We start from the raw sequence: 72,089 nt of genomic DNA, 5'->3' as shown, positions 1-72,089 counted from the left end.
CCTTTTCTCATTCTGATTTTCAAAAATCTTTGTTTCTGCCTTAACCTTGTCCTACGGTGTTCATTCTGATGACACCCCAGCTAATTCTCAACTGTCAGGTATCAACTTTGTGGGGAAATCTACCATATTTATTTTGAAAGTTTTGATCACTTTCTTACAGACTAAATTATCCCATTTCCAACATTCTGCTCACATGCATTCCAACACAGGTGGATATAAATAAATCTAAATCTGAAATAAGAATATTTAAACAGAGATTCTAATTTTCAGCAACCTTGGAAATAGGTATTTTAAAGGAGAAAGAGAGGCTCTTGAAGGAGGCTCATTGAATACTCAAACCAATAACCTTGAGACCAGTGAAATCTTGGTCAACCTGGCTCATGTTTTTGAGTATTTTGACACTTCCCTCACCTTTTCACAATTTTCATAAAAGCTGTATTTAAAAAAAAATGAAGAACATCTTTATAAATATCATTATGATTATCATTTATTATTATATTCCTTGAATAAATTTCTACAAGGATAATTTTAGAATTTCTTGATCTAACAATCTGACCAATTTTACCTCATTTATGTGTGAAAATTATGCTGATGTATTCTTGCCAAAAAGTACCTACCTAGCAAGCTATCCAGTGAAAACAGAACAGAAAAACTTACAGACCAAATTAAGATACTCAAATGATACATGTTTATTACATCAGTTTAAAACACACAGCAAGAATCAAGGAAAACAAGATGTGGTAAGTTAATAACCTTGGAGTAGAGTACATGTATTGTATAAACACTATTCTGCTTATTATGGATGATTTGTGCTTCCCACCACCCACAGCCCCATGATTCATATGTTGAAGTCCTAACACCCAATGTGGCTGCAACTGGAACTGGAGTATCTAAGGAATACTTATTTGACTTTATCTAAGGTCTTAGAGGTGGTGCCCTGATCCAATAAGATTATTGTATTTATAAGAAGAAATACCAAAGAGCTTGGGCACCAAGGAAAGATCATGTGGGCACACAGCAAGAAGACAGCCATCTGAAAACCTGTGAGAAAGCCATCACAGGGAATCAAATCAGCTATCACCTTAGTATTGGACTTCTAAGTCTCCAGAATTGTGAGAAATAAGTGCCTGCTGTTTAAGCCACTCAGTCTGTGGGATTCTGTTATAACAACCTGAGCAGACTAATCTACTGTCTGAATCCTGTGTCATGAAATGGTCACAAACCTTTTCACTCTCAGCCTACCACACTAGTGGTGTGGTGACAAGAATCATAGCTGATGTTTAACATAGGAGGCTCACAGTTGCAAGGTGATAAGAGTCAAGAAGTTATACTTACTTTATTTCAGAATAGAAGGACAGCAACACCTGCCACAGCTATAGCTCACAGATTAATGTGCTTAGAAACTCTAAGTTTTATCTGCAGGAGGAAGAATTGCACCATAATAGATGCCACAAGTATAGGTTTGCCAGGTAAAATACAGGTACCAAGTTAAATTTGAATTTCAGGAAAAAATTGCAAAATAATTTTTTGTACTATAAGTTTGTCCCAAATATTGCATCATTGTTCATCTTTACCTTAAATTCAAATCTGATAGGTTGTCCTATATGTATTTTTATTTGCTAAATCTACAACCCTAAATCAGTGGATATCTATTTAGGCTTAACAAAGTTGTCAATCTGGAGCTGTCATGATCTGCTTCCTATAATTAAGAAGTACTTGGTGTTTCTATCTTTTTATACTTGTAAGACACTCTTTATTATTCCATCCTTTTTATCTATATTCAAAACAAATGTTCTCCATTTATTCTATTTACGACTAATATGTCTCACAAGCTACTAACATATCTATTATGTATATTTATCACTTCTCATGAGTTTCGTCAATCCTATTGTGTTTCCTCCTTACTACATATGAATAAAATACGCTCAAAGAAAACAAGCACATGTTGTACAAATTTATATCTATTTTATGATGATGATTATACTGAACATGTCATTTCCATCCCCAACCATGATTAACTTAGGAACAGAATACATGTTTGACTCATATATTGCAGGCAACCCTGTCCTACCACAGCATCACCCTTTGTTGAAGCCTAAACTTTCTAACAAGATTCAGCATACCAAATTTGGACCAATACCTGCAGAAGCAGGTGAAGGCTTTCCTTCTCCATGGGGGAGGAATATGGAAATATAGAAATAAAACCATTATCAGGTGGGCCTTTAGCCTACAAAATCAGTGAGACTTTTTCTCCTAATTGTCCACCTGTTACTCCCATCTTAAAATACATTAGTGGAAGATAACAGATCTTAGGAGAAATATGACCATCCTTGCAGCTTACAAGTCAGCCCAAGGATACATTCCTTAAATACACAGCACTTTTCAAGAGGTAGACACTTTATATGACTTATCTTCCAGTGGAATTTTTATCTTGCATATCCTCCAACGTTACAAAGTTGTCTTCTATACATCCCAGGGAAATATCACTTTCCTCATTCTAAATTAGGTCTATCTTTATATACTTTCACACCACTATGTGCTCTTCTTTATAGCATTTACCTAAAAGGAAATTTAGGGCTTTTTTTTTATTAATTGCTTAACATCTTTGTCTGACAATAGTATGTAAATTTTTATTGCAGCATTATTTATGGTGGGAACAACAAAGTACAGAATGTTCATTGGTGGACTATTGTGTTTTTATATATCCTCTACACCTAAGACTGCTATGTAGTGCATGCATAAAGCTAAACTGAGATATATTCCTATTAGGCCTGACAAAAAGTAGGAATCCAAATAAATTAGATTAATGTTCTTATACAATTTATAGTCTTATTTTAAAGATTATCTCCAAGAATGTCTCAAATGGATTTAGACAAAGCAGTACCAATAGATTAAGTATGCCCCCTTTCAAATGGAGTTTTCTGAAGACTTTATTTTAATTTAATGTTTGCATGTCTACTTAAAAATATTATTATTCCCTGATAATAGTATATAAAAGTTATGATTTTTTTACATTTGGGCTAATTTTAATTTTTATTGCACTAGAGACCTGAACTTAAATGGTGCTTATTTATGCATTTCAGAAAAACCTAATTTACTGGTGATGCTCTCCAAAAATTAAACAAAACAAAACAAAACCGAATTTGAGCAAAACTTCAAGAAACTAGTACCTTAACTACTATGAGTTGATAACAAGAAGAGATGCCGCATGCAGGTAAAACTACAAATGCTTCAGAATTAAGTGAGAAGACAGGTGCAGTCAAGTTATATCATCATCAGTTCCCAAGATATTTTACATTTTTCTAAACTTGACTGCCTGAAACACAAGTTAGGAACCAAAAGATGTCATTAAAATGTTGTCAGCATGTCGGGCTATAATTTCACACTGTGTTTAACACAAATCTCTGGTAAAACTTTTGGATGCCATTTCTGCATAATTCTCAAATGTCCTCGTTGCTACCAGAGTTGCATATTTCTGTCTTCTGCTTCCCAATCACTGCTAACAACAAAATGACAATGGAAAAATGAAAGAAATATGTACATCTGAATGAGAATTAAGCCATTGTAATTCACCATGCCAGATAATAATATTCAACGTTTCCCATACATTCTTGTTAGTTTCCATAATAAGAATAATCAATATAAATAGACAGAAGAGGTTGATAATGTAAATATGGGCCACAAAGAAGAAACTGACTCTAAAAAATTAGTGAAGACAACATTTATACTTCCTGAAAATCCATCATAATTTTTAACCATTTCAGAGACACCTAGCTGATGACATGAAGAACAGGTTAGTTAAAGCTCCCTAGCTGCTGGCATTGCCAACAACTCAACAATGTCTTCCACAGGTGGTCCTGATGTTAGTTCATTGAGAACGATATGAGCCATTTATCCTCCTACACGCAACTCATCACTTGGATTGAGGAACAGAATAATAAGCTAATGTGCTCTGTGACAGGAAACCATGTCTATCCTAAGTGGCATCCAAACACCCTCTCTGCTTGAGTGCAACTATTACAATACTGAAAATTAATGATGTAAGAAAAAACTCAGCAAAAACTTGTAATAAAGCTCTGGAGGGGTGCAGTCTTATATGCAAGAGGATAAGTATGTGTTTATACATACGTATGTGCATGATTTTGTGTAGGAAAGAGATAGAAAGAGAGACAGAAAGAAATAAAGACAAGAATAGCAGATAGGGAGTTCTTCGATGGTAGAGACCTAATGTAATTTTGTTTTCAAGCCAAGAACTGTGCTTGGCACACAGGAAGTTATGGAAGTAAAATATTGTTGAAAGGATAGACCATAGGTGATTTATGAGATAACAGAGACATCACTGAGTCAGTCATTTACCATGGAAAAATCACATCTTAAAACAACATGGTTTTGTTGTTCAATAAAAGCAATTTAAAAGATAAAAGATGAATGCTTTGAGTCTGTAAATTAAGATTTTTTATGATATTTAAGTTTCTTTGAAATTAAGTTGCAATAAAACCTGTGTAAAATGAAAATAACACTTCAAGAACAGATGAAAAAATGTAACTTAAAGCTGTCTGCATTTCAGTGACGATTCCCTTGTTAAAGAGTTTGTAGTATTTTAAGTGAAGCTATTATCACTAGGAATCTCACAAATGAATATAAACAGGGTATTGCCCCTGAAGACTGCTTTTCAAAAACCTGACAAATGTTCTTTATTTACATTTTCTTCACTGAGTAAGTTATTCCAGCACTGAGCAATATCTGTATCGTGAATATTAGTCTGCTAGGCTCAAAAGGGTAATAATTTTCTAATTTCAACTCTGTTGAAGAGGTATACTTAATGTGTCAGGTGTTAAGTAGATTGATGAACTTTACCAGTTCTTGCTTATAATTAGTAGAAAATGATTATAGAATCATTGAATCTTAGAGTTGGAAAATGATCCAGTGTGATCATTTTCATTAGAGAAACTATTTATGCAAGAAAAATCTTAGGCAGTAATGCAATACAAGAGAAGATAAGTATTTGATTGAATAGATACATTTTATGTGTTTAAATTAGTAATTATTTATTTTAAGACTAGCCAATAGAAAGAATGAGTCTATTTTATGCTCACGAAAATTTCAAATCTAGAGGTTTATACATAAAATATCAGGCTTATTATGCACTTCTATAATTTGTTTAGGTTGGAAATCCTGATTTAACAAGCTATAATATTACAAATGGTGACCTTTTAAATCTATTTGAAATATGTGATTACCACTTCAAGGAATCTCATAAGCAACTGTCTGCCATGAGGTCATACAGTGGTTCTGCTACTTTGAACTTTTGGTCCTGTTATCTCAAACATTTGCCAACTCCATGATTACTACAGTAAGTGAAGAGAGACTGAAGAATCATATCAGTGTCTAAATGCTTTAGTGTATAAATGATACTTATCACTTCTGCTCCCAATCCATTGGCCAGAATTAATTGTATGTCTGTCTTAATGTCAAGGGATGTAGAATGATAATTCTCTCTTTTGTCCAGAAGTGGATATGTGAGAGCAGTAGATACATTCTAGAATAGATTTATTTACTTAAAGTTCATGTTCAGTTGACTTTAATAGATGTTTCCAAATTATCCTCCAAAGATAATGTATTCTATATTCTCATCAATAAATTTAAAATATAATCTTTTGAAATGTCAGATATCTCAGTGCCCTTACCTGTCAGATATTCCTTCAAAATTTCAAAAGAGTAAATTTTATTTAGTTTTGCTAGTTGAGTCTAATTGTAACCAAAATGACTTATAGACCCAGCACATCTCAATGTTGATTTTTTTTTTAATTTAGTAAATTCTTATCAAGAAGTACCCCAAATTTAACTTTTATAACATGCTATTATGAAAAGGAAACTGGTTCCATGTTCACCTGTTATTGTACAACAATCAAATACAAAAGTGAGCCTAGAAGGCACACCGAGTGTTTTTCCATGTTCAGCATACGTGAGTTGTCCTTGTGGTCTCAGATTTCTTCAGTTAGTTGGCCTGAATAGGCAAAACCAATAAACAAAAATACAAGAAACAAAGAAAAGACAAAAACAAGTAGAGAGCTGAAAGCTTTCTTACACAATGAAACATTTGCAAGAAACTCAAATGTATCCACAGGGGTAGTGGGAGAAGTTTTGTTCTATAACCTATATGGAAAAAAATTAAACCTGGCATGCTAAATCAATTTGTCAGTCATTTCTTTTTTTTTTTTTGGAATTCCTTTATTTTTTATTTATTTATTTATTTATTTATTTTTGGCTGCGTTGGGTCTTCGTTTCTGTGCGAGGGCTTTCTCTAATTGCGGCGAGTGGGGGCCACTCTTCATCGCGGTGCGCGGGCCTCTCACTGTCACGGCCTCTCCCGTTGCGGAGCACAGGCTCCAGACGCGCAGGCTCAGTATCTGTGGCTCACGGGCCTAGTTGCTCCGCGGCATGTGGGATCTTCCCAGACCAGGGCTGGAACCCGTGTCCCCTGCATTGGCAGGCAGATTCTCAACCACTGCGCCACCAGGGAAGCCCTGTCAGTCATTTCTTGTTTATTAACTTTAATGCATAACACACTTGTAAATTGATCTTATTAATTCAATGCCCTAAATTATTAGGAATACATTAAAAACTAGTTATTAAATAAGCACTTGTGGGTAAACGTATGAAGGAGCACTATTTGAAGAGTGTTACCTAAGGATTTTATGGAGAGATGTTCATTTCATTAGAATATAAAAATTTAGAGATATGGAATAAAACAACCCCAAGAGGTGAAAGAGATTTTTAAACAGCATAACTAACAGACGTATTATCAGAAATTATTTAAAGTAAGATCAAATTGGGGTTTTAATGTCATTTGAGTGGATTTATTTTCACTTTCCAATTTGAAGTATTTCCCTTGGTGGCTAAGACAGAAGCAAACTACAACATTTGCATAGTTCAACTTTTTCCTAATTTATTCTCATTTTCTTTTTTATTTCTCTGCCTCTGAATCTTCATTTGCCTCTGTATATATTTCTTTTTCTTGAGATATACCACAACATAAGATATATAAAATTAAATGATTAGGCAGTTATCTTGAGACCAATGATTATTTTTCCAATTATTTTAAATGCCACTTTATAATTTACTAAAATGTTGAATATTTTGTAAATATTTATAGATAGCATATTTTGATGCCAGTATCATAGCATGTTGAGTATTGTGACTATCAATTTTAATATATTTAATTTATATGTATTTTAAAATATGAGGTAATAGTCTAGTTCAAAAACTTTGGAAATTTTTACATATATATTATTCTTCATGAAATTTAGGTTTTATTTCATTAATTTGAAAAAGCTTTTACTGACATGTAAAGATATTATTTAGTAGATCAAGTTGAACATAAATGTATCTATAGTATTCTTACTATCTTAGAAACAACATTATTTTTTTCAAATATTATTTTATAATCCTGGATATGGTGTAATTTTCTTCACATATGTAGAAAAAATTAAATAAAAATATACTGTGAATATTATACATCATAGAATATAGTATATAATTGTATGCTGTTCAAAGAAATATATATCATATTGACATAATAAATTATCAGTTTGCATAAAATTTCCCCATAGCTTCTAAATTATACCCTGGAAAGATAATGATTTTGATAACTGCATATTTTTGACTGTTTTATCACATTATTAAACATTTTTATCATTTCAAAAAATTTTCAGTGATTTTATTAAGCTTCCCAAATGAGCAGTAATGGTTATATTATCACTTCTTTTCCTCTTTTTACTTTTTTGTGTCTAATCATAGATCTTCCACTAGAATGCAAAATAATAGTACATATATTTTTCTTTTTTCTCTGATTTCATGTCTCCCCTGTTCAATGAATCTAGTCATTTAGAAAATTTATTCATATTAAGAGGACATTTTCTTATTGCTATATTTGGTATGGATATTGAAGTTTATTAAATATTTTTCTAGCTTCTAAATATTATCCTGAAAACTTATTTTTCTTTTCTGAAGTTTGAATGTAAAGAATTATAATAATATATTTCCTAATATTCAGTCTTTCATTTTTTGTAATAAGCCCTAATTGATCTTGCAACACCATTCTAACATTGAATTTACTAATATTTTCTTTATGAAATTTGCATCTCTAGATACAATATTGACATTAGATACATTTTAACTTAGTAAAATGATTTGTGCATTTTATTTTTAATTTTCCAGGCTCTTAAGCAGTGTAAAAGGCAAATAAATTATATGGTCTTCAAAGATGTTAAAAAGAAACTTGCCTCAATATTATCTAGTATGGTCTTTTTACATTGTTTTCAATTAGTTGATCTAGTAATTTTGTTTTTGATAACTCTTTCTTGAATCAATGTTAATAATTGATATTTTTCTATACAATTCTTAATTGTATCCATATTTTCAAATTTATTACATATAACTGAATATGATAACTTACATTTTTTCTATCTTTGCTTCATTGGTAAACTATTAATTTTTTTACTATTGGTAAACTATTAATTTTTTTACTATTCAGTGTTTTATTTTCCCAATTAAAAATATAGTAGCCTCTTTTGTAGTTTTATCTATCTATTCAAAGAACTAGCTCTTGGATTGAGTATCAAGTCTTCTCTTTGTTCTGGTGAAAAAGTCATTAATAATAAAATATTTAATTTGCTTAATTAAATTAATTTGCCTTTAAGTTTATTATTTTATGTTCCCAGATCTTGTATGATAATGATCAATAGGATGAATTGTCTTTTATTGCACTGATGCATTCTGCCAATACATAGATTTAAAGGTTCTTTCAAACCACAAAATCCTTGCCATTTACCATTTGGTTTTCCATTGAACAAAAACTTATCGGTATCTTGGTGTTCCATTTCTTACCTCCATTCTTTTCTCACTGCAGTTTTTACCTTCTTAAAAATTTATTTTCATCATTTATTTTATGAGGAAGAAGAGATAAAACTGTCTTTACAGTCTGCAATCCTGTACTGGAGTTTTATATAAACACCACTCCATTTTTTCCTACATTTTATGATTATTTTTTCTTAATCATCTTGTTTCAAACTGAAATTAAAAAGTGATTTTTGATTTCTTATCTACCATTTACAAGATTTTGTTCAAAGTTTTATCCTTTAGATATTAATTTAAATTTTACAGACATTTCCTGTGATTGATGTTTCTTTTTCACCTTATATTTATTTTTATTCTCTTTTTACATTTGAGCTTTTCATAGTGCTCACTGTTTAAATAAATGAATAATGAAGAACAGGCCCATTACTGGCTTTCTTTGTTTGACTTATTCATATTTGGTGTGTTTCTTTATAATCAAGTTCTTTTAGATATAATTTACACTAGATTAAAGGCACACATTTGAAAAGTAGAAACCAAATATACCAAAATTTCTGGGATGCAGCAAAAGCAGTACTAATAAGGAAATTTATAGTCATAAAAGACTACCTTAGGGAAAAAGAGAGGTCTCAAATAAACCACCTAAATTTACACCTCTAGGAACAAGAGAAATAACAAACTAAGCCTAAAGTTATCAGAAGGAAGGAAACAATAAAGATTAAGGGGAAAATGAATGAAATAGAGACTAGAAAAAGTCAATGAAACTAAGAGGTTTTTTTTTTTTTCATAAGCAAAATTGACAAGACCTTTGGCTAGACTAAGTTTGATGAATTTTGTCAAATGTATATCAACATATAACCACCCCCATTCAAGATACAGAACCTTTCCACATTTCCATCAACCAAAAAAGTTCCAAATATGACTTTCAATCTATTCCCAATCCCCTCAGCCACCTAAATTCACTACTGGCTCCAGGCAACAACTGATTACTTTCTATGACTGTTTACTAGTTTATCTTGCTCTAGGACATAATATAAATAGAATAATATACTCTTTTGTAACAATTATTTTCACTTATTTTAGTGTTTTTGAGTTCCACCCCTGTTGCTCTATGTATCTGTAATGTGTTACTTTATTGTGGAATAATCTATTGTCTGGATACATGACAATTTGTTTATCCATTCACCTATAAATGGACATTTGTTTTTGTTACCAGGTTTGATATTATGAATAAATTTTCTAAGAAAATTTACAAACAAGTCTTTTGGTTGGACAAATATTTTCATTTGGGGGTAAATATGTAGGAGAAAAATTGCCGACTTATGTGGTAAATGCATGTTTAACTCCATATGAAACTGCCAAACTGTTTTCTAAATTGGTTAATTTTACAATTTCATAAATACAGCAATATATAAAAATTCTAGTTGCTCTGATTTCTCACCAACATTTGTCATGCCAAGCTTTTTTTTAAATGTTAGCCACTATAATGGTGTCTCATTGCACTTTAATTTGAAATAACCAAATGAGTAATGATATAAAGCATCTTGTCATGATTTCCATATGTCTCATTTGTTAAGTATCCCTCTGATACTTCAGCCCATTTTTTAAAAATTGTTTGTTTGTTTTCTTATTATTGAGTTCTCAATGTACTTATATATCCTGGTTTCAAGTATTTTGACAGATATATGTATTATGAATATTTTTCTACTCTGTGACATGTATTTATATTTATAACAGTGTGTTTTAATGAGCAAATTTTATTTTAATGAATTTCAACTTATCATTTCCTTTTGCTTTTGTTTTCTTCCAGTATTTTTTATATTTAGGGCTATTATCCATTTTGAGTTAATTTTTGTTTATGGTATGTGCTAAGGGTCAATTTTCATATTTTAATATGAATATTCAGTTTCTTTTTTTAATGAATGTATTATTTTTTTGATTGAATTGCCATAATGCCATAGTTCAAAAACAAATGTACAAAGTTTGGGTCAAATGGAGGAATAGGAAGACCTGGGGTTCACCTCTCCCCACAAGTACATCAAGAATACATCTACAAGTGGAACAATTTGCACACCGCACCTGCTGAACACTAACAGAGGACCTCAGACACTTAAAAGGATAAGAAAAGATGCTTGCATAACTGGATAGGACAAAAGAGACAAAAGGAAGAAAAAGAAAAGAGGAAACGAGATGGGACCCACAACGCTGGTGGGGAACTGAAGGAAAGGAGAGGTTACTGCACCCAGTGAAGCCCCCTCACTGGTGGCAAGATCAACAGGAATAGAAAGGGAGCTCTGGTGACTATCAGAGGAAAGTGCAGCAGCTGGTCTGTGGCAGGTAAGACAGAGTGAGACTTACATAGATGGTATATGCCACAGCTCTGTGCACCCTAGCCTGAGATGGGTGTCTGCCAGTGATGGCAGGGGCATGGTGCTGAATCATGTGGTTTGGAGAGCAGACCCAAGGGGAGGACTGCTGTTGGCTGTACAGAGACAGCCTGAGGGAATGGGAGTGAGTAGCTCCACAGCCAGGAATGCCCCTGGAGGAAGCACAGACTGCCATGGAAGTGAGGCACGATTGTTCAGTGGAATGTGAAGGGTGGGGTGGCCATTATGATCTCTCTCCCCACACACCAGTCCCTGACTCTGCAGGCACTGGGAGGGACTCCTGCCTGAGAAAGTGTGTGCATGCCCCAGTTGCTGCCTTGTCCCCTTCAGCTTGGATGAATGTGTGCCCTCCGTTTGGTCACCACCTCCTGCCAGCCCCTGCCTCTGTGGGCTCTAAAGGGGGCTCCACTGGAGGAAGTGTGTACTCCCCAGTCATTGCCACCTTATCCCTCTCCCACCTAACTGAGCAAGCATGGCCTACTCAGTTGCTGCCTTTGTCCCCTCTTACCTGGGTGGGGAGCAGATGCCTGAGGATGGCCCACATACAGAGTTGGGGCCAAAACCAAAGCTGAGCCCCAGGGGCTGTGTGACTAAAGACAAAGAACTGAAATCTCTCCATGCAGCTGCACAAGCCACAGATTAAACTCCTGTGATTAGCTTGGGAAATCCAGCACCTGAGGAATATCTGAATGGACAATGATGCTCTCACAATCCAGAAGTGTCTAGCTTAAGCAGCTGTGGACTTTGTGGGCATGTACACATGGGAGTTTGGCCAGTCAGAGTCTGAGACACCTCCACAGTGCCCACAGTGGGTCCAGAGACCTACCTAGAAGTCTTGGAGGACCTTCTGGGGAGGTGGGGGTTAGGTGTGGCTCACCATGGGTGCAAGGACACTGATAGTGGAGGCCCCAGAGAATGTTGTTGTTGCTCTTGTTGTCATTGTTGTTCTATTTATTTATTTTATTTAGTTTTATTTTATTTTTTAATATATTTTTTACTTCTCTCTATGTTATTTTGTTTGTTTGTTTTGTTATTTTAATCTTTTTTTTTTGTATTTTTGTTGTTGTTGCTTGTATTTCTTTGCTTTTTTTGTTTTTGTGGGGTTTTGTTTGGCTTTTGGTTTTTGTTTTTGTTAGTTTTGTTTTTATTGTTTGTTTTGGTTCTTGGGTTTTTTGTTTGGTTGTTTCCTTTGTTTTCTTTATTTGTTTGGTTTTGTTTTTATTGTCTGTTTTGATTTTTGTTTGGTTGTTTTCTTATTTTTTATTTTGTTGGCCACACCATCTGGCTTGCAGGCTTGTGGGGTCTTGGTTCCCTGGCCAGGGGTTGAACCTGAGGGCCCACAGTGGAAGTGCCACATCCTGACCCCTGGACCACCAGGGAATTCCAAGCCTCAGGGAATATTAATTGGCATGATCCCTCTCAGAGGTCCCTAGCTCAGCATTAAGACTCGGCCCCACCCAACAGCCTGCAAGCTCCAGTGCTGGAACACCTCAGGCCAAACTACTAGCAAGACATGAACACAGCCCCACCCATCAGCAGACAGGCTGGCTAAAGTCATACTAAGCACACAGATAAACCAAAACACACTCGTCGACACAGACCTGCCCACCAGAGGGACAAGACCCAGCTCCACCTACCAGAGGGCAGGCACCAGTCCCTCCCACCAGAAAGCCTACACAAGCCCCTGGACCAAACTCACCTACCAGGGAGCAGAAACCAGAAGCAAGAGGAACTACAACACTGCAGCCTGCAGAGAGGAGACCATAAACACAATAAGTTAGACAAAATGAGATAAAAGACAAATATGTGGCAGAAGAAGGAGCAAGGTAAAAAACTACAAGAACAACTAAATGAAGAGGATATAGAAAGTCTACCTGAAGAAAAATTCAGAATAATGACAGTAAAGATGATTCAAGATCTCAAAAAAAGAATGGAAGCATGGATCAAGAAGATACAAGAAATGTTTAACAGGACCTAGAAGAACTAAAGAACAAACAGTGATGAACAATACAGTAACTGAAATTTAAAAATACACTAGAAGGAATCAATAGCAGAATAACTGAGGCAGAAGAACAAATAAATGAGCTGGAAGATAGAATGGTGGAAATCTCTGTCACAGAAGAGAATAAAGAAAAAGAATGAAAACAAATGATGACAGTCTCAGAGACCTATGGAATGACATTAAACACACCAACATTCCCATTATAGGGGTCCCAGAAGAAGAAGAGAAAGAGAAAGAGACAGAGAAAATCTTTGAAGAGATTTTCGTCAAAATCTTCCCTAAAGGAAATAGTCACCCAAGTCCAGGAAAAACAGAGATTCCCATACAGGATATACCCAAGGAGAAACAAGCTGAGACACATATTAATCAAACTAACAAAAATTAAACACAAAGAAAAATATTATAAGCAGCAAGTGAAAAGCAACAATTAAAATACAAGGGAACTCACAAAAGGTTATCTGTTGATTTTTCAGCAGAAACTCCACAGGCCAGAAGGGAGTGACATGATATATGCATGATATATTTTAAGTGATGAGAGGGAAAATCTTACAACCATGAATAATCTACACAGGAAGGTTCTCATTCAGATTTGACAAAGAAATAAAAAGATTTACAGACAAGCAAAAGCTAAGAGAAATCAGTACCACCAAACCAGCTTTACAACAAATGCTGAAGCAACTTCTCTAGGCAGGAAGCACAAGAGAAGAGAACAAAAGAAGAAGGGAAGAGAAAAAAACCAAAACAGAAAACAATTAAGAAAATGGCAATAGGAACATACATATTGATAATTAAGTTAAATGCTCCAACAAAAACACACAGCCTGCCTGAATGGATATAAACATAAGACCCATATATATGCTGTCTACAAGAGACCCACTTAAGACCTAGGGACACATACAGACTGAAAGTGAGGAGATGGAAAAAGATGTTCCATGCAAATGGAAACCAAAAGACAGCTGGAGTAGGAATACTCATATCAGACAAAATAGACTTTAAAATAAATACTCTTAAAAGAGACAAGGAAGGACACTACATAATGATCCAGGGATCAATCCAAGAAGAAGATATAACAATTGTAAATATATGTATCCAACGTACGAGCACCTCAGTACGTAAGGCAAACATTAACAGTAATAAAAGGGGAAATCAACAGCAACATAAGAATAGTGGGGGATTTTAACACCCCATTTACACCAATGGACAGATCATTCAGAGAGAAAATTAATAAGGAAACACAAGCCTTAAATGACACATTAGACCAGATGGACTTAACTGATATTAATAGGATATTACACCCAAAAGCAGCAGAATACACTTTCTTCTCAAGTGCACAGTGAACATTCTCCTGGATAGATCACATCTTGTGTCACAAATCAAGCCTTGGTAAATTTAAGGAAATTGAAATCATGTCAAGCATCTTTTCTGACCACAATACTATGAGATTAGAAATCAATTGTAGGGAAAAAACTGTAAAAAACACAAACACATGAAGGCTAAACAATATGTTACTAAATAATAAATGGATCACTGAAGAAATCAAAGAGAAAATCAAAATATATCTAAAGACAAATGAAAACATGATGATCCAAAACCTATGGGATGCAGCAAAAGCAGTTCTAAAAGGAAAGTTTATATAAATACAATCCTACCCCAAGAAAAAAGAAAAATCTCAAATAAAAAACCTATCCTTACACCTAAAGCAATAAAAAAGAAGAACAAACAAAACCCAAAGTTAGTAGAAGGAAAGAAATCATAAAGATCAGAGCAGAAAAAATGAAATAGAGAAAAAGAAAACAATAGCAAAGATCAATGCAACTAAAAGCTGGCTCTTTGAAAAGATAAACAAAATTGATAAATCTTTAGCCATACTTATCAAGAAAAAAAGGGAGAGGGCTCAAATCAATAAAATCAGAAATGAAAAGGAAGTTACAATGGGCACCACAGAAATACAAATGACCATAAGAGATTACCACAAGCAACTATACGCCAATAAAATGGATAACCTAGAAGAAATGAACAAATTCTTGGAAAGATACAACCTACCAAGACTGAACCAGGAAGAAATAGAAAATATGAACAGACTAATCACAAGTACTGAAATTAAAACTAATTAAAAAGCTTCAACAAACAAAAGTCTAAGACCAGATGGCTTCACAGGTGAATTCTATCATATATTTAGAGAAGAGCTAACACCCACCCTTCTCAAGCTCTTCTAAAAAATTGCAGAGGAAGGGAGACGCCTAAGTTCATCCTATGAGGCCACCATAACCCTGACACTAAAACCTGACAAAGATATCACTAAAAAAGAAATTTACTGACCAATATCACTGGTGAACAAAGATGCAAAAATCCTCAATAAAATATGAGCAAACCAAATCCAACAACACTTTAAAAGGTTCATACCTTATGATCAAGTAGGATTTATCCCAGGGATGCAAGGATTTTTCAACATATGCAAGTCAATCATATATTGACTTATATATATATATATATATATCACACAGTACATTGACATATATTGTGTGATAAACCCACATCAACAAATTGAAGAATAAAAACCATACGATCATCTCAATAGATGCAGAAAAAGCTTTTGACAAAATTCAACACCAAGTTATTATAAAAACTCTCCAGAAAGTGGGTCACAGCAAAGTTCATTCTCAGTGGTGAAAAACTGAAAGAATTTCCTCTAAGATCAGGAACAAGACAAGGATGTTCACTCTTACCACTTTTATTCAACATAGATTTGGAAGTTCTAGCCATGGCAATCAGAGAAGAAAAAGAAATAAAAGGAATCCAAATTGGAAATGAAGAACTAAAACTGTCACTGTTTGCAGATGGCATGACACTATACATAGAATATCCTAAAGATGCTACCAGAAAAATGCTAGAGCTCATTAATAAATTTGGTAAAGTTGCAGGATACAAAATTGATACACAGAAATATCTTGCATTCCAATACACTAACAACAGAATGTCAGAAAGAGAAATAGAGGAAACAATACAATTTACCATTGCATCAAAAGAATAAAACACCTAAGAATAAACCTACCTAAGGAGGCAAAAGACCTATACTCAGAAAACTATAAGGTATGATGAAATAAATAAAAGATGACAGAAAAAAGATGGAGAGATATATCATGTTCTTGGATTGGAAGAATCAGTTTTGTGAAAATGACTATACTACCCAAGATTCAATTCAATCTTTATCAAGTTACCAATGGCATTTTTCACAGAATTAGAACAAAAATTTTACACTTTGTATGGAAACACAAAAGACTGTAAATAGCCAAAGCAATCTTGAGAAAGAAAAATGAAGCTGGAGGAATCAGGCTCCCTGACTTCAGACTATAATACAAAGCTACAGTCCTCAAAACAGTATCATACTGGCACAAAAACAAAAATATAGACCAATGGAACAGGATAGAAAATTCCGAGATAAACCCATGCACCTACAGTCACCTAATCTATGACAATGGATGCAAAAATATACAATGGAGAAAAGAAAGTCTCTCAATAAGTGGTGCTGGAAAAACTGGGCAGCTACATGTAAAAGAATAAAGTTAGAACACACCTTAACACCATACACAAAAATATACTTAAAATGAATTAAAGACCTAGATGTAAGGCTGGATACTATAAAACTCTGTGAGGAAAACATACGCAGAACACTCTTTGACATAAATCGCAGCAAAATGTTTTTCAATCCACTTTCTAGAGTAAAGAAAATAAAAATAAAAATAAAAATAAATGGGACCTAATTAAACTTAAAAACTTTTGCACAGCTAAGGAAACCATAAACAAAACAATAAACAGCCCTCAGAATGGGAGAAAGTATTTGCCAACCAAGCAACTGACAAGGGATTAATCTCCAAAATATACAAACAGCTCATGCAGCTGAATATCAAAAAACAAACAATCCACTCAAAAAAGGGGCAGATAATCTAAATAGAAGATTATGTCTTAAAGAAGACATACAGATGGTTTAACAGCACATGAAAAGGTGCTCAACATCACTAAATATTATAGAAATGCAAATCAAAACTATAATGTGGTATCACCTCACAAGTGTCAGAATTGCTATCATCAAAAAATCTACAAACAATAAATGCTGTAGAGGGTGTGTAGAAAAGGGAACCGTCCTACACTGTTGTTGGGAATTTATACTGGTAGAGCCACTCTTGTTATCAGTATGGAGGTTCCTTAAAAAAACAAAAGTAGAGGTACCATTTAATCCAGCAATCCCACTCCTGGACATATATCTGGAGAACACTGTAATTCGAAAAGATACATGCACCACAGTGTTCACGGAAACACTATTTATAATAGCCAGTACATGCAAGCAACCTAAATGTCCATCAACAGAGGAATGGATAAAGAAGATGTGGTACATATATAAAGTGGAATATTAGTTATAAAAAAGAACGAAATAATGCCATTTGCAGCAACATGGATGGACATAGAGAATGTCATACCTAGTGAAGTAAGTCAGACAGAGAAAGACACATATCATATCGATTATATGTGTAATCTAAAAAAAGCTACAAATGAACTTATCTACAAAACAGAAATAGAGTTACAGAAGTAGAAAATAAACTTATGTTTACCAGTGGTCAGGGGTGGGAAGGGATAAATTTGGAGATTGGGATTGACATATACACAGTACTATATATAAAATACATAACTAATGAGGACCTACTGTATAGCACAGAAAACTCTACTCAAAACTCTGTAATGACATATGTGGGAAAAGAATCTTAAAAAGAGTGGATATATGTATACATATAACAGATTCACTTTGCTGTACACCTGAAAATAACACAAAATTGTAAATCAACTATACCACAATAAAAATTTTTTAACAAAAGAAATTTAAAAAAATAAAGTACTTGCATCAATAACTTAAAAAAAAGAAACAAATATATAGGTGTTAATCAATTATTTTTTTTCCACTGACTTATATGTGCATTCCTATAGAAATATAATATTTTTAAATTTCTGTAACTTTATACTGTCTTGAACTTTCTGTTATTCTGTATATACTCATTTTTAAAATATAATATAAAATATAATATAATTATACATTTATTACATATTATTTTTCTTAGAACAATTGTCATTTCTTAAACATCCATTTTGTTCTTATAATTTTATTTCCTCTGTTAAGTTTTCTGTTTCCTCATTGAAAGCATATTTTCCTTTAATGATATGAACTTATTTTATAATAGTTAATTTATAGTGTTTGCTAAATCCAGGTTCTGTATTACTTCAAGGTCGATTTTTATTTACTGACTTTTTTGTATGTCTAGTAATTTTTTCTTTGTATAATGGACAATGAAGATATTATGTTGTAAAGTTTTGGATTCTGTTATCCTCCTCTGAAGAATGTTGAATTTGTAGTAGGCAGTATAATTACTCAGTCATTACCTTGTACTACTATAGGCTTGTTTTGATGAATTGTTAGGGCAGCTCTCTGGAAAACATAAAATGTTTCCCTCTAGCTGGATGGTAATAAAACTCCAAAATATGTCTTTCTTGCATATCTTGTAAAGGTTTAATTTTGGACTTTGTTAGAGTGGCTCTGGAGTAAGTCCTAATCTAGGGTGCAGTGCTTGCTTCTTATAGAATTTTCTGGTGTCTCAGCTGGAGGTCTGTGTGCTAATCAGATACTAGAAATTTCTCCCACACTGTTTAAAAATATGATACCCCCTTCCCAGAATCACTAGACCTCTAGTATCTCTATTCTGCTCTCAACTTCTATTCTTTAGTCACTCTCTTAGGCATTCTCATTCTGTACATGTTCCTGCCTTCCCTCAACTAAAGACTCACATGAGACCCAAAGAGGCTTCAGGAGATAACCTTACTCAATTCTCCCTTCTCTGCTGCATTGCAGATACCAACTGCTTCAGCTTCTCCTCAAATATATCTGTGCCTCCTCGTCTCAGCATACTACTGTGTTCTGACTGGATTCTAGCTCAATATGCTGTAGTCAATTATCTTTCTCTAAGCAAAGAAAGACCTGGAACAATTTGGGGACTTATTCTTGAGTTTTCTATCTCTCAGGATTTTCAATCTTACTTTTTTTCCTGTTTGTGATTTTGACTTTTCTCCTCTGGTACCCAGTTTTCCAATGTACAAAATGAAAGCTTTAATCCTGATTGATGTCTAAATTCTTTCCCATTTCTAGTCTTCCATGAGTCTGGAATATATGAGTGACTTTGTTTGCAATGTAACTTTTGTTTCCCATGTCTAGCAGTCCCTACAGTGTTTGAAAGAAACATTAAAATATATTTATGATAAACTATACACAAACGTATATAATCAAATTTCATAAATTTAAAAATATGCTGCAATTTCTTGAAATCTGTGTCTAAAACTAATAATGAAGAGTAAGCTACATTAAAGATTTATAAATCATGTCTGTAAGTAATATCCTTCAGCATTTCAGGCAAGTTCAATAAACATTACAACTAAGAGGTTGAAGAATCTACTTCTCCAATTACTTGAGTACACTTGGAAAGAAATAGAAAAATCTCCTTATAATCATAGCAATTCAGCCTCTTTTACCCAAGAGTATAATTATCAGAGATGTTTTTGCACCTGGATTCACACTTAATATTGGACCACCATGGAAAAAACACTATCTAAATTATTCAAATTAATGAAGTAACTATGTCAAAAAGCACCTTATAGAGAATTTTTTCATTTCTTATTACACGTCAAAAAACATTTGAAAAAAGTTAGTCTTTCTTAAATAGTATACCTTTTTTATTAAAGTATAAGTAACTTACAGTAATATTTTAGTTTCAGGTGTACAACATAGTGATTCAATATTTTTATATTTTACAAAATGATCACGAGGATAAGCCAAGTTATCATCTGTCACCATACAAAATTATACCATATTATTCACTATATATTGTATGTTGTACATTACATCCCATGACTTATGATTTATTTTATAACTGGAAGTTTGTACCTCTTAAACTCTCTCACTAATCCGCTCATCCCCCCACTCCCCTACCTCTGGCAATTGCAAGATTATTCTCTGTATCTATGAGTCTGTTTCTGTTATGTTATGTTTCCTTCTTTTGTTTGTTAGATTCCACATATAAGTAAAATTTTATGGAATTTGTCTTTCTCTGACTTATTTCACTTAGGATATACCCTCTATGTTCATCCATGTTTTCAGCAATGGCAAGCTTTCACTCTTTTTGTGGCTACTATTCCATTTTATATGCATACCAATTCTTCTTTATCCATTAATCTATTGATGGACACTTAGATAGCTTCCATATTTTGACCATTATTGATAATGTTGCAATAAACATTTGGGTGCATATATCTTTTCAAAGTAGTATTTTTGCTTTCTTCAGAAAAACACCCAGAAATGGAATTGCTGATCATATGGTAGTTCTATTTTTAATTTTTTGAGGATTCTTTATACTGTTTTCCATAGTGGCTACACCAATTTACATTCCCTCTAATACTACACAAGGGTTTCCTTTTCTCCGCATTGTCACCAACTCTTGTTTTTTGTTGTCTTGTTGATGATAGCCATTCTGTATGGTGTGAGTTGGTATCTCATTGTGGTTTTGACTTGCATTTCCCTGATGATTAATGATGTTGAGCATCTTTTTATGTGTCTGTTGGCCATCTGTATGTCTTCTTTGGAAAAAAGGTATATGCAAGTGGTCTGCCCATTTTTTTAAATTTGGTTGTCTGTTTCTCAGATGTTGAGTTGTATGATTTATTTGTATATTTTAACTCTTTACAGGATGTATCGCTTGCAAATATTGTCTGGCATTCAGTAGGTGGCCTTTTTGTTTTGTTGGTACTTTTTTTTTTTTTTTTTACTTTGATGTGGTCCCATTTGTTTATTTGTGCTTTTGTTGCCCTTACCTGAGGAGACATATCTAAAAAATATATTTCTAAGACTGATATCAAAGAGTTTATCCCCTATGTTTTCTTCTAGGAGTTCTATGGTTTTAGGTCTTACACTTAAGTCTTTAATCCATTTTGAGTTTATTTTTGTATATGGTGTGAGAAAGTAATAAAATTTGATTCTTTTGCATGTAGCCACCCAGTTTTCCCCACAACATTTCTTGCAGATGCAGTTTATTCATTGTATATTCTTGCCATTGATAAATTGATAAATTGACCATATATATTTATATATATACAGAGAGAGAGAGAGAGAGAGAGAGAGAGATCTGGTCTAATATGTCATTAAAGGCTGATAGCCTATGGGTGTTTTCTTGTATGTAACTTATTTTCACCTTGCTGCTTTTAATATTTTCTCTTTATCTTTGCCATTTTAATTATAATATGTAACATGTCTTGGTGTGGTCCTGTTTGGGTTTTTCTTTTTTGGGATTCTCTGGACCTGGAGGTCTGTTTCCTCTCCCAGGTTAGTTAAGTTTACAACTTTATGTCTTCAAATATGTTTTTTGCCCCTTTTCTCTCTCTTCTTCTGAGAACCCTATACTGTAAATGTTAGTATGCTTGAAGTTGTCCCAGAGATCTTTTAAACTTCTCATTTTCTTTTAGTCCTTTTTTTTTTTTTTTTTCCTGCTCAGATTGAGTGATTTCCACTACTCTGTCTTCCAGGTCACTAATCCATTCCTGTATATCATCTAATCTACTGTTTATTTCTTCTAGAGTATATTTTACATCAGTTATTGTATACTTCACCTCTGCTTAGTTCTACTTTATATTTTCTAACTCCTTGTTAAAATTTCTAATTTCTTACTCTGTTCATTCAGTCTTCTCCCAAGTATTTTCAGCAACTTTATGATCATTACCTTCAACTCATTAACTGCTAGAGTGCTTATATCCACTTCACATAGTTTTTCTTGGGTTTTATCTTTTTTCTTCATTTGGAACATATTTCTCTGTCACTTCACTTTTCTTAATTTTCTTTCTTTTTTTTTTTTTTATTCTATGTGTTTTGTAGGTTGGTTACTTTTTCTGATCTTGAAGAAGTGGTCTTATGTAGGAAATGTCCTAGGGGACCCAGCAACACACTCCCCACTAGTCAACAGAGCTATATGCTTTAAGGGTGCCCTCTATGTATCTATGTGGGTCCTTCCAGTGTGGCAGACTGACTACTGTTGGCATGCTGGTAGGCTGTGAGGCTGCTGGTATGGTTGGTTGCCAGGCCTTGCCTCGTGTGGATGTTGCTGGCTACTGGTGGGTGGGACCAAGTCATGCATGGCTGGTTGCATGGAAGGGTAGTCCTGGTCCTGGTTCTTGCCCACAGGTGGCAGGACCAGGTTATGAGGCAACTGGTTATATGCTCCAAGTGGTCCTAAAGCTGGTGTTAGTGTCCTGGTGGGTAGGACCAATTCTTGACACAGCTGGCTACTATGTCTGGGGTAACCTAGATCTGATGACAGCCTGCTTCTTTGTGAAACTGGATCCTGACATGGCTATCTGAGGGGCCAAAGATTTTCTGAAGCTGATGTAGGCCCACTTTTGGGCAAGGCCAGGATCCAGGGCATCCCAAGGTCTTGCTGACCTGCTGGTGAATGGGTCAGGTGTTTACACAGCTGGCTGTGGGGCCCTGCTTGTCCTGGGACTGTTGCTGCCTCATTGGTGGGCAAGGCTGGTACCCTGGGGGTTGATAGACCCTGATCCTGGGGTCTCTAGTTGCATGGCCCTAGGGTTCCCACAATTAATGTCTGCCCAAATGTGGGTAGGGCTAGGACCTAATGGATCCCAGGGAGGGTGCCCACCTAATGGTGGGTGAGGTTAAGTTCCAGGGCTAGTGTCAGTCTGCTGGAAGGCAGGGCTGTATCTGGCAGCTAGTTGCAGGACCCCTGTGGGTACTGGAGCTGGTGCTGGTGCACTGCTGGGCAGGGCCAGGTCCTACATCTGCTGACGGGTGAGACTGTGTCCCAGGGCAGTCAGGGGCTCTGTGGGTCCAAGGCAGATGGCCTGCTTGTGGCTAGAGCTGGGTCCTGACACTAGAGAGAGGATGAAAACGGCACTTACCAGTACCAGTGTCTTTGTGGTGGGTCATGTTCCCCCAAATACTGATGCCAGTGCCAATGTCCCCAGGGTGTGTTTCAATTGCCTCCTGCTTCTCCCAAAGGCTCTCCAAGATCAGCAAGTGGGTCTGACCCAGGCTTCATTCAAATTACTGCTTCTGCCCTCTGTCTCAGATTGTTGATATATTGTGTTTGCCCTTTAAGAGTGGAGTCTCTATTTTTCACAGCCCTCTTGCTATCCTAAAAGTAAGCCCTGCTGCTGTTCAAAGCCAAACATTCTGGAGGTTTGTCTTCCTGGTATAGGACCCCTGAGCTGGGGAAACCAACTTGGGACCTGGACCCCTTGCTTGTTTGGGTGGACTCTGCAATTGTAATCATCCTCTCATTTGTGGGCCACCTACCTGGGGCTAGGTTTAGGGGTCTTGACAATACCACATCTCCACCTCTCCTCTCTGTCTTGTTGTGGTTACTTCTTTATATCTTAGCTGTAGAAGATTTTTCTGCTAGTCTTCAGGTCTCTTTCATGGACACTTGCTCTGTAAATAGTTACATTTTGGTGTGCCCATGGGGGAGGTGAACTCAGGTCTTCCTACTCTACCATCTTGGTCACTTCCCCCTCAACTTCTTTCCTTTTATCAACATTTAACAGCTTTTTCAGTACAGGTCTTTTATCTCCTTACATATACTGATTCATTTTAGATAAAGTTTTAAATGGGATTATTTTCTTAATTTATCTTTCTAATAGTTCATTGCTGGTGTATACAAATGCAACTGATTTCTGTATAAATTTTTTATATTTTTATTTTATTTATTTATTTTCTTTCTTTCTTTCTTTCTTTTTTTTGGCTGCATTGAGTCTTAGTTACAGCACATGGGATCTTCATTGAGGCATGAGGGATCTTTCGTTGTGGTGCACGGGCTTCTATTTGTGGTGCACAGGCTCCAGGGTGCATGGGCTATGTAGTTTGCGGCACATGGGCTCTCTTGTTGAGATGTGCAAGCTCAGTATTTGCAGTGTGTGAGTTTAGCTGCCCTGCAGCATGTGGGATCTTATTTCCCTGACAAGGGATCAAACCCTTGTCCCCTGCATTGGAATGGATTCTTTACCACAGGACCACCAGGGAAGTCCCCCAGTGCATTAATATTTTATCCTGCAAATTAACAGTTTGTCAGCTCATAATCTTATTGGAATTCCCTTGAACATATCTAGTGGCTGTTCTCCTGCTGCTCTTAAGATCCTCTCTTTATTTTATTTTTTGCTATTTGAATTATATGCCTTGGTGTTTAACTCTTTGGGTTCATCTTGTTTACTACTCTATGTGCTTCGTGTACTGGATATCTGCTTCCTTTCCTAGGTTAGGGGTGTTTTCAGCTATTATTTCTCTTTTTTTTTTCTATGTAAATTTTTTAACTTTTATTTTATATTGGAGTATAGTTGATCTACAATGTTGTGTTAGTTTCAGGTGTACAGCAAAGTGGTTTAGTTATTCATATATCTATTCTTTTTTAGATTATTTTCCCATATAGATTATTACAGAGTATTGAGTAGAGTTCCCTGTGCTATACAGTAGGTTCTTGTTAGCTATCAATTTTATATATAGTCGTGTGTACATGTCAATCCCAATCTCCCAATTTATCCCTCCCCCCACCTTTCTCCTTTGGAACATATGTTTGTTTTCTAAGTCTGTAAATCTGCTTCTGTTTTGTAAATAACTTCATTTGTATCATTTTTTAGATTCCATATATAAGTGATATCACATGATATTTGTCTTTCTCTGTCTGACTTACTTAGTGTGATAATCTCCAGGTCCATCCATGTCACTGGAAATGGCATTATTTCATTCTTTTTAACGGCTGAGTAATATTCCACTGTATATATATATATATATATATATACACCACATCTTCTTTATGCATTCATCTGTCTATGGACATTTAGGTTGTTTCCATGGCTTGGCTTGTAAATAGTGCTGCAATAAACATTGAGGTGCATGTATCTTTTCAAAGTATGGTTTTCTCTGGATATATGACCAGGAGTGAGATTGCTGAATCATATGGTAGCTCTATTTTTCTCTATTTTTAGCTTTTTAAGGAAACTCCATACTGTTCTTGATAGTGGCTGTACCAATTTATAGTTCAAACAACAGTGTACGAAGTTGGTTTTCTCTTTGTACTCTCCAGCATTTATTGTTTGTAGTTTTTTTTGCTGTTGTTGTTTTTTTTGATGATGGTCATTCTGACTGGGGTGAGGTGATACCTCATTGTAGATTTCATTTTCATTTCTCTAATAATTAGTGATATTGAGCATCTTTTATATGCCTCTTGGTGATCTGGATGTCTTCTTTGGAGAGTATCAACTTAAATCTCCTGTCCATTTTTTTACTGGGTTGTTTGATTTTCGATATTGAGCTGCATGGACTGTTTGTATATTTTGGAGATTAAACCCTCATTGCTTTATTAAAAGTTTAGTTGTTTATTTGAGATTTTTCTTGTTTCCTGAGATAGGATTGTATCACTATAACCTTTCCTCTTAGAACTGTTTTTTCTGCATCCTATAGGTTTTGGATCACTGTGTTTTTGTTTTCATTTGCCTCTAGGTATTTTTTGATTTCCTCTTTGATTTCTTCAGTGATCCATTGATTATCTAGTAGCATCATGTTTAGCCTCCATGTGTTTGTGTTTTTTACAGTTATTATTTCTATTGTATTTGATTTCTAATCTTATAAAATTTTAGTCAGAAAAGATACTTGATATGATTTCAATTTTCTTAAATTTATCAAGGCTTGTTTTATGTCCCTGCACATGATCTATCCTGGAGAATGTTCCATATGTACTTGAAAAGAATGTGTATACTACTGCTTTTGATTGGAATGCTCTATAAATATAAATTAAGTCTATCTGGTCTAATATGTCATTTAAGGCCTGTGTTTCCTTATTGATTTTCTGTCTGGATGATCTGTCCATTGATGAAAGTGGGGTGTTAAAGGTCCCTCACTGTTATTGTGTTACCGTCAATTTCTCCTTTTATAGCTCTTAGCATTTGCCTTATATATCGAGGTGCTTCTATGTTGGGTGCATATATATTTACAATTCTTATATCTACTTCTTGGATTGATCCCTTGATCATTATGTAGTGTCCTTCCATGTAACAGTCTTTATTTTAAAGTCTATTTTGTCTGATATGAGTATTGCTACTCCAGCTTTCTTTTGATTTCCATTTGCATGGAATATCTTTTTCCATCCCCTTACTTTCAGTCTGTATGTATCCCTAGTTCTGAAGCAGGTCTCTTGTAGACAGCATATATATGGGTCTTGTTTTTGTATCCATTCAGCAAGCCTGTGTCTTTTGCTTGGAGCATTTAATCCATTCACGTTTAAGGTCATTCTCGATATGTGTGTTCCTATTACCATTTTCTTAATTGTTTTGGGTTTTTTTTTGTAGGTCCTTTTCTTCTCTTGTTTTTCCCACTTAAGGAAGTTCCTTTAGCATTTGTTGTACAGCTGGTTTGGTGGTGCTGAATTCTTTGAGCTTTTGCTTGTCTGTAAAGCTTTTGATTTCTCCGTCAAATCTAAATGAGATCCTTGCCAGGTAGAGTAATCTTGGTTGTAGTTTCTTCCCTTTCATCACTTTAAATATGTCCTGCCACTCCCTTCTGGCTTGCAGAGTTTCTGCTGAGATATCAGCTGTTAACCTCATGGGAGTTCCCTTGTATGTTGTCATTTTTCCCTTTCTGCTTTCAATAATTTTTCTTTGTCTTTAATTTTTGCCATGTTGATTACTCTGTATCTCAGCGTGTTTCTCCTTGGGTTTACCCTGTATGGGACTCTCTGCACTTCCTGGACATGGGTGGCTATTTCCTTTCCCATGTTAGGGAAGTTTTCGACTATAATCTCTTCAAATATTTTCTCAGGTCTTTTCTCTCTCTCTTCTTCTTCTGGGACCCCTATAATGTGAATATTCTTGCATTTAATGTTGTCCCAGAGATCTCTTAGGCTGTCTTCGTTTCTTTTCATTCTTTTTTCTTTATTTTGTTCTGCAGCAGTGAATTCCACCATTCTGTCTTCCAAGTCACTTATCCGTTCTTCTGCCTCAGTTATTCTGTTATTGATTCCTTCTAGTGTAGTTTTCATTTCAGTTATTGTATTGTTCATCTCTGTTTGTTTGTTCTTTAATTCTTCTAGGTCTTTGTTAAACATTTCTTGCATCTTCTCGATCTTTGCCTCCATTCTTTTTCCGAGATCTTGGATCATCTTCACTATCATTATTCTGAATTCTTTTTCTGGAAGGTTGCCTATCTCCACTTCACTTAGCTGTTAAATGAAGCTGTTTAATGTTCCTTCATCTGGTACATAGCTCTCTGCCTTTTCATCTTGTCTATCTTTCTATGAATGTGGTTTTTGTTCCACAGGCTGCAAGATTGTTGTTCTTCTTGCTTCTGCTGTCTGCCCTCTGATTGTTGAGGCTATCTAAGAGGCTTGTTCAAGTTTTCTGATGGGAGCGACTGGTGGTGGGTAGAGCTGGCTGTTGCTCTGGTGGGCAGAGCTCAGTAAAACTTTCTTCCACTTGTCTGTTGATGGGTGGGGTTGGGTCATATCTCTGCTGGTTGTTTGGTCAGAGGTGATCCAACACTGGAGCCTACCTGGGCTCTTTGGTGGAGTTAATGGCAGACTCTGGGAGGGCTCACGCCAAGAAGTACTTCCCAGATCTTCTGCTGCCAGTGCCCTTGTCCTTACAGTGAGACACAGCCACCCCCTGCCTCTGCAGGAGACCCTCCAACACTAGCAGGTAGGTCTGGTTCAGTCTCCTATGGGGTCACTGTTCCTTCCCCTGGGTCCCGATGCACACACTACTTTGTGTGTGCCCTGGAAGAGTGGAGTCTCTGTTTCCCCCAGTCCTGTCGAAGTCCTGTAATCAAATCTCACTAGCCTTCAGAGACTGATTCTCTAGGAATTCCTCCTCCAGTTGCTGGACCCCCAGGTTGGGAAGCCTGACGTGGGGCTCAGAACCTTCACTCCAGTGGGTGGACTTCTGTGTTATAAGTGTTCTCCAGTTTGTGAGTCACCCACCTAGCAGTTATGGGCTTTGATTTTATTGTGATTACACCCCTCCTACCATCTCATTGCGGCTTCTCCTTTGTCTTTGTATGTGGGATATCTTTTTTAGTGAGTTCCAGTGTCTTCCTGTCAATGATTGTTCAGCAGTTAGTTGTGATTCCAGTGCTCTCACAAGGGGAAGTGAGAGCACGTCCTTCTATTCCGCCATCTTGAACTAATCTGTTTCATTGTTAATTCTGTTTTGGGTGTGCTAAATTTGAGATGTCACTTTAACATACAAGGGGAATTCCTATGTAACATGGACAGAAAGAAATGCCAAATGAAAAAAAAAAGAAAACAAAAATCTTTAATCTTCAGAAAACGAAAAGGATATTCTTCACATCTCAAAAGAATATACTTTAAACCATATTTCCTATAGCATGCTATTGAGGAATGAATATGAGATTTAAAAATAAAAGATTTAGGCTCAAATCTTTGAACAAGTTATATAGCGTCTCTGATCCTCAGTGTCCTTATCTATAAAATGGACTCAAAAATAACTTTCTTAAATAATTCACATGGCCTTCCTGAAGATTTGATGAGTTATAAGTATATCAAAGTACTTTGTAAACTCTAAATCAATGTTGCCTAAAAGTTGCTGACAATAAGAACTCCCTGCTGAAGTTTCATTTTGATTTCGGTTTGTTGTTTATTTGTATGTTTGTTTTTAAAACATAGTATGGTCTTTCCAGAAGTGTACTGAGACAGAAACTACAAGAGTAGAGCTTGCTAATCTGTCTTTCCAAAAACTCAAGGTCCGGGCTTCCTTGGTGGTGGCGCAGTGGTTGAGAATCTGCCTGCTAATGCAAGGGACACGGGTTTCAGCCCTGCTCTGGGAAGATCCCACATGCCGCGGAGCAACTAGACCCGTGAGCCACAGTTACTGAGCCTGTGCGTCTGGAGCCTGTGCTCCGCAACAAGAGAGGCCGCGACAGTGAGAGGCCCACACACCTCGATGAAGAGTGGCCCCCAGTTGCCGCAGCTAGAGGAAGCCCTCGCACAGAAACGAAGACCCAACAAAACCAAAATAAATAAATAAATAATTAAATTTTTAAAAAAACAAAAAAAAACAAAAAAAACTCAAGGTCCCCAGTTTCTACTTTAAGATGTTCTATCTTAAGACTTCTTGCTCCAAATCTATCAAATAATCATTGCATATTTTAAATTTTTTATTCCCTTATATAAACGGCTCTGTGGGTTCAAGTCAGTATCAAATATAACTCGATGCCCAAAACTTTGCTTTTTTCAAAATTTTCCAATTGGTAGTTCTATTGGTGTAGTGTAAGCCCTGGCAGTTGGCTTTTTCTTTTGTAATGTAAATGCTGAGGCATCCACTTCAATAAACACATTGCCAGCCACACAACTAGCTAAAGAGCTAGGCTACCCAACACCACCTCCTCCTTGCTTTAGAGATCTTGTTTGATTTCGATAACTGACATTTTGGGCCACTTTTTTTTTTTTTTTTTTTCTCCTCCTGTGCTTTAAATACCTGCTCTTATGTTTTTTGTTTGTTTATTAATTGAATATAGTTGATTTACAATATAATGTTAGTTTCAGATGTATAGTACAGTAATTCAGTATTTTTACAAATTATATTCCATTAAAAGTTATTACAAGGTAATGATTATAATTCCCTGTGCTATACAACATATCTTTGTTGGTTATCTATTTTATACATAGTAGTTTGTGTCTCTTAATACTACAGGGCTGGTCCAGCCACAACATTTGTTATCCATAGGCTGAGACTGGCACAAAACAATGAAATAACACAACTCTATAACTATTCTAATGCTAAACCTACAGGGTAATTTTGAAGAATATCAAGTTTACCTTTAGAATCAACCATTCTCTTGAGCACCCTTCCTTTTTATTTGCCATCTTACACTCACATATAGGAACCACGGTTGTCTTGTCCAAGTTACAAGATTGGTTTACACTCATTCACCTCAGTTTTTAACAAATTGATGTAGTATGCCTCTTAAACATCTTAAGTAATGTTAAGTAATATGTCAGCATATTCCAAAGGGAACATTTCAAAGAGGTACTATTGAGACCTAAAGAATGAATAGTACAGACAGAAGCATTTACAGCTGGATGGCTCTTTAATGAAAGGCACTATTTCTGTAGAACTTATTATGTCAATGTGTTTAGAAAGTATCTCTTTTACCTGCAAGGAAGCTAGATCTCAATCAGTTTGCAAGAAGCTATTGAGGGAACGTGACAGCAGCAGAGACCCCAAGTCAGTCTCTGAAGAAGTCAACTGATTTTTCTACTTCTCATCTGACAAGTGAGGGTGATGATTAAGCAAGTGGGAAAGAACTAGTACTGAAGGAAAAAAAGATCCATATTGACCAAATTATGTCTTTGTTTTAACATTGTTGCTTGAAATTTCTCTATTGTCTTTTAGATCCAGATAGTCCTTCCTGAAAAATGTGGATAAATTGAATTGACCAGAGTTGTTAAATGACTAAATGAGATCACAATAAAACTAAGTTATCAGGCTTCCCTGGTGGCGCAGTGGTTGGGAGTCTGCCTGCCAATGCAGGGGACACGGGTTCGAGCCCTGGTTTGGGAGGATCCCACATGCCATGGAGCGACTGGGCCCGTGAGCCACAACTACGGAGCCTGCGCATCTGGAGCCTGTGCTCTGCAACAAGAGAGGCCACGATAGTGAGAGGCCCATGCACCGCGATGAAGAGTGGTCCCCGCTTGCCACAACTGGAGAAAGCCCTCGCATAGAAACGAAGACCCAACACAGCCAAAAATAAATAAATAATTAATTAATTTAAAAAAATAAAAGAATTCCTTAAAAAAAAAAACTAAGTTATCCTGGGTTGTACAGAATTATAGAACCTTAAAATATTAGAAGAAAATTGATTTCCCCATGTTAAGAGTAAAGCATAGATTGGAACCTTGATATCCTAACTGCCAGCCCTATCACAATGCAGCTCTGTTTCACACTGCCTGTTTATAATTTTTTCAGTGAACATATTTCTATGATAACATGAAAAAATTATGAACATGATTTTTTCATATTTTATAGCAAATTCATTATCAGTTTCAAGCAAAAATCTGGTCTATAGTTCTTGGAATGTCTAGTTTTTTATTTTTGTTTTTGTTTTTTTTTTCAGTAGTGAAAAAGCCAACTAGCATGATATTTGCATTTTCTTTTTTCTGTTACTAAAATTTTTATTATATATACCAATAATAGTGAAATACTTCTTACTAGTTTCTTCCCACAAAATATGTCTTCAGAAAGAAGTTATAATATTTACAACTTTCTCTCTCTGGACAAACATGACTGTAGCTGTGTCTGGCTTTGGGAGTAACTAAACAAACACTGTTGCCCACATACTTCAAAGAGAGGAACAGATAGAGTAAGAAACGTCTTGATATTAATGTGGTATCTGAAAGTCCTTTATTGAATATAAAATATCTTTTCAGTAAGCATTTCGGGAAATAAATTTCTTTCTCTCTCTCTCACTTCCTCTCCACCTATTCATACTAAATTGTGCCTCTCCTCCCCAAAATGCATATGCCGAAGTACTAATCCCCAGTACCTCAGAATATGACCATATTTGGAGATAAGACCTTTAGAGAGATGATTAAGGTAAATGAGTTTATATGGTTATATAATTCAATATAACTAATGTCCTTGCAAGAGGAGATGAGGAAGCAGAATGCACACAATGAAGACCAGGTGAGGACACTGGAAGAAGACAGCCATTCACAAGCCAAGGAGAGAGGCCTTAGAAGAAATCAACCCTGAACACACCTTCATCTTGGACTCCTAGCCTCCAAAATTATGAGAAATAAAAATATCTCTTGTTTAAGGCAGCCAAGCTGTGATATTTATTACAGCAGTCCTAACAAACTAATATACCATCCATCTTTTTAAATATATTCCTCAGAGTGCAAATCTATGTATTGTCACTGTATAATTCTTTAAGTTGCATTGTTTGTTTCATTTATAATTATTTGAATAAAATTATATGCTAAAATAATGATACTAAGTAATGTTCATCTTTACAAATATTCTAGCCTTAGTATAATTCCTTTTATGGCTTTTGAAACTTAATAAAGTTGAAAATTTTACTTTTGCTCTTAATAACATGTTTTATACTTAGGTGTATGCAAAGCACCCAAGATTTTGCATGTGTATATTAATATGCATGATGAAGGCAGAGCTGCATAGCATAGCAATAAAGTAGGTTAACCAAATACAATTGTAGTTTCAATTACTCTTCAACAAAACGTTTTTCTAATTTTAGTTTTTAATTAATTTCATCTTTTATTTTTATTTTTTTAAGATTGATTGATTTTTGGCTGTGTTGGGTCTTCATTGCTGCACACGGGCTTTCTCTAGTTGTTCTCTAGCGAGGGGGGCTACTCTTTGTTGCGGTGCATGGGTTTCTCATTGCAGTGGCTTCTTGTTGCAGAGCACGGGCTCTAAGCACGTGGGCTTCAGTAGTTGTGGCATGCAAGCTCAGTAGTTGTGTCTCATGGGCTCTAGAGCACAGGCTCAGTAGTTGTGGCACATGGGCTTAATTGCTCCGCAGCATGTTATATGTTCCTGGACCAGGGCTGGAATCCGTGTCCCCAACATTGGCAGGTGGATTCTTAACCACTGCACCACCAGGGAAGTCCCTAATTTTATTTTTTAAAAATAAAGCATTTTTCATACAGTTGGTATTGTCTACTTGTCCCCTGTACCCCATCTAATCTCCTCATCATTCATGCCATGTCCCCATCATGAATGGTTTGGAATTTTCCTAATTCAAAATACTTTTTCTCTGTTTTCTAGAAACAGTTAAATTAGTAAGAGGTATCAATACCTATTTTTAAAACCTTGCAGTTTAAATTACTAAAATGTTATTTTGGGCTTTTTTGGATTCAAAAAATTTCAATACACATTTTCTAAAAAACCATCACCACACAAAATTGATCACTCTCCCCACTATCCTTCTATGCAATCTGGACATTTTGTTATGGAAGAATTATTACCAGCCCTTTTTTTAGAGAAAGAAATTGATACAGAAATATTTAATAACAAACAATCCTCACACATCAAAACAAGTTAGGGTTAGGGTTAGGGTTAGGTAAGAGATGAAGTCAAAATTCAAACCAGGGAGACTCAATATAAATCTCACGTTTTTTTTTTAATCCATTAACACAGAGGGATAATGAAAATATCATCTTATGTGAGAGAGAAGTTGACTTAATAAATAAAGCAATTTAATCAATTCACATTTTACCAACACAAAATCAAGAAGTATGGAATTTTACTTACCAGGGACTAAATAGAAATGTCTCCTTTAAGCTAGGGAAAATAGTTCCCAGTGCATAGATAATCAAGTCCATCAGTTTTCTTGTAAGCCATGATTTACCCTCATAATCCACCTCAACATGATTTTCCATATAGTCATGACCACTGGATTGGTATTCAAGATGACATCAAGTGGGCATTTCTGTATCAAACTCTCAAACATGAATGTTCAGAGAAGTAGGCAGTAGTTCTTAAAAACTTTTAGTGGAAAACTCACACATATTCAGTTCCAGGTTCTACCATTATTAAATAAAAGCCAATCTGATGCTTGTTAAACATAGCAAGAAAGATTTTACTCAAAACTGTTGCAATAGGGGAGAGGGAGAGAAAGAACTCAATTAGGATATGGCAAAGACAACTGATTATAATCAATCAGAAGAGGGAAGGGTCAGTGGATGGAATATTACTAAAATGAACTTCATTAGGTATCAAGGGTAGACAGATTCTTGGTTAACTGGCTTAACAGAATTTTTGCTAAAGGCAGGCCAAGGACTTAGATATCAAGGGTGGGTTGGGGGATAGGAAACTTGATCATCTATCAAGAGTGGGGGAGGATTCTTGATAAATCAACTTAGCAGGATCCTTTGCTAAAACTGGCCTTGGCAGGTGAAGGTTGAGGCCTAGAAGAAGAAGAGCCCTCATAGGAGCCTAATTAAAGTTTGGTCAGGGAGGAAATTTTTGTTACTATTTACTTGTTATATGATCTGTGTTAAAAAAATAAAAAAATAAAAAACTAAAACAAACCTGAGGAGTTAATTCAACCATAATTTCCTAGTATTTTCTGTATTTGCCAGAGGTCTGACTTATTATAAGAACTGGGAGTGAAAGAAGCAAAGCACATTGTTCTCTGCCAGCTTAAATCAGGTCAGTGTGATGCCATACACACAGTAGGGACTTTATATTCAAGAGGCCCTAAATTCCATTCCATCTTCAATTGTGTGGTTTTAAATGAGATAAAAATCTGAAATTTATCTTTATCATCCATAGAACTAGAGGAATATTTCTTATAATTTGGGTTGTGCTGCACATTAAATGAGATGATCTCAATTAGAAAATGCATTATATTATTAAATTTTAAATTTCAATCCAATAAATGTTAGAGTTACCTTCCACCATGAACAGATACTGGGGATAGAGCAATGCCTATTACAGGAGGTTTCCCCATCAAGAGGGCATATAAACTTTAGGCAAGTAATTCCAAGGCGGTGGTTGTTAGTACTAGAGGTAATAGAACACTAGCATCACTAGCATCATCACTATTATCTGCAACCTAGGCCAGGGGAGCAATTTGAGGTTGAGAACTCAACCTATTTCACAAAGGTCTTTTGTCTTTATGGATTTTCTGCTGAAATTATGTGACCTATGAATGTAACCGAGACTGAAGCAATACTTTCATTGTGCTCTTGCCTTCTCTCCCTGAGCCATGTGGACATTTGAGGTGTAGACCTGGACATCTACTTGCTTGCTGTGATTTCCCAATTGCTCTCTACATGACTTTGTGCCGGCCATCTAAATAGGTCCCTTGGTAATTCTATGCCCTTAAAAATCTTTTGCTTAGATGAACTTCAGCATTTCAGTGGTCATATTTCATGTGTGCTATATAACCTCAATGTTAAATTTCAAATCCTCCACAGTAAATTTTCAAGTCAAATTCATATCTTAGTTGCTTTTGTTTTTATTTTTTTAACTTTTTATTTTATATTGGAGTATAGTTGATTAACAATGTTGTGTTAGTTTCAGGTGTACAACAAAGTGATTTAGTTATACATATACATGTATCTATTCTTTTTCAAATTATTTTCCTATTTAGGTTGTCATATATTATTGAACAGAGTTCCCTCTGCTATACAGTAAGTCCTTGTTGGTTATTCATTTTAAATATAGCAGTGTGTACATGTCAATCCCCAAATCCCTAACTATTTGCATCCCCCCACCAACCCCCCTGGTAACCATAAGTTCATTCTCTAAGTTGGTGAGTGTGTTTCTATTTTGTAAATAAACTTCATTTGTATCATTTCTTTTTAGATTTCACATACAAGTGATATCATATGATATTTCTTTCTCAATATACAGAAATCTGTTGCATTTCTATACTTTAACATTAAAAGGTCAGAAAGAGAAATTCAAGAGACAATCTCATTTACCATTGCATCAAAAAGAATAAAACACCTACCTAAGGAGACAAAAGACCTGCACTCCAAAAACTGTGAGATGCTGATGAAATAAACGGAAGATGACACAAACAGATGGAAAGATATACAATGTTCTTGGATTGGAAGAATGACTATTGTCAAAATGACTATATTACCCAAGGAAATCTACAGATTTAGTGCTATTCCTATCAAATTACCAATGGCATTTTTTCACAAAATTAGAACAACAAAATTTAAAATTTGTATGGAGACACAAAAGACCCTGAATAGCCAAAGTAATCTCAAGGAAGAAAAACAGAGCCGGAGGAATCATACTCCCTGACTTCAGACTATACTACAAAGCTACGGTCATCAAAATAATAAGATACTGGCACAAAAATAGACACATAGATCAATGGCACAGGATAGAAAGCCCAGAAATAAACCCACACACCTATGGTCAAGTAATCTATGACAAAGGAGGCAAGACTATACAGTGGTGGAAAGACAGTCCCTTCAAATAGTGGTGCTGGGAAAACTGGACAGCTACATGTAAAAAAATGAATTAGAACATTCTTTAACACCATGCACAAAAATAAGCTCAAAATGGATTAAAGACCTCAATGTAAGACCAGATATTATAAAACTCCTAGAGGAAAACATAAGCAGAACACTCTCTGACAGAAATCGCAGCAAGATCTTTTTCAATCCATCTCCCAGACTAATGGAAATAAAAACAAAAACAAAAAAACAAATGGGACCTAATTGAACCCAAAATTTTTTTCACAGCAAAGGAAATAATAAACAAAACAAAAAGACAACCCACAGAATGGGAGAAAATATTCCCAAATGATGTGACCGAAAAGGGATTAGTCTCCAAAATTTACAAACAGCTCATTCAGCTGAATATCATCAAAACAAACAGCCCAATCTAAAAATGGACAGAAGACTTAAATAGGCATTTCTCTTAGTTGCTTTTAAATGATCTTTCCTTAACCTCAGATGACATCCTGTCAAGGAATACAGAATCACTTTAGTACTAGCTTAATGCTAAAAGCTGGAGTATAAATCCAATTTTAAGAAACAAACAGTGAAACACAGTTCACCCCAAAACTAATTTGAAAAAGTTTGGGATATCTATTATATGTATAGCACATTGGACTTCTATAGCTTCTAGTATAGTATGAATTACAGTAGCCCCCCCCCCCTTATCTGCAGTTTCACTCTCCTTGGTTTCAGTTACCCTCAGTCAACCAAAGCCAGAAAATATTAAATGGAAAATTCCAGAAATAAACAGTTTATAAGTTTTAAATTGTGCCCTGTTCTGAGTAATGTGATGAAATCTCACACCATCAAGCTCCATCCTGCCCAGCATTCCCAACTTTTCACATCATCTGTTCCTGACATCCAACCATTGACATTGTCATAGCTCAGTGATCCAGGATCACTCAAAGCATATGATCCTCCTTCTGACATATCTTCAGAAGGTCAATAATAGCTGTCATTCATCTCACTTCATCTTATCATGTAGGTATTTTATCACATCACAAGAATAAGGGTGAGTATGGTAAAATAAGATCATTCAAGTCAGAGAAAGACCACATTCAGGTAACTTTTATTACAATTATTGTTATAATTGTTTTATTTTATTATTAATTATTGTTATTAATCTTGTACTATGCCTAATTTATAAGTTAAACTTTATCATAGGTAGGTATGTATAGGAATAAAACATAGTATATATAGGATTCGGCATCCACTGAGTGTCTTGGAAAGTATTCCCTGGGGAAGGGGGACTACTATACATCAAAATAACAACAACAACAAAAAATTATTTTATATATTTGGAACATTTTTTTCTACTGCTATTCTTGAACAATTGTGGTTTTCACAATGCTTTCCCAACTAATAATCAATTAAATTTGATTTAAAGAAATATTTATTGAGTTTACTATGTACAACCTAGCTACTAGTGAAAATGTAAAGATCAATAAAACACACATTTTTCATTTATAAGGGCCTTATCTTACAATGGGAGAGTAAATACTTCTTCCCAAATAACCTGTTAAAAGTAATGCTGCAAAGGAGTACTATAGAGCTGTACAAATGAATAAGGACTATATATGCAGCTGGAGAATGATATCCATGATATATTGTATAACATGCTTTTGTTCATCTGATACACAGAAAAATGTGAATATATCTACATATATTTATATTAAAAATGAGAAGAATTAACCTAAAACTTAAATGTCATTATGTATGGGAGAGGAGGGAATAGTTGAGTGTAGAAATAGATGGGCTTCTGTTAATATATTTTGTTTTGTAAATTTATTTTTATAAAATATAATATTTCATATAACTATAAATCAAAATTAAATTCAAAAATCAATTTCTTAAAAATAGAAGCAATCAAAAATTCTACTTGAATGAGTTGGTGGCATAATTACACAGAAACCATCACAAAAGACTTTAAAAAGCAGTCATCCAACTATACATTCATGGGGAAATGTACATTAAGAAAAAGAGAACTGCTCCCAACACATGTAAAATTTTTTTTAATTTTCAGAAAAATATCGCTGGTAATAATGTTAGTATTGTTATTTCTTTTTCTAAAAAAATGTTATAAATAGTTTCTATCTTATACATTTTTTCCTTAACAGCTTTATTGAGGTATAATTTGCATATAATAAACTGTACACACTTAAAGTGCCCAATTTGAAAAATTTTGATACATGAATATACCCGTGGAAACATCATCACAATCAAGAAAATGAACACATCCATTCCCCCCAAAACTTTCCTACAATTCCCTTTTAATCTCGCTCACTCACACATGTCCAGACTCCCTACTCCAATCGCAAGCAAACACTGATCTGCTTATTATCACTACAGATAAGTTTGCATTTTCAAACATTTCCGATAAATTAAATCATACATTATATACTCTACATTTTGGAGGTTCCAGGGGGAAATAACTAGCTTCCTTCACTCAGCATAATTATTGTAAGCATATATGTTGTTACATGTATCAATTGTTTATTCATTTTTTATTGTTAAGTAGTATTCTATTCTATGGATACAACACAATTTATTTATCCATTTTCCTGTTGTTGAACATTTAGGTTGAATCCAGTTTTTAGCTACTACAAAAAAAACTTCTATGAAAATTAATGCATGAGTCTTTGTGCAAATGCATGCTTTCTTTTCTCTTAGGTAAATGCCTAGAGGTGGAATGACTGGGTCATTTGGTAGTTGTATATTTAACTTTTTAAGAAACTGACTACTTGTTTCTCAAAGCAGCTATACATTTGGTATTCCCACCAGCAGTGTAGGAGATCAGTGTAGGAGGATTCCTCCAAATCACCAACACTTGTCATGTTCAAACTTTTTGATTTTAGCCATTGTAATAAGGTGTGCAGTGGTATCTCATTGTGGTTTTAATTAGCATTTCCCTAATGACTAATCCCCTTAGAAGATCTCTTCAGTGTCTCTGGTTGCTTTTGGCAAGGAGGTCTAAAATATATTTAAGCACTTAGATGTAATGACCAACTCTTTTAACATACCTGTGCACACTCTTAATACAATTAATATGGTTTAAAACAAAAATACAATGGCAGCAGATTTTGGTTGTATTCCATTTACAAGGTTGTTTTGCCAAGTGTGATAATACAGAACACATCCATACAGATTAGTGCTGTAAAAAATGGCTGATCCTCCTGGTGGTGGATCCCATAGTTCCCATTTACCTTAGCTGGTGTCTGATGGAAACATTGTAGATGTTCTGGGTCTTTTTTCCCTACATCTTTAAGAAGAAATAAAGACTTCCATTTCAACTCCATTTTAGTAAATAAATCTATCCAATGAAAGGATATAGGAAAAATGAAAAAGAAAATAAAAGACAGTAATATAAAATAGGTAATGAAAGAGACTAAAGTGAGAAAGAAGATCATGAAAGACAATAAAAGGAAGAGTAAATTAAAAGTTGTGATGGAAAATGGTGAAAATGGTAAACTAACACACAATTGTAAAGCAATTATAATCCAATAAAGATGTTTTTAAAAATGGTAAATAAAATATGGAAAAGTGACCACAATATAGAAAGGGGAAGTCCAAGAATGTGGGCATGAACCATTTTAAGAATCTAGCAGAGCCAATTGATGAGGATCCCTGGAGGAGAGTGGCCTGGTATAGAGAGAAGAGTGAGGTATGCAATGAAATCTTTTCACATACCATCCGTGTGTACTTGAGTCAATTGCCAATGCTCCTTGAGTCTCAGGTTTTGCTTCTGAATAGGGATAATATCTTTCCTGGATGAGTGTTATGAGGATTAAGCAAAATACAACAAGATATGTGGAAGATCTTGGTGCTGAATCTTTATGTTTCTTAATATATGCCAGATGATCCATTAAGGAAACTCGAGAGCTTAGAAAGGAATAAGAGAATCCATTAACAGAAAACTTTAAGTTGAATGGGTTGGTCAAAAGCAGCCATTTATTCATGTCTTATAACATGATCTTACAAACATCATACAGAGCTGGCACGAAAGAACAGACACCATCTCATATACCATGCTTCCTCCCAAATCACTTCTATTAAGTTACAACATCAGAACAAATCAGTTACTGAGTTACACAGTTCTTCAAATATGGATACCTCCCCATTAGGGTGGTTAGATTGACTATTCAGACAAACAGTTAATTTACATGTTTAATACAGGGCAGAATGTGTAACAGAATTCAAGATATTCACACAGATATTGTAATACAATATAAAACAGTACAATTTTCAGAAGATGATGAGATCACTATGCCCCTGCCTGTTTCAATTCCTTTCTAGTTTTTCTTCTTTCTTTTCTTTACAGCAGTTGCAAATAGTTTTACTCAACTTTTCACATCGAAAAACACTTTAAATTTTAAGAACTAAAAACTATTTACAAATTAGTTATTGTAATTTTGTAATTATTTGTTGTTGGTTTCATTGTTCTCCTAAAAAAAAAAAAAATCACCCTCCTCCAACAACAATACTTTGCTTGGTACCATCATTAACTTCTAGAAGCTCTGAAGGATACTTAGGGTTGACTTCTTACAATGTTTCAGAGCTCCAAAATATATTATATTCCTTGACCAATGATACCAAATATACAAACATTAAAAGGCCATATGACTCCCCCAAACCATATACTGACTACAATTCATTTCACATTGCTTTCACAGAAATACTGAGTGGACCAAGATGCTGTGAGTTGACTTTGTGATGACATGAAGATGATGATTGGAGAATATTCTTGTTTAATCCCCAAATCATCTTAAAGCACAAGAAGAGAGGTTGATTTCAATCTTTGTATATAGAGTGTAAAACATTTTCTTTACATTAGGCATAATCATAAAAAGCATGTATAACTTGTTTTGAAAATGCATTGTCATAGATTTTACAAACACTGTGGTATCAAACACATTCTCAAAAACTGCTAGAACACTGACACAAAACCTGACTCAAAATGTAAGTTTTTCAGTAGACTTCTTTTCTAACTTGCATATTTAAAATTCAACTGTACCTGAGTTTCACTCATACTTTTCTAAAAACTCAAATACAGTGACATTACCTCAAGTAAATTCTTTCCAAATAATCACACGGTTTAATGGATTTTCAATGAATTTCAGAGCCCTGGCACTGGAAAGTGGTATAAGATACAGGTTTATAAACTGGTCAACAGACAACAGACAAATTAGCCTAGAAAAGACAGTGAAACATACTTGTGCTAATTTGACAGCCTAAATATATTATGTATGAACATATATAAAGTATATTAGGCTTGCCGTGTAACTATTTTTTATTAGTTTGTTGGGTTAAGTAACACTTTCTATCCAGCAATGATTACAACTTCACAACTTTTTTGTCTTCATTTCTTTTCAAATAGTAGCTTAGTCCTCTCTGGGGGAGAACAAGCTGAATGAAGACTTGGTTACCCATGCCCTTTCTGTGTTCAAGGGATAACCTTGAATGTACACTTGCATACTATACATATTTCCTATAAGAAAATGGCATTTCTAACTGGATTTCTCACTGAAGTTTATTTCTTTACCCACTAGCTAACTCAGCAACTTCAAAAAAGTATATAGGGCTTTCTTAGGCCACATTGACATTTGTCACAAGCAGTGAATAATTCAAGGCCATGGTTCTTATGTGAGATTATATTTTATTTTTGACTCACATGTAAACTTAGAGAGGGGAAAGCATATTTCAGCTATAGTATTCTCAACTCAGCCCTTTGATAAAATGATTTCTCATTTTGTTGACTGTTTTTTTTTTTTTTCCAACAAACCTAACTTACCCTTCTTATGATAAAATTGTGTCAAATAATTACAGACCAAAAAGAAATAATCATATACTTTTATATGCAGGACAACCATTTGCACATGACATAATAAAACAATTTAGAGAACATTTCTTTAATATCTTTGGGTTTAAAGAAAAATTGATTTTCCCAGTTGATTAACAATGGATTAATTTTCATAAGAGAAGACATGCTTTTCATTTCTAAATCCTAACAACCACACTGACTTCCAGCGACATGTTCCAATGAGATCATCACCACAGCCATAACTCAGGAATGCAGAGCAGTATTCCTAAAATGCTTGGCTACTATTATTTATATAACTGGTAACCTGCAGGGGAAATTGAATATCTTATGAAAATTTATCCAACTTCTCTAATAAAGAGTAAATTATCATAACACACATTTACAGTTACTTTCTGGTCTGATAATTCAATCCATTTCTAACAACAACAACAAAAAAGCTTTCATAAGCTTGCAATCATGTATCAGAAAAAAAAAAGAAAGAAAATTTCTCCTTGCCTAGTAAAAATCATTAAGTTCCAACTCATCACGGCTAGGATGCTAACCATCACAGAGCACATGCCACTTGGCAATTTGCCTCCTGGGATAGTCACAAATCTCCTTCCAGTGTTCTCCACTGGCTCCTTCTGCTGCTGCTCCCAGGACCAACCGCCCAATCACCTCATTTCGGGATCCCCTTTCAGAATCCAAAACCAGAAATTCAACACTTATCTCTTCAAGACCCTCACAGGGAATGTCAAAGACAAACAGTTCATTGAACACTGCGTTGGGGGTGCATTTCTTCACATGCGTCTTCTTTTTGGATATTCTCTTTTTGGCATGGTACAGGTTCACTTTGACATAGGGATCTGCAATGGGAAACAACACACATTGTATTGACAAAACTTGGCAGGAAAGCCGATCTCAAGATAATGGTGCCTTAGAGATGCTAATAAAATGTGATTATTATGAAAATGAGTCAGAACAAAGTGAAAACATGGATAAAGCTTGGCTTCTCTATTGTCAATAAATTGAAAATAAGTATGAATGTACAACATAAGAGATAGTGGAGGACGGGAAAGAACTGTAATGGAAGGATGAAGAGATAGCATAAAGGGGAAGAAAATAGAATGTTCTAATGACACATTCTGATTACTAATAATTCATTCCAGAGAATGGAATAGAAGGAAAAAATAGCACACAGCATCTATCCTTACTGAGTTGTATGACTTTGGATAAATCTCACTAATTCTCTGAGCATGTGTTGCTTTCTCTTTTGAATGGGGGAATGTGCATTTAGAATTCACAATGGCAATGCCTTTTTTGGCTTTAAATTTTTGTGGTTCTTTAACCACTTGCTGTGTTTGTTTCCTGTTACCCAGTATTGATCTTTCCTGTGTCACCTGTATCCTGTGAATTTTAAGATCATACTACTTTATCACACATTTAATTATATTATTTTGCCCTTTTCTGGTTGCATGAGTTCATTTTAACTTCCTAACCTAAATCTTTAAGACCATGCTTTTAACCTCCATTATCTAATAATAAAACTACAACTAATAATAGCATTGGATGATAATTAATGAAATATATATTTCCAGACCTCATAATCCCCTTTAAGGTAAGTACTATTATATCCAGTTTGTATAGAGTTTAAGAAACATACCCAATGTTACTATGCTAAGAAATGGAAGGGTTAGGATTTGAACTCAGATCGTTTTAAACCATAGGTCCTGTGCTCTTTCTCATTGTACTATACAGCAAAGTTTTATTTTTTGTTTGTTTGTTTTTTTAGTAAAAATTAGTCACAAAACTAAAAGCTAATTCTTAAAGCAGACACCAGACACATAAGGAATTAAAGGAAAGATAATAAAAATAATAGAAATGTAAGGGTAGGCAGGCTCATTTAAAATAGTAAAATTAAGAACTTTTCCTAAAACTTAATTTTATTTCCATCACTGTGTTTTTGGCAATGGCCTCACTTCTGCATTTATTACTGCTTTCTGCTTCAACTCCATTCAGTCCGACATCTATCACATACTAGCTTTGTTTTGGATCTTAGAACTATGCAGTTTTCTTCTTCTTGATAATGGCCTTGGCTCACACTTTTATACCATAAAATGAGAAACAGAAAAACAATCACATAACTTGTGATTGTGAATAAAAGGTGAATCTAAATCATAGTCCAATGTTAGTTATTAACTATTTTGCCTAATATATTGCTCATTTCTACACTGAGCCTGCATTTTTCAAAAGCATTCTTACCTGAAAGTCCAGATACATCAGATTTAGGCAGGTGCCGAGCTTTTAAAACAACCACAGTGAGAGTATTTGTGATGGACTGATAGCAGAGAGAGATCAGTAACTCACCACGTCCTGAAGACTTCTAAACAAAGAGAGATATGATATAAATATGTTTTTATTATTCATTAGTTTTGAAATTTATACTTATATTAACATTTTTAAAGCACTATAATAGCATTGTTATTTAACTGTAATTTTCCTACTTATTTTACTTTAATATGCTAAAGAATCAAAGAGTAACTAAAAGCTTTTGTGCAGTACCATCACCTTCTAAAACAACTACCTGCCATCTTGTGGTCTTTTTAGGTACTACAGAATGTTAAAATTCCTAATGAGTTAGCCACACCCATTACTAGAAATGTTTTAAAGGGGGATATTTAAAATGTATCTTACACAGAGGTATTTTTAGTTTTTGCTTTTTAATTAACTCTCCATTTTTTGAAGTTATTAATGGTAATGAAAATTATCTAATTATTTGAATGGATCTGTATATGGTAAAATTACTCATGTTAAGTTTGATTTGATTTCAAATTCTTTAGCTCAGACATTATTAGAATTTAAATTCAGAAAACCTGAAATTTAGTCTGACAGCCACCACTCTCTTAGCCCAGAGGACTGATGGAGTTAAAATTCTCTTCCCCCACCCCACCCAGAGTCCTCTTTTAATCCAAGGAATGAATTAAGTATTGGAGAGAATTGATTCAGAATATTTAATGCTTTGTCTTTGAACAGTATCATAGGTTTTTTCTTTGCATAACACTTAGGTTTAATTTTTACTTTAACATTAGATAAGATGACCAAGAACTCAAAGTACAAGTTCTAACTGAAAGTAACAAAAAGTAAACTTGGTATAACTAAGAATGATGGTTGCCCAGAGCTCCTAAAACTTCAATATATATTTATATAAAAGCTGACATGGGATAACTGTATGAATAAGCACTCCAAGAAGAATAAGAGTAGGGAACAAATCTTTATTCCCACTGTGCCACTAAACAGGTGACTCAAACTACTTAATATTTCTGGATCTTGACTTTCATTAATTTCAACAGAAAAAGGTGAGGATGTGGTCAAAACAAACTTTATGGTATTCTATAAAATTATGCTTTATAGACACCAGTTATTCTGAAATACAACAATTGGAATCAAATGAGCTCCATATTTAAAGGGAAAATACATTTAAATTTGATTAATTGATGTCTTATCATTTTCTAATAATTCCAGAACTACCAAAGTAGCATAACTGTAAAGGCAGAGTAACTCACTTCCTGTTATACAACATAAAGGTGAATATTTGTAATTCAATATAATGAGATATCTCTTCCTTAAAAAGCAATTCTATGAAAAGTAACTAGAACTTCAAATATTCAAAATGAACTGACTTAATTTTCAATTTCAATTTGAATTTCAAATTCAATTATGTTGACATTGAAATATATTTTTAACTTTCTTATGAGTAAGAAATATTTGTCTGCATTTTAGTGGCAATTGTAGTCAAAATACTTGTGACAGAAATTAATAAAAATATTTATATAAATATTTAAATAAATCCATAAAGGGTTCCTCTTTATTTTATATCATTAAGATACTTTACGCATTTCAGTGGTGGGTTAAAATTTCTTTCATCTACTCTATCCCCCTGCTCCTCATTTGATTATGATTAATAATAGTTAAACATCGTAAAGATGATATGTATAAGACATCATTTTAATAAAAATCCCCTAGATACAAAAAAGCTACAAAAAGATTGTTTATAAATATGTTAAGCACTAAAAATGAATTACCCTAACATTTCTCTTGATAATCTCTCTGTTCATTAACTTTTTTCCATCAGTTAATTCAATTCCTGTGAGAGGAATAAGGACTTCTCCAATTATATCATCTCTTGAAAACCTGTCAAAACTCAAGATTGTAAAGTGCAAGGCCAACTCTTGGATCTGGGTGTAGGGTATTCCATAGAATGTAAAGGTCTCATCAAAAGCTGGGTCCAAGGTCTTTCTCAGAACTCTGGTTTTCACTTTATGCTTCTTCTCTGGGAGAATCATCATTTTGATGTATGGATCAGAGGTCATCGACAGCTCATCCATGGCTGGCAAGCCACGGGCTTCTTTAATATTTACCACAAATGCTTTCTTCTCAAAGTTATACTCTAAGGAGAAGAAGAGGGTTCCCAGCTTCTCTTGTTTCTCATCTGAAGTAAGAGAAGTGCTGGACTTTAAGCTATCAGGGGAAACTGCCTCTTTTTCCCCTTCTGAAAAGAGCTTTGGGGTCACATTCTCCACATCAGAAGGACTGCCAGCTTTGAGGTTTGTTTTGGGAAAATTGCCATTTAGATCTCTCTTCTCAAGATCAAGACGCAAAGAATTATTTGGCCCAGCTGGTTTATTCTTTACTTCATTTTTCTCATCTGCTCCAAACTTCTTTTTGCTGTTTAGGTTTTCAGGGTAAATATCAACTCCCTTTAGCACATGCACAAACTTATATGGAGGAGTCTTGTTAGATTTGGATGATTTTCTCTGACAGCAGATCCATGCAAACAGAGAGACTGTGAAGACCAGGCCAAATGCACTGAAGATCCCCACCACTGTGGGAATTTCATCTGAAAAATCAAATGACCAATAACATGCATTAATTGGGCAGAGTTGGAGACACCCTATTTGAAAAGCATCCTAAAGCTGGCAGTTGCTGTAGGTTGTACAAATTGAATTGCTTTCCAACTGTTCTGGGTGAATTATGTACCTATTTCATGTCACTTTCAGGAATAAACACATATATAACACATAAATAATAAATGCAGTAAGATAGAAAATCCTTCATTGTAGTAATTTTTTACAAATAAAATGGAAAGATGAAACTGGGCTTGGGCCAGGGATGGGAGAATGCTAAATGACCCTCACCTACCTTCGTTTTCTCAGATAACATGAGTCAACTACAGCATAATGAGTCAGTACTAATTTCATTATGTTTTCATTGACATTTTGAGGGTTTCCAGAAGTACCAATTCTTACTATGTAGCTCTAAGTGCATATTCTTCAAATACTGACAGAAATTATGGAAAATTATCTGCAATTGTCACAAAGTCATTAATAATTTCCATCCAAATTACAGAACAGTGGTAAAAGAAATGTACACACATTAGGGAAAAAAGAACAAAAATATATGAACAGTTTATTAATAGTATACAACTTATAAGACTACAAACTCATATGCTGACCCAAAATTCTTCAAACACTGAATTATCCAAAGTACAAATTAATTACCTAAATAGGATAAAACCCAAACAATGGTTATAAATGAATTATCATTCTTTAACATGTAATGAGAAGAGTGCGTAGAGATAATTTAGAGTTCAATTTTATCCATAACTGATTTTTTTCCTAGCACATTTCCACATGGTAAATGGCAATCAAATTGAAACTGGCATTTGTTCCTTGAATGAGGGCATGTTAAATTATTGACATTAGGTAACACTGATTATGCATGAAGCTCATCCTGTTCCATATGTAAGTATATTCTCCAACAAATAATAAGTAACACTGTGTAAGTAAAAGCAGTATTACTATATCTGGACACATTGCATCAGTTGAGTCAATGTTTAATATAATCAAAACTAATATAATTAATGTAATAATATCTGATTTTAGCTCCATTCCAGTCTATTTTTTAATCCCAAATAGTGAATAATAAAGTTAAAAGTTCCAGTCAGGGAAGGGTTAAGGCTTGTTTAACTAACCCTGAAAGAACAATCTTTTGTTTCTCCCCTCCACAATCCCCCAAACTTCTGCCTATCTACTTCATAATCACAAAACTGAACTCAAATAATATAAGATTAAGAAATGACAAGAGCAAAAATGCCTAATAACATAAAAAAGCAAATACAACAATAAAAAATTCTGTAGTTTAATTATATCAAATAACTGAATTGTGTAAAGGTGAACTTTGAATTTCCCAGATAGAAAAAACAGGGAATGCTACAGAAGAAGAATGAGGTGAGAGCTAAAGATCATCAGCTAAACTTAGTACCAGCTTTTCAATTTTTCCTTCTATTTAAGTCTTTGTGTGGAGAAAAAAAAAAAAAAAAAAAACACTCCTGGACTACCTAACAATCCAAGGCCAGGGAGCAAAAGCAAAGTCATGAACTATTCTTGATTCTTTAGTCAATGCAGGAAGAATAATTTTTTAAAAAGGAATAGAAAATATTTTTTTCCTAAATAAACAATGCCAACACTAGAACATATTTTTAACTAACATAGCCTCTGAAAATTCCTCAGTATTCAAATATTTTTCTGATTTCAAATCAGAAATTGGGAATACATATCATATCACAACAATATAAACTCAATCACTCAAATGGACAGCTGTGAAATTCATTTCTGAATATAATATCACAAATTTTCTGTATTTAATATTTATGTCTAATGGCAAAATATTCAATATAATATAGTAGGGCTCATCTACTCCCTGTGTATTCTCTACTGTTAAGCTCCTAAGCTTATGAGAGCAAAGATCTCAGTCATTTCACTCAGTTTCATAACAAACTTCTACAAATTCCCTGATATTTCCAAATACATGTAAAGTAAAACTCAAATCTCTTGCCTTTGGAATATAATGGGACCTAAAAATACTACTTTTCTATTTGAAGAAGTACATCTGATTTTTTTTCCTTTTCTTTTTTTTACTGAAAAAGGGGAGAGCAATGGTGCTAAAAATCTGGTATAGGAAAAGGGAAATTGAACAGGAAAATATAAGTCCTAAGTATAGTTTCCAGTAGCTTTTAGCTAACTGACTTGCAACATTTCCCTTATCTCTCTGGGCTCCAGTTACCTCACCTGTGAAATGGAATGGGCTCAGCTAGTTAATTTTGAATATCCCTTTAACCCTAGTATCATAGGATTCTGTGTCTTTCGCTAGCAACATATTTCAAGGATACAAGAAAAACATAGCAGAGAAAAAAATACGTTATGGTACACTCTGCAATAAAATATACAGCCTAAATGCCCAATGTTCAAGTTATTTTATACCAAGATCAAACCCTTATGTAATCACAGAAACATCTGGCTTCCCCCAATAAGTTAAATACAGGTTTGCGTACAAATAAAAATCACCTGCAGAATTAATGAAACCAACAAGCAAACAGACCTCTTTACTTAGCGCGCGCTGCAATTTACAGGGCTACCTGAATGATTAGGAACTTCTTGGATGTAAAATCGCCCTGGCAGAAAGCAATTTTAAGGAGAACGATATCAAGGAAGGGAGAAACCACAGAGATAAGCCACTATTGCCCTTTAACAGTTCTCATTTTCCTACCTGGGAAATTTATGCTCAACATCCCGCGAACACACACACGCACACGCGCGCGCGCACACACACACACACACACACACACACACACACACCTCACCCCAGAGTATTTAAGGAACAACCGCAGTTATAAGCGGAGTAACTTGCTTACCAAATTCTTCCCGGCTGGTAGCGATCGGAGCCATTTTTTGCTGCGTATTCTGTCCGAGGTGCTGAACGGAAACTCCCTAGCTTGGTTCACTTGCCTGGATGTGAAGCGACAGGGCTTTTCCTAATGCTGAAAACAACGGCGCAAAGCACAGGGGACCTAAGCCTGGAATAGGGAGGAGGCAAAGAGGGCGGTCCACTCGCCCTCGCACAGTGATTTGCCACCCCTCTTCCTGTTTTGGCTCTTCAGACGCTTGTCTCCGAGACTCTAGAGGTGGCTGAAACCCGAATTGACGCAATCCTGACGCTACAGGGTTGAAATCAGCACCTCCCTCCTCCAAGTCTCTCCTCTGCCCTTCATTCTTTCTTCTTTCCTTCCCTCCTGAGAATTCAACACACATTCATCAATTATTTTAACTGTTGGACTACGTTTGCTATTCTGTGAGGGCTCAGAGGTACATAGAGATGTCTCGAAACTCATCAATGTCAATTCCTGATATAAAATCTGATCATCTAGATCAGTAAAAATGTGTCTATGTTATCAGAATAATATAATTTACAGAGGCGATTTGAGGAAAGAGTAAAAAGAGAGAAATTTCTGCATCAGTGATCCACTGTAAAATGCAAATCTATATTTTCTTGCTATTTAAATTTTTGTTTGATATATTATACTTATATTAGAAAAAAACTCACTGCACATTGATCCACTTGAAATAAGATAACAGTTTTCCCATTATTATCACTTATTTTCTAATAAATTATTACTCTAAACATTTTGTTGATTCTGTTGCTCAATCTGTCTCTTAGCTCTCTTCTTTTAATATCTGACATTGGACCACTTAAAGTACTTAGGGACAGATGGGAATAATCTCTTGTGTATTCCAACTCACAGTTTTGACTTTTACATATAATGAGATTGTTTTTGGAATGTCATTTCTAGTTAAAAGTTTAATATGTTTGTGCAAAATAGTTACAAGAATCATACCAAAATCTAAAATGACATTGATAATTACTGGTTATTTTCAAAGGAAAACATGTTTTTTTCTGAACAGATGATATTCCCAGGGTTGAGGAAGTCGGAAAATACGGTGTCAGATTCTGATTAATTTTAGTCTGAAGACTGTGACTTTTTAAAACAAGCATTAGCAATTTTCCAGAGAAGAGAAATGAGGCTGTAACTTCAACTTTCAATTAGTGGTCCACAAAGAATTACTCTTCTGTGGAGCTCAGTGAGCAAATGACATTCAGTGTGTGCTTGGATGGGGAAAGAATGGGTATGGGGTGAGTCCATAAAGCTACTGTACAAGTGACAGTTTCCTGCATACTGGCAAGCAGCTGCTCTGAACGTCAGGACTGTGTCTGGGGAGAAATTGGCTTCAGTCTTTTACATCATGGAAAATTTTATAAACCTAAGTCCCTCTTCTTTCCTTTTCTACTCACTCCCACATACTTGGCATTTTAACATTCTTCTAACAGATTTTTTCTTTAGCTTATATCTTCCTGCTATGAAAACATACAAACTAACTTACTGTATTCAAATTTTTCATTGGAAAAATCTGTGTTTTCTGTCCTCATCTTTCCATTTAATTCAGATTACTTGCTTTCTTGATTTTGCATGCACTGGTGAGATTGTCCCTATGAATAAATATCCATTAGACAGATGAAACAGAGAGTGGCATTTTTTTGTGATATGTATCACAGGTGAACAAAACATATGGTGTGAGGTTTACTAAAATATGTTTTCTAGCTAAGTTATTGCTACATACAGTTATACTCACTTGTAAACATAAGTACCTTATATATGTGTCCTATATAAATTAATATCTCATTAATTTTACCTCAGGTAGTAAAATGCTATCATCCAAAACCTGTCTAGATTGTTTAAACTCTGTTGCTACAGAACGCCACCTTACCCTGGGCTGTCTCATTTCTGAGGACACATTGTGATAAAATTACCTCTTGCCCAGAGCTAATGCTATTATGGATGTAGTAACCCTTTCATTATTTGCTTTAAAAGCAAACTGAAAATAAATATTATTAATTAAAATGTCAGATGTTTCCCTCATTTTCATATGATGATTAGCATATTATTCATTATCTAATCTCTTTAGACAAGCTTCCAGCAGCACCAGATGAGGAGTGGGAAACTGACGCAACGTAGAGGAAAAACCTGTGTCTTGTGATTGAGATTCACACCCTACCACTGTATTACATTCTCTTTAGATCCAGCAAACAAGTAATCAATTCGCTGACGTAAACAATACCACTCTTGCAGCATTGATTTGGGAGGAGGGGTAGTTGCTAGGTAACCACCTTATTGCCACCCAAAACACACAGTCTCAAGCAAGTTCCTGCCCTGGGAAACAAACGCATCTGTACAAGTGGCATTGTTTACTTCAAAGTGATTCTTTGACTGTTGAAGTGCTTCAGCGTTTACCGTATTTTATTTCTGATTGCAAATATGTATAGATATTTTGAGAAACAATGAGCAGAACACTTGAATTCAATCTGGCCTTAAGAAAGCCAGTTGATTCTAAAGATTATAGTTAAATAATTACATGATCGTTTTTATTCATTTTGCTTATTTTTTCTGATTTCTATTTAATATATAGTTTAATTTGTAAACTTTATTTTTATGGCTTATTAATTATATAATTTACTCTATATTTTCTCTATTTCTTTCCTTAAAAATATTATTGGTGGATGTGTTTAGAACTTCCTGATAAGCAAAATAAAATTTCAAAAAGTTTTGAAAATGTTTCAATGATCTTCAGTATTTAGTAATCTTTAGTAATACCCAGATCAGTAATACAAAGGCATTTTACTGGTCTGAAGGTAGAGCAGAATGAAGTATATGATAATGGATAATGGATAATTGTTTTAATATTCCATATCATTCTATTAAGAATGCTAGCTCTAATGTTAAAGGAATAGGTTTGTATTACAAGCATACCCAAGTCAAAATTCTACAAGACAATTCCTTTCTCAACTGGTATTACAGAAATCCCTTCACATGCACAAGTTCTATATTTGTTTTTCTTCAAACTATTCAGCACTTACTATGTGCCAAGCTAAATTGGGCTCTGATGTCTCATGAGTGAAAAACTCATTAGCTTAAACCAAAAAAAAAAAAAAAAAAGCCAATAAACTTTCTTCCTTTCTTCTTTTCCTCTTTCAACACATCCTGATCCTTGATGTCATGGAGCTTACAGACCATAGAGAAAATAACCAGCCCTTCCTTTAGAACTGGGCAGAAACTTTTCAGATCATAATTGTAATCATATTTCTTTTATTTGGTACTTTCTACCAAACTTGGTCAGCACTATTCCACAGCCATCACTCTCTATCCCATTCAGTCTGTCTTTATTGATCTTGTTCTTCATAACTGTAGATTCATTATGATACACTCAGATTGCATTCTTCCTTCTCCTATGAACTGTCCACATCTTTTCTCCCATTTAAGAGAGTTTCATTTATACTATGAAGTTTCTGACTTATCAGCACTCATGGATCTATTCTGATTTAAATTTTTATAACACTATCTCTAGTGAAGTCCTTTAATTCAGCTTGACATATCCTTGGTTACATGCCAAGAATTCCCAAAAAGGTAAACCAGAGGCTTCCACTTATTCTCCCCCCAAATATTCCACAAGTTTCACATTTGTTCATGATCTTGGCACCAATTTTTTCATATCTCTTGGTTTCGTTTTATTTGTACATTCTAGGCCTGTTTTTAGGTTGTGATCTTTGAAGCATCTTCTACAGTTGTTGAATATTGGTTCTTCAACAAGAATTTGACCTGGAGCCATTCTAGAAGTTTGTCCTGTTTCCATTTACTTGAAGGTATTTCTTGCTAGCTCCTCACAACACATCCATCTTCCCTATTCCAATCCTAAGTGAGACTTCTCTTAGCCTTCTTTCAACAATAAACATATATATTACCTTAAAAAGCAGCAGTAACACTCATCTGACATCTCAATAGATATGAGAGAAGTCTGAAGACAAGTGAATAACTGTAAAATGATAAAAGAGAACAAAAGTCAATCTAGAAATTTATCCTAGCAAAAATCAAGATGAAAGAAAGAAATTTCTAGAAAAGCAGAAGACGAGAGTATTTATTGCCAGCAAATGTTAACTAAGCTAAGGAAAATGATCACAGACCAAAATACTGAAATGCAGAGTAAAACAAAGAACACAGAAAGGGTTAATATGTGTCTAAGAATAAATGAATATTAACTGTTTAAAAGAATAAAAATGTATTGTGATATATAAAATATATGTAGAATTGCAATGTATGGCTAACAATGCTTCAAAGACTAAGAGAGAATAAGTTGAGTTCTAACGTTCTAAATCTTGGAAATGGTAATAGTAATAATTTATATTTAACTTTTAATCTCAAGGGTAACTCCAAATGAGTATCAGGGGAAAAAAATGTACGTAAGAAGTTAGTAAGTGGCAAAGAGCTAATAAAAAGTAAAAGAAAGAAAAAGGTAGAAAAAAGAAAGAAACAGGTTGTCCAATAGAATACAAATGAAAATTTGGAGGATAATAACACAAACATTAACTGAAATGGACTAAATATTCCTATTAAAAGATGGGGGGTTGAATTGTCAGACTGGAGAAAAGATAGAAACCCAACGCATCACTCTATGATGCTTATAAGAGACAATTTTTAAAAAGACAGAAAGCATCAAAGTAAAAGGATAGAAACTATATGTCCTGTACACTAACTGAGAGAAAGTGGTATGTATTCATTTTTCTACTTATCTACTTGGGATAAGTAGATTTTTAAGTCAGACAAAAAGGTGTTTGGAAGATAATATTGGATATTTTATAATGGTAAATTTATAACTATACCAGGAAGATATAAAATGTCTAAATTTCTATATGCTCATTAATACAGCTTCAAAATCTATAAAGCTTAGGTTGGTAGAATAATATGAGAAATAGACAAATCCACATCATAGAGGAAATTTTTTCAAAACTTTTTCATAACTGATAGCAGCAGACAAAAATCAGTACAGATACACTGTACCTAAACAAATTAATAAATTTGAGCTAATTAAAAATACCTAGTAATTTTTACAAGTAAATATGGAACGTTTAGTAAAATTGATCATGAGGTAACCATTAAATGTTTCAAAATACCTCAGAAGACTGAAATAATTCAGTTTGTTCACAGAGATATTAAGCAGGAAATAGTACAGTAAGCTATCTAGAAAACCCCTTATTGTTTGAAAACTAAGCATGAAACATGTAAATAACCCATGGCTAACAAAGAAATCTCAGTAGAAATTAGGGGAAAAGTTTCAAATGAATGATAATTACAATATATATTAAATTCTGTGGAATACAGCTTAAAAAATGCTAAGAGAGTATGTGGTCTTAAATGCACATACTAGAATAGAAAAGATTCTGAAAAACAATAATTTAACTATTTACCGGGGAAAATAGAAAAAAAAAGCAATTCTATGCAAGAAATGTTGAGAAGGAAAAATGACAGAAAATAAATTAAAGCAATTTTTAAAATACTACATAAAGAGAGCTAAAAAATCTAAAATAATTTGAGAAAATTAATCTTATTGATAATTCCTGGCAATATTGACAAGAAAGAAAAGAGGGAAAAATAAAAGTTACAAATGAAACAACAGAGCAAAAAAGACAAGCCATAGAGCAGGACTTAGAGAATATATTTGCAATGAATATTTCTGACATAGGTATTATATACAGAAATATGTAAAGAAAAATCAATTTTAAAAGACAAACATTCCAATTAAAAATGGAAAAAAGCCCTATCACAGGCACTTCACTAAGAAAAATACATCTTAATGGCTAATGATCAATGAAAAGAGCTTTGCAGCAGCAGTCAGTCATCAGAAAATTACAAATTAAAACCTCCCACAAGAGATAGTACTACACACCCACCAAAAGGCCTAAAAGTGTAGGGGGAGATGATACAGAGTGTTGATAAGAATGTGGGGTAATATGAAATCTTATTCACAGATTTTTTGGCTTTTATATTGTTACAAATATTTTGAAAACTGTTTGACAATATTTACTAAAGCAGAACATAGACATGTGCTATGGCCCTGTAATTCCACCTGTGGTTAAATTCTAAACTGAAATTACTACACCCAAGTATAAAAATGTTCATAGCAGCATTATTTGCAGTAGCCAAAAATTGGAAACATCTTACCTTTCCTGTCAACACTAAATTGAATAAACACTCTATACACTATAATACTATACAGAAATGAAAAGGAACAAAATGCTACTATATATAACAAGGGTGAATCTCATAAAAATTATGTTGAATGAAAGAAACCAGATAGAAAAGTATAAACAATATAAGATCCACTTATTTAAATTTCAAAAAAATAAAAACTAATCAGTGCTAATAGAAGTCATATGGTGATTATCTATGAAGGAGGCATAACTGAAATGGAGCACAGACAGATTTCTGGGACATTAACATTCTATATCTTGATCTGGGCAGTAGATGGTGAATCTTTTTTTTTTAACTCATTGAGTTACTCAGTTACAACCTGTGTTCTATTTTTTAAAAAATTTTTATTGTAGTTGATTTACAAAGTTGTGTTAATTTCTGCTGCACAGCAAAGTTATTCAGTTATACATATATATATACATTCTTTTTTTATATATATTCTTTTCCATTATGACTTATCATAGGATATTGAATATAGTTCTCTGTGCTATACAGTAAGACCTTGTTGTTTATCCATTCTATGTATAATAGCTTATATCTGCTAACCACAAACTCCCACCCCATCCTTCCCCCAAGCCCCTCCACCTTGGCAACAACAAGTCTGTTCTCTATGTGAGTCTGTTTCTATTTCATAGGTTTGTTTGTGTAATATTTTAGATTTCACATATAAGTGACATCATATGTTATTTTTCTTTCGCTTTTTGACTTACTTCACTTAGTATGATCATCTCTAGTTGCATCCATGCTGCTGCAAATGGCATTATTTTGTACGTTTTATGGCTGAGTAGTATTCCATTGTATATATGTATCACGTTTTCTTTATCCGTTCATCTGCTGATGGACATTTAGGTTGTTCCCACGTCTTGGATATTGTGAATAGTGCTGCTGTGAACATGGAGGTGCATGTATTTTTTTGAATTAGAGTTTTGTCTGGATGTATGCCCAGGAGTGGGATTGCCAGATCATAATTCTATTTTTAGTTTTCTGAGGAAACTTCATACTGTTTTCCATAGTGACTGTACCAAATTACATCCCCAACAACAGTGTAGGAGGGTTCCCTTTTCTCCACATGCTCTCAAGCATTTTATTTGTAGACTTTTTAATGATGGCCATTCTGATCAGTGTGAGGTGGTACTTCATTGTAGTTTTGATTTGCATTTCTCTAATAATTAACAATGTTGAGCATCTTTTCATGTGCTATTGGCCATTTGTATTTCTTCTTTGGAGAAATGCCTATGTAGGTCTTCTGCTGATTTTTCAATTAGGTTTCTTGTTTCTTTGTTGTTGAGTTGTATGAGCTGTTTGTATATTTTGGAAATTAATCCCTTGTCAGTCACATTGTTTGCAAATATTTTCCCCCATTCTGTATGTTGTTTTTTGTCTTGTTTACGGTTTCCTTTGCTGTGCAAAAGCATGTAAGTTTGATTAGGTCCCATTTGTTTAATTTTGTTTTATTTCTATTGTCTTGGGAGACTGACCTAAGAAAACACTGGTATGATATATGTTAGACAATGTTTTGCCTATGTTCTCTTCTTGGAGTTTTATGATGTCATGTCTTATGTTTAAGTCTTTATATGTTACATGTCAAAAAAAAGTTTACCCAAAACTCTGGGTGTGTGTGTGTGTGTGTGTGTGCACTTAACATTTTAGCATATTTTACAAGGGCAATTATATTTTCAAGGACATATACACAAACAAATTAGGGTAGATATTAAAGTAGATTTATGTAAGGGAGGAAACTATGACTGGCAATTGGACATAAAGCAGAAAAGTAAATTAAATTGGAGATAGACTGTGTATAATTTATTATGCATCTATGTTTTAAATTGTTTTCCAAAAATTGAGTATTCCTTTGAACTTTAACTTTTCAACTATCTAGTCAGTTTCACTTCTATCTCATAGTCAAAGAGCTGCACTTCCATCTCGGATTTACAGTGAGCCACCAATTCTGAACTATTTTCTTACCCAGGTACAGATACTATAAAAATAGATGATTATTATGAGATCTGAAACTACTAGGAACTAGCACTGCATAAAGATTATAAAAAGAAAATGTATGTGAAATGTGAACTTCTTGAACTTCTACATAAGATGAATATGCATTTTAAATGTATATATATATATATATATATATATATATATATATATATATATACACATATATAATACAGTTAGGGTGAAGTGAAGTTCAGGGGGCTGGAACCATTATCTAACATCAGATTGGAAAGGTAAGGTTGGGAAGGTTTAGAACTCCATGACCTTTAAGCTTCCTTCCAATTATTCCATGCTAAGAAACAATTCACTACCCCAGCAGAAATAGCTCTAATCTCCATTTTACTGAACCCATTCTGCATAGAGTACCATTTCCACTGCCAAAAGTCAAGTATAGCAATACAAATGTGCAAAATAAAAAATTGATGGTGAAATGTGTCTTTGACATACTTATCCTTGCCTTATGCAAACCTTTTTTACCTTTCAGTACTCACTTCTTCACAAACTTAATATTTATCTGCTTATCTGTTTTCCCCTCTCCCTTTCACAAATGCATACTTTCTCTTGGGTGAAAAACTAATAACAATTTCTCATAACCTACTTTTAAATAAAATCCTTTTTTGACTTCTCTTGAGGAGATAGATTTTTAAAATACTTATATGTGTGAATATAACCAAAGATCCTTATCTACTACAGGAAATTAATAAGAGTGAAAAATCACCTGTCTACCTACCTGAGCCTCTAAAATCATGTAATGACTATATTGTTTTGTCTCTCTTCTCAGTATCTCCCCTTGGAAAGCAGGACACATACTCATGAGTAATATTGGGGAAATTAAGGTCAGATTTTGATGGTATTGATTTAATAGTGGCAAGGAAGAAAAAAAGAGAAGAAACGCTAAAGTTTAACTTCAAAACTACCATTTGATACCTGAGAAGGTATCCATAATTTGGAGAAAGAAAAAGTCAATGGTAGTTTAGTAAGTCAAATCATCACTATTAAAATGTTATCTTTTAAGGTAACAGTTCACAATAACACAGATTAGTTAGAAATTATGAAATTAATTTAGTCTGGTTTGCATATTTTACTGCTCCCCATCTTTCAAAGGAATCTTTTTCTTTTTCTTTTTTTTTTTTTTTAATTTAAGTATCAATATAACCTACTAATTAACTTTGGGCACCAAACCACATTTGGTCCATTTGATGTATAGTCATAGCTTCCAGAATTGCTGACTAGCCCTACTGATGTTCTAGAAAATTATGAACTTTATCAAAATATTTGGCTAATGTCCAAAGAGCCAAAGTGTAAGAGAAGAAAAAAAAGGAAACAACACAGAGGAAACAAAACAGGGAAGAGGTGAAAAATTGGGAAAAGAATAACAAGACTATAGAGAAAGGAATAAGTTAGGCAGAGATGAGTGAGAAAGGAAGGAAGGAAGAGAGGTGACAGCAAAGAGAAGAAAGCAAACAAAAAAAGAAATTCATTTGAATAGAAATATTTAAAAACATATAATTTAGTAGTCTACTAGCAAATTGCAGGTTAGTAGCCACAGAAGTTTGCTTCCTATTGACTCTTTTTACTGTTATTACTATTATATTTTCCCTCTATCTCCTCCTTTTGTCTGTGATCTTTTCTTATCCTGGGCTTTGTTTACTTTTTTTTCTTTTTTTTTTTAGCATCTTTATTGGAGTATAATTGCTTTACAATGGTGTATTAGTTTCTGCTTTATAAGAAAGTGAATCCCCTATACATATACATATATCCCCATATCTCCTCCCTCTTGCGTCTCCCTCCCACCCTCCCTAACCCACCCCTCTAGGTGGTCACAAAGCACTGAGCTGATCTCCCTGTGCTATGCGGCTGCTTCCCACTAGTTATCTATTTTACTTTTGGTAATATATATAAGTCCATGCCACTCTCTCACTTCGTCCCAGCTTACCGTTCCCCCTCCCTGTGTCCTCAAGTCCATTCTCTACATCTACATCTTTATTTGTGTCCTTCCCCTAGGTTCTTCAGAACCTTTTTTTTTTTTTTTTTAGATTCCATATATATGTGTTAGCATACGGTATTTGTTTTTCTCTTTCTGACTTACTTCACTCTGTATGACAGACTCTATGTCCATCCATCTCACTACAAATATAACTCAGTTTCCTTGCTTTTTATGGCTGAGTAATATTCCATTGTATATATGTGCCACATCTTTATCCATTCATGTGACGATGGACATTTCGGTTACTTCCATGTCCTGGCTGTTGTAAATAGAGCTGCAATGAGGACTTTGTTTTCATTTCTCTCTCTCTCTCTCTCTATATATATATGTTGAAGTATAGTTAACATACAATTTTAGGTTAGGTTCAGATATAAAACATAACAATTCAACATTTAAATACCTTACAAAATGATTACTATGGTATATCTAGTAACATATACAATGTTATTAAAGTATTATTGACCATATTATATATGCTGTATACCCATGAATTATTTATTTTATAACTAGAGGTTTGTACCACTTAATCCCTTTCATCTATTTTTCCCAATCCTCCACATAACTCCCCTGTGGAAACCACCAGTCAGCACTCCATGTCTACAAGTCTGTTTTTGCTTTGCTTTGTTGTTTGTTTTGTTTTTTTTGTATTCCACATATAAGTGAGATCATAGGATATTTTTCTTTCCCTGTCTGACTTATTTCAATTAGCATAATACCATCTAGATCCATCTATGTTGTCTCAAATGACAGGATTTCATTTTTGTATGGATGAGTCATATACTTTTGTATATATACCACATCTTCTTTATTCATTCATCTATCTTTGGACACGTACAGGGACCAAATTTTGGCCATTGTAAATAATGCTGCAATGAACAAAGGGTTGACATATCTTAGAATTAATATTTTTATTTTCATAGAGTAAACACCCAGAAGTGGAATTTCTGTATCAAATGATAGTTCTATTTTTAATTTTTTGAAGCAGTGGCATACTGTTTTCCATAGTGGCTGCACCAATTTACAATCTGTCCAACAGTGTAGGAGAGTTCCTTTTTCTCTGCATCTTCACCAACACTTGTTATTTGTTGTCCTTTGATGATAGTCACTCTGACAGGTGTGAGGTATTATCTCACTGAGTTTTTGATTTGCATTTCCCTGATGATTAGTGATGTTGAGCATCTTTTCATGCATCTTTTGTCCATCTGTATGTTTTCTTTGGAAAAATGGCTGTTCAGGTTCTCTGCTCATTTTTTTAATCAGGTTATTTGTTGGGATATTGAGTTTTATAAGTTCTTTGTAAATTTTGGATATTAATCCTTTATTAGATATATAATTTGCTAATATCTTCTTGCATTTTGTAGATTACTTTATATTTTCTTGATGGTTTCCTTCTCTGTGCAAAAGTTTTTTAATTTGATGTAGTCTCATTTGTTTAGTTTTGCTTTTGTTGCTATTGCCTGAGAAGACAGATCCCCCAAATTATTGCTAAGATCAATGTAAAAGTTCATACTGCATATGTTTCCTTTTAGGATATTTATGGTTTCAGGTCCTACATTTAAGTCTTGAATCCATTTTGACTTTATATTTTATATGGTGTAAGAAAGTAGTCCAGTTTGATTCTTTTGCATGTAACTGTCCAGTTTTCCCAGTACCATTTATTGAAGAGTCTGTCTTTTCCCCCACTGAATATTCTTACCTCCTTTGTTGTAAATTAAATGACCATATATGTATAGCTTTATTCCCAGGCATTCTATGATCGGAATCTTATGTGTCATTGATCTATGTGTCTGCTTTTGTGCCAGACTGATTTGAATATTATAGCTTTTTAGTGTGGTTTGGAATCAGGTAGAGTGGTACCTCTAGGTTTCTTCTTCTTTATCAAGATAGCTTTCATTTTGGGGGATCTTCTCTGATTCCATACAATTTTGGGTATTATTTGTTTCAGTTCTATGAAAAATGTCATTGGTATTTTGACAACATTGAAACTGTAGATTACCTTGAGTAGTATGAATATTATAACAGTATTAAATCTTCCAAATTATGAATACAGGGTTTCTTTCCACTTATTTTTGTTACTTACAATTTCTTTCATTGATGTCTTATAGTTTTCAGAGTACAGAGCTTTCACTTCCTTAATTAAATTTATACATAGGTACTTTATTCTGTTTGATGCAATTGTAAATGGGATTTTCTTAATTTCTGTTATGTATAGAAATGCAGATTCCTATACACAGATTTTCCATACAGGAAAGAACAGATTTCTGTATGCTAATTTTGTATCCTGCAACTTTACCAGATTCATTTATTAATTCTGATAATATTTTTTCATTGGAGTCTGTATATTTTCTATATATAGTATTATGTCATTGGCAAACAGTGACAGTTTAACTTTTTTCTTTCCAATTTGGATTTTTTCTATTTCCTTTTACTGTCTGATTGCTATGGCTAGGACTTCCTATACAATGTTAAATAAATGAGGAAAGAGTGTGCATCGTTGTCATGTTTCTGATCTTAGAAAAAATGCTTTCAGGGGCTTCCCTGGTGGCGCAGTGGTTGAGAATCTGCCTGCTAATGCAGGGGACACGGGTTCGAGCCCTGGTCTGGGAAGATCCCACATGCCACGGAGCAGCTGGGCCCGTGAGCCACAATTGCTGAGCCTGCGCGTCTGGAGCCTGTGCCCCGCGACGGGAGGGGCCGCGATAGAGAAAGGCCCGCGCACCGCGATGAAGAGTGGCCCCCGCTTGCCGCAACTGGAGAAAGCCCTCGCACGAACCGAAGACCCAACACAGCCAAAAATAAATAAATAAATAAATAAGAAAATCCTTTAAAAAAAAAAAAGAAAAAATGCTTTCAGCTTTTCACTCTTGATATGTGGTTGGCTGTGGGTTTGTCATATATCGCTTTATTAAGTTGAGGTATGTACCTTCTATACCAAATTTCTGGAGAGTTTTTATCATAAATTGATGTTGAATTTTGTTAATAACTTTTTTTTTCTGTACCTATTGAGATGATCTTATGATTTTTATTCTTCAGTTCCTTGATGCACTCTATTACATTGTTTGATTTAGTGTTACTGAGCCATCCTTGCAACCCTGAGATGTTTTACACTTGATCATGGTATATGATCCTTTTAATGTATTATTAGATTTGGTTTGCTAATATTTTGTTAAGGATTTTTGCATCTATGTTCATCAGGGATACCAGCCTGTAATTTTTTTGGGGGGGGAGTGTCTTTGTCTGGTTTTTGTATCAGGGTGATGGCCCCAAAGAATGAATTCAGAAGCATCTTTTCCCTATTCAACTTTCTGGAATAGTTTAATAAGGATAGACATTAACTCTTTTAAAATATTTAGTATAATTCCCCTGTGAAGCCATCTGGACTTTAGTTTTCTAGGAGATTTTTTAAATTACTAATCCAATTTTTACTGGTAATAAGTCTGTTCATATATTCTATTTCTACCTGATTTAGTCTTGAGCAATTGTATATTTCTAGAAATGCATCCATTTCTTCTTGTCTGTCTATTTTATTGGCATATAATTGCTCATAGTAATCTCTTATGATTCCTTGTATTTTTGTTTGTTGTAATTTCTCTTTCATTTCTGATTTGATCGATTTGGGTCCTCCCTCTTTTTTTTTTTGATGAGTTTGGGTAAAGGTTAATGAATTTAACTTATCTTTTGAAAGAACCAGCTCTTACTTTTATTGATTATTTCTATCATTTTTTGTCACTATTTCATTTATTGCTACCCTGATCTTTTATTATTTCTTTTCTTCTCTTAACTTTGTGTTTTGTTTGTCCTTGTTCTACTAGTTCCTTTAGGTGTAAGGTTAGATTGTTTATTTGAGATTTTTCTTGTTTCCCAAGGTACACCTGCATAGCCATAAACTTTCCTCTGGAACTGTTTATGCTGCTTCCCACAAAATATTTATTTATTTAATTATTGCACTTTTATTTTATATATAGTGCATTTTTGCATGACATTTATTTTGAAGAGCGTGTTTCCATTTTGTGAAAAATAAAGACCTTATTTAATGTAAATTTTATGTGCTCATTTAGTATGAATCCACTGATACTGTAAGTTTGTTATGAGCAGAGGTTATATTGTACTCACTTTTGCTTCCTATCCCTCCCCAAACATCAAACACAGTGCTGATGGAGTAAAATAATGGAGTGCTAAATTAATCTGGTTATTTTTCAGTGGGTATGTCTAGAAGAAAAAGCATATTTCTGAGTATGGATCATAAGCCATCTGTGAGAGCTGAATTGAATTGAAAGACCTTTGTAATTCACAGGGAGAGAGTTCAACATAGCAGTGGATAGAGCATGGTCTCCAGAGACACTCTGGTTTTAAATCCTGCCTGCCACTTACTAGCTAAGTACTCATGGAAATTTTATGATATGTCTCTTTCTCAGTTTCCTCAACTGGAAAAAAATGGAGCATTAAAAAAGTACCTAATTTACATAGTTGATGCAAAAATTGAGTTAAAATACATAAAGCTCTTGGAAGAGTGTCTTGTTCTGTACATGGTAAGAAGTTTATATGTCAATTATTATCATTTTAGTATATAATTATATTTATATAAATATTCTATATCCTGGACCTAGATGTCTGTTTCCTTTCTCAGTTTAGGGAACTTTTCAGATATCTTGTCTTCAAATGTGTCCCATGCTCCTTTCTCTAGCTCTTCTTCTGAACCCTTTTAATATGACTACTATTATGCTTGATGTTGTCACCGAGTTCTCTTAAACAGTCCTCACTTTTTAAATTATGTTTTTTCTTTTTCTGTTCAGTTTCAGTGATTTCCACTATTCTGTTTTCCAGCCTGCTGAACCATCCCTCTGTATCATCTAATCTACTTTTGATTCCATCTAGTGCATTTTTAATTTCAGTTACTGTATTCTTCCTGTTTGGTTCTTCTTCATGTTTTCTAACTCTTTTTTAAAATTTTTAACTTCTAACTCTGTTCATCCAACTTTTTCTGGTTCTTTGAGTATCTTTATGATTATTACCTCGATCTCTTGACCATGATCACATAGATTGCTTATCTCCAGTTCACTTAGTTCTTCTTCTGGAGTTTTATCTTTTTGCTTCTTTTGGAACATATTTCTCTGTCACCTCATTTTGCCTAATTTGTTGCTTTTATTTATATGTATTTGGTAGATTGGCTACTTTTCCCAAACTTAGACTTAAATTTTTGTAGATGTCCTATGCATACCAGCAGTACACTCCCCTCTGGTCACCAAAGCTATATTCTTATGTGGGCTGTGGGGGTTTTTCTATTTTGCAGGCTGACTACTGTAGCAGTCAGGTAGTAGTGGCTGTCTGCTGGTTCAGTTGTTACCAGACCATACCTTGTACAGAAGCCACCATCCACTGGTGAGTAGGACAGGGTCAGGAGGCAATTGGCTGCAGAATTCCTGGAGGTTCCAGGACTAGTGCTGGCTCACTGGTAGGCAGAGCTGAGTCCTAACATGGGTGGTTGTGTCCTGGGCTCTTGGATCTGGTGTCAGCCTGTTGATGCATGGGACTGCTGCTGACACAGCTGGCTGCAGTGTCTGGGGTGCCCAAAGCCCACTGGTGAGTGGAACTGGATCCCAGTGTGGCTGGCTCTGTGGCTTTGTGGTTCTCGGAGCTGGTGTCAGCCTGCTGGTGGGCATTGCCAGGGCTCAGGGTTTCCCTGGGCTAGTGCCAGCATACTGATGTGTGAAACCAGATCCTGGAGTATCTGGCTGCAGGTCTCTGGATGTTCTGAAGCTGTTGTCAGCTTGCTGGTGGGTGAGACTCAATCCTGAAGTGGCTGGCTGAGGTTTCCAATGTGTCCTAGAACTGGCATTGACCTGCTAGTTGGCAAGGCCAGGATCCAGGGCATTTCAGGCCTGGTGCCAGCCTGTTGGTGGGTCAGCTGGGTCCTGACATGTCATACTGCTGTGGCCCTGCATCTGGTTTCCAACTGCTGGTAGCCAGGCCAGGGGTCCCCAGGGCTGGTTCCTGCCCACTAGTGAGTGGAGTCAGGTTCAGGGGTCCCAAAACCTTTCTACTAGCTGTGTAACTGGTTGATTTACTCCCTTTACTATAGTTTCCTTTAGCAGTGAGATATTTTTTTCTTTTATAATTTTCATATTTCAATTGTAACCTTTTTTTTTTTTTTCCACTTAGAGAATTTCCTTCAACATTTCTTGTAAACTTGATTTAGTAATGCTCAACTTTTAGCTTTTTCTTGTCTGTAAAACTTTTTATCTCTCCTTAAATTCTGAATAATAACCTTGCCAGGTGGTGTATACTTGGTTGTATTTTTTCCTCTCAACACTTTGAATATATCATCTATTCATCCATCTGTCAATCCATTCTGGCTTGCAAAATTTCTGCTAAAAGGTCAGCTGACAGTCTTATGTGTGTTTCCTTGTAGATAACAAGGTAATTGTTGCTTTACTGTTGCTACTTTTAAGATTTTCTGTTCATATTTAATTTTTGACATTTGATTTATGTGTCTTGGTGTAGACCTCTATGAGGATCTGTTCAGGACTCTCTGTACTTCTTGGACCTGGATGTGTGTTTCCTTTCCTAGCTTAGGGAAGTTTTCAGCAAGTATTTTTTTTCAAATAATTTCAATGCTCCTTTCTCTCTCCTCCTTCTGGGACTCCCTATAATGTGAATGTTAGTACCCTTGATGTTGTGCCAGAGGTTCATAAAATTATCCTCAAATTTTTAAATTCGTTTTTTTTTTTCTTTTTTTTCTTCAGCTTGGGTGATTTCCACTACTTTGTCATCCCAAATCACTGATCCATTCTTCTACATCATCTAATCTATGGTTAATTTCTTCTGTATTTTTCATTTTAGATATTTTCTTAAGCTCTGATTTTTTTCTAAATCTTTGTTGAAGCTCTCAGTTGTTTCACCCATCCTCCTCCCTAGGTCCATGAACTTCTTTATAATCATTGCCTTGGGTAGATTGTTTCTCTCCATTTTGTTTAGTTTTTTCCTAAGGTTTTGTTAAAACAAAAGAATACTTTGTTTGGAACACATTCCTCTCTCTTCTCATTTTGCTTAATTCTCTGTGTTTATTTCCATTTATTAGGTAGGTCTGTTATATCTCCTAATTTTGGAGAAGTAGCTTTATGTAAGTCATATTCTATGGCCCAGCAGCATGCTCCTCTTTGGCCACAGGAACTATAGTCTCCAGAGCTGTCCCCTATATGTGGTGTGTACACCCTATTTTTGTGGGGGGAAGAAAACTGTTGATGCACTGGTAGGCAAGGCTGATGCTGACTAGCTTGTTGCAAGGCCCAGCAACCCATGACTGCTGCAGGTGGGCAGGTGAATAAAGCAGTTTTCCTGCACAGCTGGGTTGTGGGGCCTAGCAGCATCTAAGTGCTGCAGGCATGCTGGGGGGCAGGGCAGGCTCCTAGTGGTAATAGGCTAGAAAGAAGATTCCAAATATTTCTTGCCAGCACTGGTGTCAGTACAGTAGAATAAAATCACAAAAATTGCTACTTCCAGTGTCTCATTCCCCAGGGGAGCCCCAGTTTCCCCCTTCCTCTCATGGAGGCTCTCTAAGTTCAGAAAGGGGATCTGACCCAGGCAAATTTTACACTGATGCTTCTGTGCTGGGATTCACAAGCATGAGAGATTTTGCTCACACCATTTAAGAGTGGAGTGTCAGTTTCCTACAGCCCTCCAGCTCTCCCAAACATAAGTCTTGCTGTTTTTGAAAGCCAGCCTTTTGGGGATCTCATCTTCCTGGTGCAGGACCCTAGGCTGGGAGCCTGATGTGGGGCTCAGACCCCTCACTCCTCAGGGATGACCTCTGCAGTTGTGATATTCTTCCTGCTTGTGAATCACCAACCCAGGGTGTGGTCCTTACTAGAAAGTGTCTCCACCTCTCTTACCCATCTTATGGTGGCTCCTTCTTTGTATGTTTATTTACAGAAAATATTTTCTGCTGGACTTTATGTAATTCTCAGAGTTAGTTGCTCTGTAAATATTTGTAATTTTGGTGTGCCCATGGGAGGAGGTGAACTCAGGGTCTTTCTACTCTGTCACCTTGACCCACCTGCTGGGCTTTGTTTTCTTTATGGCTATTTTTTAATTCAACATTTTAAATTGTAATACAAGAAATTGATTCTTTCCGATGGTTCTATGAATTTTAACACATGTATAGATTCATATAACCACTACCAAAACTAAGATACTGTTCCATCACCCCTCAAAACTTCCTTGTGGCATATCTTTATTTTTCTACCACCTCTCAAGTATAAACTCTAGCAACTAATATGTTCTACATCACTATAGTTTTGTCTTTTTGAGAATATCATATAAATGTAATCATACCATATGTATTGATACTTTGTAACCATGTAAATGGAATAATACAGTATGAATGATGACTTTCTTTTACTCAGCATAACTTCTTTTCAGAATTATTCAAGCTGTTGCATGTATTATTAGTTTCATCATTTTTATTGCTAAGTGGTATTAAATTTTGTGAATAAACCACTGTTTATCATTAACCCAATGAAGGACATTTGGGCTGTTTCCAGTTTTTATCTGTTACAAATAACACTGCTAGGAACAATCATGTCCAGAATTTTGTGTACATATGTTATTATTTTGCTAGAGTAAATGCCCAGTTGTTTGAATGGGTCTAGTGGCACGTTTATGTTTCATTTAATAAGAAACTGCATGGGACGTCCCTGGTAGTCCAGTGGTTAAGAGTCTATTCTCCCAATGCGGGGGGCCCAGGTTTGATCCCTGGTCAGATCCTGCATGCCTCAACTAAGAGTCTGCATGCTGCATCTAAAGGCATGCTGCAATGAAGATTCTGCATCCTGCAACTGAAGATCCCACATACCACAACTAAATGCCCTGTGTGCCACAATGAAGATCTCACACATGACAACAAAGATCCCGTGTGCCACAAATAAGACCCAGCACAACTAACTAACTAACTAACTAACTAACTAAATAAATAAACATTAAAAAAAAAAAAAAAAAAACTCACCAGGTTATTAAAAAAAAAAAAAAAAAAAGAAACTGCAAAACCGTTTTCCAAAGTGGTCTTGCATTTCTGTCAGTAATTCATGAGTGTTCTAATTGTTCTACATCTTCACCAACAGTTGGTAGTGTCAGCATTTTTTATTTTAGTTTTCCTACCAGGTGTGCAAGGTGTGTATAGAGATAATACATTTTGGTTTTAATTTGCATTTCTTTAGTGGCTAATAAATAACACTGAACATTTTTTCATGTGCTTACATCTGTATATCCTTTTTGGTAGAGTGTCTGTTGTTAAAAGATAGACTGCAGAACAATAAAATTTTTTAAAGCTTATTTGACATACATTATTTCTAATTGGGCAGCACTGAAATGAAAGTAGTTAGGAGTGCTGCACGAACAGGAACTGTGACAAGTTTTTTATAGAAAAGACTAGGAAGCAAAGCAGATAAATTTTTTTGATTGGCTATAACAAAGTGGTTGCCTTATAGCTCAATAGCTGAGTTGGTTATTTCTGATTGGTTGTTCTTAAGTTTCACTTTCTCCAATTCTAGTGCATTTACTCTGCCTTAGGTTTCAGTTTGCTTATGTAGGCTACCAATAATTTGAGCCCCAGTCTACTTGCCTCCTTGTTTAATTACATTAACACTGTCCAAGTACTTTACAGTTTTTAAAAACTGGGTTGTTCATTTTGTTACTGCTGAGTTTTGAGATTTCTTTGTATACTCTGGTGGAATATCCTGTGTGATTTACAAATATTTTCTACCAATCTGCAGCTTGTCTTTGGATTTCTCTAGACAGTGCCTCTGGTAAAGCATTTTTTTTTTTTTATTTTGAAAAACTATGATTTATCAATTTTTCTTTAATGGATCATATTATTGGTGTTAGTTCTAAGAACTCTTGTTCCAAACCCAGTCAGGAAATGTTTCTTTTAAAAGCTTTTTATAGTTTTATGCTTTCATTGAGATCTATAATCCACTTGTAGTTAATTTTTGAATAAGATATGAAGTTTAGTTTGAATTTCACTTTGTTTACATACAGTTTATGAACACCATTTGTTAAAAAAAAAAAAAAAGACTTCCTTTTTCCCTTGAATTGCTTTTGCAATTTTTGTCAAGATAAAATGATCATATTTGCATGGGTCCATTTCTGGATTGTATTCTGTTCCATTGAAGTATATATATATATGTCTATATTTGACAGTATCACATTATTACTCTAAATTTATATTAAATTTTAAATTCTAGTAGTGTAGTTCTCCCAACACTGTTCTTTTTTCCAAATTACTTTACCTGTTGTAGTTTCTTTACCCTTTCATATAAATTTTATAATCAGCTTGTGTACATCTATAAAGCTCTAGCTGGGATTTGGGCTGACATTATATTAGATTCATAGATCACTTTGAGAAGAACTGATATATTTACTATGTTGAGTCTTCCAAACCATGATCTTGGTAAGTCTCTCCATTTACTTAAGTCACCTTTGATATCTTTTATCAACATTTTCGTGTTCAGCATACAGATCCTGTGTATGTTTTTTTAGATTCATGTCTAGGTATTTCATTTTTTGGAGATATTGTAAATGATGTTGTGATTTTAAATCTTGTTTTCCAATTGTCCATCATTTGTATGTAGAAATACACAATTACATTTTCTGTGTTGACCTTGTATCCTACAACCTTACAAACCTCACTTATTAGTTCTGGGAGGGTTTTATATTATTATTCTCTGGGATTTTCTGCATAAAATTTTATGTCATCTGTATTATATTTTTAACCTGCATATAAATCTAAAGTTGTTCCAAAATAAAAGTTTATTAAATTTTTTTTTCATAGGAGGTACATAAACCAATGCAAGACACCAATTTATGGGTCCTCTTATAGGAAAAAAGGCCATTTTAGAATCTTAGTACCAAATGTAAATTTTCATCAGTGTTCTGGTTTAGCCATGATAAAGCAAAGGAAAAGTATCATAGTACAGATCATATATATATATAATCTGTATCAACAAATACTTTCCCCAAAGGAAGGATTTAAATAGGTTCATTGCGTACAGAAGTTAGAGTTTATTAGTGTTTGTATAGGATAGTAATGGTTAAAACGTTGGAAGTAACCTGGGAAAAGTTTGTGGTACAACTTAAAAACCAACAGGATATTTTTACTTGTTTGAGTTGTACATTCAATAAGGATTTATTGAGTATCTCTACCAATGGGCCATTGTACGGACTGTAGGATGAATTAGAATATCTTAGTTATACTACAGAAGTGTACATTCCAGTGAGGAATATAAGCTTATAAACACCATCAAAGAATCACAATAATGTGTGATAAGTGCTATAAAAGGACATGCACATTTACTCATTCTATCCTATTGATTATTTGAAAATATTTTATGCTGTGAAAGAGTAAGAAGTCTAAAGTAGCTTTATATTACTCTAAATCCTTAACAAGAGTACATGAATTTTATTTCAGGCTATTCCCAACACTCTTCCAAACCCAGTCATTCATGAATTATGCCTTCCCTGCCCAGAGATTATGAAACTACACCAACTAGTCTTCAGTATTTTAGTAGCAGCAATTGGGGCTATCTCTAGTTTGGGTTAAGTCATTCACCAGACTATTCATCCCATATGAATTTGTCATCCAGGTTCATCTCTAAAATTGTAAACCCTTGTTAGATTCCTCTTTTCTCTGTTTAAGGAGTTAACAAACATAATCAACATGTGTCTATTGAGCATATACATAGACATAGATATGTTTTAGAAAACAGAAGCATAATGATGGTCCTTGTCCTTGAAAAACTCATACTCTACTGGATAAACAGGTTTTATTGTCACATTCTAGACTAAAAGTGCTACCTGGACTCAGAGAAGGAAGGAATCTAATTCTGTAAGCTTCTCCTACTGGTTTTGTATTTTGATACTTTAATAATATTATTTTCTACTAAACTGTTTCTAAAATTTTTCCCTTTTATTTCTCTCTTTAAAAATGAAAGACAAAGAGAAGAAGGGTGT

The 72,089-nt window shown here is 34.6% G+C and overlaps 1 protein-coding gene across 1 annotated transcript; it reads right to left on the bottom strand.

The window, feature by feature from the left end:
- Nucleotides 1-40,261: 40,261 nt before the first annotated feature.
- On the bottom strand, nt 40,262-50,135 carry SYT4 (synaptotagmin 4). The gene is made up of 4 exons (XM_007172781.3): nt 49,883-50,135; nt 46,215-47,029; nt 44,395-44,515; nt 40,262-42,998 (listed from the first exon to the last, which is right to left on the bottom strand). Exons 1-4 carry the CDS (start codon nt 49,914-49,916, stop codon nt 42,691-42,693), a joined length of 1,278 nt encoding a protein of 425 aa, XP_007172843.2. The 5' UTR covers nt 49,917-50,135; the 3' UTR covers nt 40,262-42,690.
- Between the last annotated feature and the right edge of the window lie 21,954 nt (nt 50,136-72,089).

The sequence above is a fragment of the Balaenoptera acutorostrata genome, chromosome 13, assembly GCF_949987535.1.
Source record: "Balaenoptera acutorostrata chromosome 13, mBalAcu1.1, whole genome shotgun sequence".
Classification (NCBI taxonomy): domain Eukaryota; kingdom Metazoa; phylum Chordata; class Mammalia; order Artiodactyla; family Balaenopteridae; genus Balaenoptera; species Balaenoptera acutorostrata.
Note: the sequence above shows the minus strand (reverse complement) of the source record. Positions and strands in the feature narration are given on the sequence as shown.

Bases quoted from the DNA above. Each gene is read 5' to 3' on its own strand.
- SYT4 (XM_007172781.3), bottom strand. From the start codon at position 49,916: ATGGCTCCGATCGCTACCAGCCGGGAAGAATTTG. The intron at 47,030-49,882 runs GTAAGCAAGTTA...TTGATTTTTCAG, and splicing joins TACCAGCCGGGAAGAATTTG to ATGAAATTCCCACAGTGGTG. The intron at 42,999-44,394 runs GTAAGAATGCTT...TTCCCATTGCAG, and splicing joins TGATGTATCTGGACTTTCAG to ATCCCTATGTCAAAGTGAAC.